The sequence below is a fragment of the Coffea arabica genome, chromosome 4e (genome assembly GCF_036785885.1).
Source record: "Coffea arabica cultivar ET-39 chromosome 4e, Coffea Arabica ET-39 HiFi, whole genome shotgun sequence".
Taxonomy (NCBI): domain Eukaryota; kingdom Viridiplantae; phylum Streptophyta; class Magnoliopsida; order Gentianales; family Rubiaceae; genus Coffea; species Coffea arabica.
Genome location: NC_092317.1, coordinates 32,853,915 through 32,926,003, shown reverse-complemented (window position 1 = coordinate 32,926,003; position 72,089 = coordinate 32,853,915). Strand labels below are relative to the sequence as shown.

General features: G+C 36.7%; 3 protein-coding genes and 1 long non-coding RNA gene across 6 annotated transcripts; 1 reads left to right on the top strand and 3 right to left on the bottom strand.

Annotated features, from left to right (window-relative positions):
• The first annotated feature begins 8,223 nt into the window (after positions 1–8,223).
• On the top strand, positions 8,224–8,987 carry LOC140005767 (small ribosomal subunit protein eS10z-like). Its single transcript, XM_072046744.1, has one exon. It carries the CDS (start codon positions 8,289–8,291, stop codon positions 8,832–8,834), a length of 546 nt encoding a protein of 181 aa, XP_071902845.1. The 5' UTR covers positions 8,224–8,288; the 3' UTR covers positions 8,835–8,987.
• A 13,076-nt stretch (positions 8,988–22,063) lies between these two features.
• On the bottom strand, positions 22,064–26,207 carry LOC113742010 (uncharacterized). 3 transcript variants are annotated; one of them, XR_003460775.2, is made up of 6 exons: positions 25,590–26,206; positions 24,811–24,888; positions 23,976–24,677; positions 23,823–23,883; positions 22,851–22,926; positions 22,064–22,444 (listed from the first exon to the last, which is right to left on the bottom strand). It is a non-coding gene; the product is annotated as an uncharacterized lncRNA (long non-coding RNA). The 3 variants fall into 3 exon arrangements; XR_011813706.1 differs by having other exon boundaries at positions 23,823–24,677; positions 25,590–26,207; XR_011813707.1 differs by lacking the exon at positions 23,823–23,883 and having other exon boundaries at positions 24,267–24,677; positions 25,590–26,203.
• A 602-nt stretch (positions 26,208–26,809) lies between these two features.
• LOC113742622 (2-isopropylmalate synthase A-like) lies at positions 26,810–50,337 on the bottom strand. The gene is made up of 12 exons (XM_072047840.1): positions 49,606–50,337; positions 49,258–49,471; positions 49,095–49,175; positions 47,322–47,414; positions 40,707–40,793; positions 33,993–34,093; positions 30,905–30,938; positions 30,734–30,808; positions 28,176–28,259; positions 27,946–28,080; positions 27,258–27,400; positions 26,810–27,127 (listed from the first exon to the last, which is right to left on the bottom strand). Exons 1-9 carry the CDS (start codon positions 50,307–50,309, stop codon positions 28,176–28,178), a joined length of 1,473 nt encoding a protein of 490 aa, XP_071903941.1. The 5' UTR covers positions 50,310–50,337; the 3' UTR covers positions 26,810–27,127; positions 27,258–27,400; positions 27,946–28,080.
• LOC140004427 (2-isopropylmalate synthase B-like) lies at positions 26,871–28,104 on the bottom strand. Its single transcript, XM_072046592.1, has 4 exons — positions 27,946–28,104; positions 27,258–27,400; positions 27,075–27,127; positions 26,871–26,956 (listed from the first exon to the last, which is right to left on the bottom strand). The coding sequence occupies exons 1-4, from the start codon at positions 28,102–28,104 to the stop codon at positions 26,871–26,873; spliced, it is 441 nt and encodes a 146-aa protein (XP_071902693.1).
• Positions 50,338–72,089: the final 21,752 nt, after the last annotated feature.

The window sequence follows — 72,089 nt, the reverse complement described above, 5'->3', positions numbered from 1 at the left end:
TAATGTTAATGTTAAATGATCTATTTGAGCGTTGGGTGTTCAAGTGCTATGATTTCCCTGGCTCACGAGAGCACTAAACGAACATTTGATCTCTGAATCATGACATCATCGAAATGATCGAAATGCAAAATTGTGAAATATATTTGTTTAATGATTTTACTGGTTACTCGCTGAGCTTCTAGCTCACCCCAAAAATATTTTATTCCCCTCCACAGGGCTCAAGGCGAAGGAAGGACTTGTAGTACTTGTGCACGTGACTGGATGGCCTATGTTTTGTATAATTTGGATTTGGAAACCATTTTATGTATAGTTGGGAATTATTTCCGCTTCGCTTATGACATGTAATTATTGGAGAATTTGATGTAATATTTGAGATTTATCTTGTAATCTGTTTGAGGAATGTAGTCAACGACTGAGTCCCAGCGAGAGCTGGGCAGGCGGCCCGCCGAACCCTCTGGTTCGCCTTAGGGGGAGGTGGGGCTGTCACACTGCAAATTTGACTTGGATACACTGAAAACTGGGTTGAGGTGTCTTCATGAAAGTTGTAACCTTTTGTCTAAGTTTCGAGACACTACCTAGTACATTTTGATCCGATAACCACGCTCCAGTTATGGGCAAAATCGTGTAACCCGTTTTGTACCATTTTCATTTTCGCGCACGCGCACGTGTATTTCTCAACCGTTTTGCCATTTTGGACCGTTTAGGACTCCTTTTGTTATTTTGTTACCATTCCGGCCGTTTCGGCCAATTCCGACATTCTTTTGGCCTTAATGTCATTTTTGACCGTTTTTTATTATTTTTGACCGTTTTCGATCGTTTAAGTTATAAACTGCTATTGTATGGCCGTTTCACTTATGTGTGTATATAATCTGTCAATACAGACTATGAGGCTTTTGACGGTGACGGTCAAACTCAGTGAATTGTATCATTTTTCGTGCCAAGCTTTATCAAGTGAGTAATTGGGTTGTTTATTGATGTGAAATTATCAAAGTGCTTTGTATATGTTAAATGGGTACTTAGGTGAGGGTGTACTTTATCTCACACGACCTAAGCCCATCCTTTGTTTTGATTTCATATGTGAGAATACATGTCTTATGTTGAGTATCACCCTCTTGCTGTGTGCTGATGGGGGTGGTTACATGACTTGAGTTGAACCCCTTTTTGCTGTGTGCTGTTGGGGTAAGTACTTTGTTGTGCACTTTATTAAGAGATATCATCTATTGAGAGATTGGATATCTCAGGGCTTGGTTCCAGCCCGGTTCCAAGGGTAGACGAACTATTCGAGCCAGCCGGGGCTTGGTCGAAATTAGTCCCATGCTAACCTTGGGATTTCTTTCTTTGTTAAAGCTTTGATTAAAGCTAAGTGATTTTGTTTCGCTCGAGCTACTGTGTGCTGTTGACTGGCCAACGGGAGTTGATAAGGTGAACGGGGAAAGTAAGTGGAGTCTACGGACCATGTGTACTTTGGTTGACGATGTGTCAACAGGCGTTCAAGTTCGGGGAATTGAACTGATTTTGGAGCCACCCGTATCCTACCATTGTGATGTTACCTTTCTGTTATTGATGTGAACTATCCTGATTTACTTGTTTATTTGGATGTGAGTTTACATTTTTACCCCTGATTACTCACTAAGCATATAGCTTACCCTATTCTATTTGTTTTCCTTAGCAGGGGGCCAACGCGGGGATCGCTCGGGAAGGTGTTTAGACTCTTGATTATAGAATAGTGGAATTTGTACTTGTTAACAGTTGTCTAGTAAGATGCATATATTTGTCGTGGTGGTTATAGTTATCAGCTTTTCTAGGGTTTACTTTCTGGTACTCGTGGTATGTATGACTTGATGTACTAGTTTATGCAACTTTTGAAGATGTAATCGTTTAAATAGAACTTTCTTTTGGCGTGAACTCTATTTTCTAGTTTTAGAGTATCGAGTCCTGGCACGAACTAGGTAGGCGTCCCGCTGATACCCTCGAGTTCGTCCTTGGGAGAAGTAGGGGCGTCACAAACGGTACCCGTCGGTTCAAACCGATTTTCCTTAAATCGCGTGTACTAGGGTTTTATCTTATGATTCACTAATTTATTATTCTCACTTCTAATCACACACTTTCTTATATCTAAAACTCACTCTTAACTGCCAAATTTAGTACACATTCCGTACCGAGTAATCACACTACCAAAAGACGTAAAAAACCCTAGTGTACCTTAACGATGAAAGTAAAGGGAAAACTCTTGGTTCTATGATTAATTGTAACTATTGAGGAAGTGAATGAGTAGTAAAGCTATTGTAAATTAATGGATTCCAAATAAAATGAAATTTTTAAGAAAATATGAGGGATTTTACAAGTCCTCACAATCACACTACCAAAATGCACACAAAAACACACACCAAAACCCTAGTATGCACAAAAACCCTAACTTATGCCTTTCCTTTAGAAAAATCATAACTTGAGTTATAAATATAAGAAATTCACACAACTTGACTTATTAAAAACTAGACTTCAAATCCGAATAATCTTTAGAAGACACCTAAAAGAGATTTAGTTCATAAGTTGGTCCAAATTGAGCCATAAGCTACTACAACATTCCTATGTTTACTTGTGCAGGGCAGAATTTTAAGTCAAATTTGCCAATTTCCTAGAATTTATAGACATTGAATCAAACTCTAAATTTTACAACGTATGAAGCCCTCTGAGTCTAGTTTCAAACGCAACAAACGGAACTCAATTCCGACTTTCCTATACGAAGTTATAGCCAATTTTCCAAAGCTGCGCAGAGCCTCCTACGAAAATTTCTAGATTTTCTAACAACTTGAGATTATGAAACTTTTCTTAACAAAATTCACTCCCTTGGCTCAAATTCAACTATTAAAACAACCAAGAATCTAAGGCAAGTAAGTTCAAATAAGAGCTATAAAGACAAGTAAAATTTCGGGGTCTCACATGGTCCGTCCAAATCTATTGTAATTGCATAATAACTTGCAAAGACAAAAAAATTCAAGAAAAGAGTAGAACAAGCAAAAAAGCATTCAGCTAAATTGGAAATGACAGTCCAATCCCAACAGCAACTTTATGGAGAGGCTTGTAAACCAACAAAGTGAAATGCAAAACCAAGACACATCTGCACATATTGAACGATAAGCAATTTTCAACTATATATGCTTGTCTAAATTGTGTTATGTTTGTAAATAAGGCGCTCTTGTAATTTTCCAGCATATATGAGACCTTGAATTGTGACTAAGACATACATTTATTATGGATACAATGGCTGTTGTGATTAAAAAATAGCATAAGTTATTGAACATTAATCCTTGGTCTGTGACAACATTAACATGTAATTTGCCAAAGAATTTAGTAAATGCTTGTTACTTTTGTTGTTTATTTAGGAAATTTGGAGGATGTTATACGTCTTGGATATTAAGAGCTTCTTTTGCATGTGACAATACCTGCTTTTTACTCTCTACAATTGGTTTCTATGTGCATATTAAGAGCTATCTTTGCTCTTATTTTGTCTCTTATTCTGCTCTTTATGTAGTCACTAGTTGGATGAGACTTTAAACAAATGAGACTTTATTTTTTTGTCAATCCTTAACTGATTTTCCTTGTCTCGAGTGTGTTTGGTCATCTACTAATAATTGTATTTCTCTACTGTAGATATATTGCACATTTTAGAGTTTTGGAGGATGAGCAGCTGGGGGCTACTTATTGACTCAAAGACTGGTTATAGTGCTATCTTATGGTTAGGAAATGTTTCAGATAGCACAAAAATGTTTTGGGACTTGGATTCGTTTTGTATTGCTCCCTTGACTTATATGATACAACACACTCTAATGCTAGTTGTCAAAGTCTTTGTAATGTGATGTTGCACATGATTATGATATTGAAAGGATTATTATGATATTTTGGCATTTTCTATTGTAATGGGTGAATGTGTTTGTTATTCATTAAGCATTGTTGGTGGCTCCATTTTTTTTATCTTACTGTAGCAAGGAAAACATCAAACTGCACAGTGACAAGATGTTGTCACTGAATCACATTTCTCCAATGACAAGCGCAGTGAATCAAGTGCCTTTATTGACAACAATTGTTGTGACTGAATTAAATTCTGTATTGACAACAATATGTTGTCACTGTTGAAAGGTGTTTAGTGACAACAAAGTTGTTAGTAATTGGACCATATATTGATGACTACGGTTGAGTTTTATTGATGATATTGCTTCATGCATCATTGACAAGAAGCCATGTTGTCACTAAACTTAAACCATTTACTAACGAGAAAAGTTGTCACAAAAGCTCCATATTCACTAACGACTTTTAAGTCATTAATGTATACTTTTACCAACGGGCATTCAGTGACGAACTTGCAATGACCGAAAAGTTATCAGTAAAATCCATTAGTGATGACTTTTTACTTTTTTCTGACAATAATACTAATGACCAAATTTCTTGTAGTGCATATTAAAGGCAATGCCAGAAGAAAAAGAAATGCTTTAAAGATAAAAAAGAACGATCACTATACTATATCTTACAAATGCTAGAAAAATATGTGTATAAGCAATACTCTAACTTGGATTAGTGCTGACTAATACATTAATATGTAATATGAAGTGTTAGTGGGTATGGAATATATAAAATATGTAATTCAATAATTTGGTAGGTGATCAGAAATCCGAGAGTCAATTTTCAATATCCGTTCTCGAATAGTCTTACCAAAATTTTAAAATTGGACACGTCTCACTAAATTCCATTATATCAATATTTGGCTCCTGACCAAAATTGGATCAGCTGGTTATCTAATTTTTTTCCCAAGTAGGATCACCCCAAGCGAGACACCTCCCAAAATAGTCATATTCCGAAGAATGTCCATTCTTACCAAATTGTACAATCCATACCAGACACATGCATAGTTATCTTGAGATTAGGATTCAACCAGAGAATAATGTACGACTCCAAAAATCCATGACCTATGCCTTCCTTCCTTGGGATTTGCATTAGAGTTCTCAACACCTATTCTATGTTTGCGAATTGATATGTAATTGCACTCCACATGTCTGAGAGCTTGTAATTTATGCTCGATTGCCCTCGACTTACACCTAATTTATCTGCCCTTACGCTAGAATGCTTTTACGCACTACAAGAAATTTGGCCTTTTGTGGCAACATTCTTTGCGACAAGAGAGAAAGTTGTCACAATTGAAAACTTTAGTGACGACTTTTAATGTCGTCATACTTGATCGTGGGTTCACCCATCAACAGTGACAACACGGGATAAGTCGTCACAATACAGATGGCACGCAACTATCCAGTGTGGCGGGAGATCACCATTGTGACGACTGGAAAACAAGTTGTCACTGAAACTCGTCCTACAGTGACAACTTAAAATATCGTCACAATATGGTTGCCAGTTCTAAATTAGTGACAACAACTAGTCGTCACTGTCCAAAGCATTTATTCCCACTCACTTTCACTAATTCTACTATGTCACCCTAATATTTTCAATATGGCCCATATGTTGTAAATAAGTTTTATTAATTCTACTATGACACCCTAACTTTTACATTTTGACCCCATATACCACCTTAATTTTTTCAATATGGCCCATGTGTTGTAAATAAATTTAATATGTGTTGTAAATAAATTTTATTAATTTTGCTATGGCACCCTAACTTTTACATTTTAACCCCATATACCACCTTAATTTTTTCAATATGGCCCATGTGTTGTAAATAAATTTTATTAATTCTACTAGGACACCCTAACTTTTACATTTTGACCCCATATACCACCTTAATTTTTTCAATATGGCCCATGTGTTGTAAATAAATTTTATTAATTCTACTATGACACCCTAACTTTTACATTTTAACCCCATATACCACCCTAATTTATTCTATATGGCCCATACGCTGCAAACAAATTTAATTAATTATGTTATGACACCCGAACTTTTACATTTTAGCCCCGTATTTGGTAAACTAATCTCATTAACTCTACCATGACACCGTATCTTTTACAATTTAGCCTCGTATGTGATAAAGAAAAGTTTTATTAATTCTATTATGGCACCCTATGCTTTTACACTTTAGGTTGTGTTTATCATTAGCAAATGAGGAATGTATTGTAAAAAACAACGTTTACGTATTTTTTAATTATTCCAAACATAGCTAATACCTTGTTATAAAGTTAAAAAATATCATGAATACTTTATTTAGTTCTCTTGACAACATATGGAAAATTACTGATTAACATAGTGTGAAAATAATGGAAGTGAATAATAAAATTTAATATGAAATTAAGTAAAAATCTTGACAATTCCATGACTAGAGTTTGTTATGGATTACAATTTACAATAATCAAATTGTTTATGGTTTATGAATCAGTACATGTATCAAATAGATTTCGTGTTTCATGCATGTATTAGTAAACTATTTTGGTTATTTGATCAACTAAACAAATTGTTTGGTCTCGTCAGACCACAATTCATGCATAATTGATAAAATTATTAAATTGATACAAAAAATATTTGCATTAAAATATCTTTTTTTGAATATAAACATATTTTTAAAGTGCTTGTTCCTAACTCACTTTCATTATTTCTACTATGCCACCCTAATTTTTTCAATGTGGCTTATATGTGATAAATAAATTTTATTAATCTTATTATGACACCCTAAATTTTACATTTTAGCCCCATATGTAATAAACTGATTCCATTAACTCAATCATGACACCTTATCTTTTACAATTTAGCCTCGTATGTGATAAATCGATTTCATTAATTCTATTATGGCACCCTATCCTTTACACTTTAGTTGATGTTTTTCATTAGCAAAATGAGAAAGATATTTTAATAAAATATATATACATATTTTTATAATTGTTCCAAACTTAGCTAATAACTTGTACCGAACTTAGCTAAGGTTAAAAAATATCATGGATTCCCTATCTAATTGTCTTGACAACACATGGAAATTATTGACTAGCATAGTGTGAAAATAATGGCAAAGAACAATAAAATTCAACATGAAATTAACTAAAATCTTGACAATCGCATGGCTGGAGTTTATTATTAATTACATTAGTCACATTATTTATGGTTTATAAATCGGTATTTGTACAAATATATTTAGTGTTTCATGCATGTATTAGCAAACTATTTTGGTTAATTGATCAACTAAACAGCTTGTTAGGTCTTGTCAGACCACAATTTCGTACATAATTAATAAAATTATTAAATTAATACCAAAAATATTTGCATTAAAAGATTTTTTTTTAATCATAAACATATTATTAATAAGACACTAAATATTCCAAAAACACTAATTTTCAAAAACACTAAATTTTCCAAAAATTATCCAAAAACACTAAATTTTCAAAGTTTTAATGTAACAAATAAAGTTCCAGATACAACTTGTGAAGTAAAAAAGCTCAAAATAATAACCTTATTGTTGCGATTTTTTTTTGAACAATAATTTGATCAATTAGCCGTACAAAAGAGGATGAAAGTGTTATTTTTTGGTCTTAGCTAAAATGGAAGCGGGAAGCTGAAAATTGAAGAAGTATAGGCGGATGAACAAAAGAAGCAGAAACGACATCGTTTTGGCTTTGTTGTTTGATAAAAACACTCACAACACTTGCAAAAATTTCGGACAAAACTTTCTTTCCCTCTTCTTGCCAGTTTTGGACACTGTCATCTTCTTCTTCTCTCCACTGCCATCTTGCTGAAATTATCCAAAAAATCACTTTGAGCCACCATTTTCATCCCTAATTTGAGCTACCCAAAAGATTTGTGCAGATTTTGTGGAGTTGCAGATAGCAAAAATCCCTAGATCGGTGCAGCACTTGCTCGCTGGCAAGAACACAGAAAAATGACCATGAATTTTGGGGGAAAGCCAGAGTTAGAAGACTGAATCTTGAGAAAAACAAGAGCTAAGGTTGTCACCGCATAATTTGAGGTAAATAATCTCAAATTTTTCCATCTAATTTAGATATTTTCTATCAAATGTAGGTCGATTGAGGTAAATCTTGAGGATTCGTATACAATAAAGAATATTTAAGGATTCGTATTTCTTGCCTAGGAATAGGCTTGATATTACTTGTTTTGAGAATAGTTATGCTAGAGATTTTATCAAGTTTGCAGCTGAGCCGTTTGGCAAGGATAATCAGGAGGAGGAGCTGCTGCACAATCGGGTCACCGGAGGCCGCCTAGTGTTCAATTTGTTATCTCTCTGCCTCTCTCTCCGTCGTCGTCGTGCTCCTTCTCCTCTATCTTCCCAATTCTCAACAGCAGCCATGATAATTCCAGAGAAGAACAGGAGAGAGATCTCCAAGTACCTGTTCCAAGAGGGAGTTTTCTATGCAAAGAAAGATTTTAATTTGGCGAAGCATCCCGAGATCGATGTCCCAAACTTGCAGGTGATTAAGCTGATGCAGAGCTTCAAGTCCAAGGAGTACGTCCGAGAAACCTTCGTTTGGATGCATTACTACTGGTATCTTACGAATGACGGCATCGAGTTCCTGAGGACTTACCTCAATCTTCCCTCTGAAATTGTTCCTGCTACTCTTAAGAAGTCTGCCAAGTCCCTCGATCGTCCTATGGGTGGACCTCCTGGTGACCGCCCTCGCGGACCACCAAGGTTTGATGGGGATAGGCCCAGATTTGGTGACAGGGAGGGGTATCGTGCTGGTCTCCGTGGACCTCCTGGTGAGTTTGGTGGTGAGAAAGGTGGAGCTCCTACGGATTACCAGCCTGCTTTCAGGGGTTCTAGTGGAAGGCCTGGCTTTGGTCGTGGATCTGGAGGTTATGGTTCGGCACCACCAAGTTCATGCTTCTCTTAGATTCATGTTTTGCTAAATTATGTTATTTGCAATTTAGGCTCTCAGATATTGCAGTTGAAAGTTATGCATGTTGAGATACGTAGTTGATTGAGACTCTATCTACAGTTTTGGTTGCTCTAGGTCTTCAAATCAATCTAAGGAATTTCTTAAAAATATTTGGTGGCACCTTTTTTCTGGGTTTAATGGATTATACGCTGGTGCTTCTTGTTACTAATAAAAAAAAAAAAAGGATAATCAGGAGATTGCAAAGTAAGGATTTTTATTCTTGTCATAAGGCAGAGATATAATTTGCTCGTTCTTGGCATCCTAGATTCTCTATGAATTCCTTGCATTTGTATATTGAAGCGCTAATCTATAAATATTGAGTGGTTGATTTCTAGATATCAGATGTGATTTTTTGAATTCTTCAATCTGATTATGAGAATAATCGGATAAGTTTTTTAGTAATATGCTTTCTCTTGTGTACTTAGATTATAATTTGCCCTGGTGAGTTGCTTGTAGTCATGTTAATGCAATTGTAGGAATGTTATTTTTGGCATGGACTAATGAATGTTCTGCTTTCTTTGGGTTACTTACTTGAATGTATTAACTATTAAGAGGGGAACAGAAAGAAGATTCTAACTTTTTATCTCAAACTTAGGATTAGTTATACAATGCTTAAGAATGGATATCCGATGGAACCTTGCTTTCTTCAAACTTGTGGACAAGAAGGTTGCCTATTTCATTTCCTGACATCTTCCTCTTCCCTTTGTAGTGGCTCCAATTTTTTATGCATGAACTATAATGAGGGCATGGAAATACTGCCCTGTTCCTTTTTTTTTCTTGTTTGTTGTGAACAACAAGTGTTTTGATGGAATTTTGTTGCTAGGTTGCCAGCTTGTGTCCGTTCATTTTTTTGGCTTTTGCCTACTACTACCCTGCAATTAATCCTTTTTGTCCTGTTTGTAACTAATCTTTGAGAAAGCAAGAAGAGAAAAACTCTAAATGGAAGTGAGTTAGCAAGCAAACAAGAGGATGGACATCATGCTTTTATTTTCAAATCAAGTAGAGTGGTTAAGGACATTGTTGCAAGAACATTGAGGGTACATTGCAATTCGTTGCAAATTCAATTATGTGCTACATGTGAAGATCACATAATTTAATGGCCATTTGTGCTCAAGTTGTAGTTATGCTTGACTATTTTCATTTTAACAAGTCATTGCATTCAAAAACACAATAAAATCATCAAGTGACGTGGTAACTGAGGGGGAAAATTTTTTTGGTACCTTGACATGAAGCAATGAGTAACTTTTTAAGTTGTGCTCAATATTTGTACTATTACAGAGTGGAGTAGATTGCTAAAGTACCGGGGTAATTCTTTGTATGTTGCATATTCTGCTAAATTTGGAGTGAAACAGTCTACCATTACTTGGTCTTCAAATAAGTTCTTGCTCTACATTCTTCTGGTGCAAGTTTTATACGTCACAGAGATTAGTAAAGCATTTTCAATGTATTGAGTTTCCTAGCTTGTATCTTCTCCATCTCAATCTTGTGAATTGGATTTTCAAATGGATGTCACACAACGACTTGAAAAAGCTAGCCCTTTTCGGTTGCCCTTCTCTTGGCAAGAAGATTGTCTTTTCCTCTAAAGATTGCGTAGATTCTTGAAACTTCAAGAGAACACTGTGAGTCGATTTCCTATCTTTTGCTATTCGTTTTGTAAACCATTTAAATTTTGTAAATGGTTGGTTTAGAACTGAAGCTAGAAAAATGTTAGTTTAGTTGTTCTCTTGTGCAGCTATTAAACTAGAAGGGATGTTTTTTATTGAAATTATTTTCAAAACTACATAAGATATATCTGTTTTTCACATGATATATCACCTGGGGCTTCAAAGGGTCGTGGGCTATGCAATTTGGAGGTTAAATGTTAAATGTTACTAAACTTTGCACCTTTGAGTTTTGAACATGGCAGCATTGGCTAGTTAAATTCTTGATGAGATGCCGCATCCTTTTCAACTACATTTTGAGATGGAACAAAATTTATAACATTCCTGCAAAACTTTTTGGAAGGAATTTGTTGTATGTAGTTGTGTTCATAACTGTGAAAAATAAATTATTGGTGTGGCTTTATTTGAATTGTTCAAAGTGATCATGTAATTGTCTTTTTCACTGCTATTGTCTTAAATTATCTCAATCATCCCACTTTTATCTATTTCAACAAATGAAATTGCCTGGTACAAAGTCCCAATTTGAGTTTCCATGTAATTGTCATGTTGGATATGAATTTGAAGAGTATAGTATTAGTGATTTTTTTCTGGCCAATATGGAAAAGAGGAATGGCAAAAGTTGTGCTTTTCGAACCTGTTCTTAGAATAAACTCGAATATGTTGATTATGCTATTTAAAGTGCTAACCTGTTTGCAGCATATGTTAATTATTCATTCAAATTTAGTAGTGTAAGGTTATAATAGCATATTTTCTGATTAAAGTATACTCTAATGCATTTAATAGTTTATTTTCAATGCAGTCCAACTTCGTATTGATCATGAGAAGACTATTGGATATGCTGATAGAGATGACTGAAATCTGACATTGGTGTTGTAATCTATGCTTTAGTTTAGAAATCTAGTACTCTATCTCTTGGGAAGTATATGTATTGGTCATTATTACTTGAACTGATTATGTGGGATTTGAGACCCAACATTTGTGATTCACTTTTGTTTTGATTAATTTAAAGATGTGTTATGACCATATATATGAATTTGCGGCATATCTTTTATGTTGATTTTGCCTTTTGTCAAATTGAATGTTTTACTATAATTGTTGAAAATGCCATGGCAATACTATATTTGTAATGGTCAATGTCAACTCTTGAAGACAAAACTCAGTGATAACTTTCAAAGGAAGGTTGTCACTAGCATGCAAGTTCACCAAGCTTTTTGTCAAATTGAGTTTTGCTATAATTGTTGGAAATGCCGTGACAATGATGAACAATTGCAGCTTGTTAAGATAAAGTTCAGTGACAACCTTTATGCAAGTTCACTAAGTGACGATTATTCCTATCACTGAATACTAGGACTGATAGTTACAAGTTCAAGTCGTCACTGTAGACTTCAAATTTGTGACGACTTTTGCTCCATTTATGACAAAAAAATATGTGAAATAGTGACAAGAAAATTTGTCACAGAATGATAACCATTAGTGACGACTTTGTCCTCATCATTAAATAACACGATTTAGTGACAACTTTCAAAGGGTTGTCACACGTACCCATTTGTGACATAGAATTAGTGACAACGATGTGACAATGGAAAAAGTCGTCACTATACTCATATAATGACGACTTTTTGATTTTTAGTGATGACTTTTTGTTGTCACAAAAGGCCAAATTTCTTGTAGTGACGACAGTCAGTCCATCTAGAGGAGTGGTGTAATGGTGAATGTCAATGGATGATTGGAAAGACTTTGGGTTGGGTGATCGTAATCCCGCTATTTTATTAGTTTCCTTGATCACACACTATACCTCCATGCAAATATATGATCACATATTTATGTATAAGTATAAAATTTAACTTGTACCAATACTAACACATATGTTAATATGTAATATGATATGTTAGTACGCATGGAATATATACAATAGCTAATTAAAATATGCAACTTGGTTAGTGATCGAGTACCCGAGAGTTGAATTTCAATACAAATTCTCGAACAGTCTCATCAAAGTTTTAAAATTGGATATAAATCATTCTTCCCAAATTCCGTTATATCAGTATCTGGGTCCCGATGTGAACTGGATCAATCTATTATTCAAATTTTTTTTCCCAAGTAGGAACACCTCCAAATGTGATGCCTCCTAAAATAACCATACTTTGAAGAATGTCCATTTCTACTGAATTGTACGATCCAGTTAGTTAAAACAGATATTCCTAAATTCACATCAGCCACATGCACGACTAGCCAAAATCAGGATTCAGCCAAAAGATTCCATGACCTTGAAAATAAATAACTTGTTCCTACCTTCCTCGGGACTTACATCACGAACTTAATACCTACTTTGTGTTCCTGAATCTATATGCAATTGCATTCCACAGGCCCGAGAGCCTGCATTTTATGTCCAGTTGCCCTTGAATTATACCCGATTCATCAATCCTTACGCCATGCATTTACGGTAGTCAGTCTATCCACATGAGTGACATAGTAGTAAATATCAATGGATGGTCGGAAAGACCTTAGATTGGGTATCATAATCTCATCATTGTATTTCATTATTTTACTCAATGTCGTATCGCACTTCATGCAAATGTACGATCACTTTTATGTGTACAGGTATAAACCCTAACTTGTATCAATACTAACTAATACATTAATATGCAATGTGATGTGATAGTAGACATGGAATATACAAAATATCTAAATAAAATATACAACTCAATAATTTTGTTGGCGATTGAACACTTGAGAGTCAAATTTCAAAATCCGTTCCCGAAAGTCTTACTAAAATCTTAACATTGGGTATTAATTAGTTTCCCCAAATTTTGTTTCATCGATATCTGGCTTCTAATCTGAATTGGATCAGTTGGTTATCCATTTTTTTCCCCAAGTAGGAATACTCCTAAGTGGACACTTCTCAAAATAACCATATTTTGAAGAATACCACCCTTACCATATTGTATGATCTAGTTAGTATTACTGAATGTCTCTAGATTCACATTAGCTATGTACGTAGTTATCCCAAAAGCAGGATTCAACTGAGAACAAGTCACAGCCCTAAAAATATGCTACTTATTCCTACCTTCCCCGAGACTTACACTAGGTCCTCAACACTACTTTGTGTTCTCGAATTGGTACGCAGTTGGATTCCACAGGCTTGTAGCTAACATTGATGGTATGTTGCTCTCGACTTACACCCAATTCATCTATCTTTATGTCGGAATACGTTTATGGCAGTCAATCCATCCGAAAAAATGGCATTGCGATGAATGTCAATGGATGATTGGAAAGACCCCAAGTCCGTTGATTGTAATCCCACTATTTTATTAGTTTACTCAATCTCTCTGAATTCCCTTCTACCAATATCTGACTTTTGACCTAAACTGGATTAGCCAGTTATCTAATTTTTTTTCCTAACTAGGAACATTCCTAAGCATGACATCTCCCAAAATAGCTATATTTGGAATAATATCCATTCTTACCGAATTGTACGATCCAGTCATTAATACTAGATTTCTCTAGATTCATACTAATTATGTGCACATAATTCTAAAACCAGGATTAAATTGGAGACAACCTATGGTTCTTAAAATCAGTGACCTATTTTTGCCTTCCTTGGGATTCACACTAAGGTCTTCAACACCTATTTTGTGTTCCTGAATTGGTACACAGTTGCACTCCACAGACTCAAGAACCAGTATTTGACATTCGGTTGCCCTCGACTTACATCCAATTTATCTGTCTTCTCGCTAGAATGCATTTATGACAGTTAATCTATCTAAAAAAGTGGTGTAGTGGTGAACATCAGTGGATGATTGGAAAGACCTCAAGTTCGATGATCGTAATCCCAGCATTGCACCATTTGCAAACGTATGATCACTTGTTTATGTATCAGCATAAATTCTAATTTGTACCAATAATGACTTATGCATTAATATGTAATGTAATGTGTTAGTAGGCATAAAATATATAAAATATCTAATTAAAATATGCAACTCTTAAAATATATAATTGTAATCCCACTATTTTTTTCACACATTATGCCGTCTTGAAGAAACTATTATAGTTTATCCATAATTTAATGTTAGTATTTCCAATAGCCAGCTAAAAAATTCTAGTTCTTCATAATTTGGGTTTACTTTTTCTGTTTTTAAATATAGGCATTAAAGAATTGTCTTCGCATCAGCATGCCTGAGAAAAATTTTCCACCTTTTTCCTATAAAAGTTGTTCTTTTCTTGACAACATTGTCATTGAAGTTAGTCTGAAAAATTGTCCTCCTTTCTCTTTTGCATTTTGAAACTTGACAGTGTTTTTCTGCCTTTGATTTGTAAACCTGTACTAGGTAATATTTGTTCTAACTACCTCATTATATGTATTTTATAGCTTCAATGGCTTTCTGAAGAGAATGCCAACAAACAGCAAAAGAAGTTAGAATTGGAGATACTCTTTCAACACAAATGCCTCAAGAAGGTGAAGATATTCAACTTCTAGGGTGTTCCTATAGAGCTGCAACTCGTAAACTACTTACTTAAGTCCACTAGTAATGTTGAGAATGTGACCATCGTTCGCAGAGGCAATTGTACGAATGTGATGGTAAATGGACTGAGAGTCATTTAGAGCCCAAAGTAACTAGAAAACAGGTGCTTGTTGGACATTTTCCATTCTTTACCTGGTCAACAGTCTTATGAGCTAGAGTTTGCTACACTTAACAATGATGTCTACAGAAACTGCTTGGAGTTGGTTGGGGGAGCTTTCTTGATCCGCTGATTCGAATTGCTGCTTTGAATTATGGGGCTAATAATAGTGTTTTGGATTGACTGACATTAGTCTTCCCTTATCTTTAGGTGTCATCTTTTTCTACTTTGGATGTAGAATGATAAATTATCTCACTAGGATGTAGCAAGTATACGATTATTGTCGAATGAAAGAGGAATGTTGAGATGGGTTGGACATAAAATAGCCGAATATGCAGGCCAAAAAGGTGCTGAATGATTGAGTGACCGGGTTCAAATAGGTTTGGTGCTACTCCCCAGATGTCCAAAGTGATTTAGGGCAATTCACCCAAAAAATTAAGGGCTAAAGAAACAAATACAGAAAAAAGATATGAAGTAATGCTATGTTAGACAGCTGGATTAGATCTACCCAAAGTTCAAGTTTGAAGAGGTTTAGTGCAATTTACTAGAAAATTAATAACAGATTCATGAAGCAAAAAGAAAAATATTCCCTTGAAATAACAGAATACTACTCTTTTACAAAGGTGGCAAAAACCTTGTCTTTACCAATGATGCACGACCCCGGGGGGTGATGTTAAAATCTTTAGCAAGCTATGGAGAAGTTACAAGGCTTACATCTTGTGATCTATATTATTTTTGGAATTTAATTATGTGTTGGTTAGAAAGTGTTATTCCAAATCATTAATGCCACAAGTCTTAAGTTCCTACTGGTACTTTCAAGTTTCACCTTATTGACTGCAAATCAATATGCATATAATAGAAATCAAGCTAGCAAATGAAGAGCTTTTTTTTTCCTTTTTAGTTTTGTATTGGTTGCAAGGACAGACAAAGTAATAAAATAGTATACGTATTTGAAATTTTGAGCAAGATTAGTTTATCTCTTTTGACATTTTTGTTGTTCCTGTTACTTTTCCCGTTTATGAAAGTAAAGATTTTTCAATAGATTGAGACCTTAGGACGTAGAGGTCTTAGGTTTAAATCTTGCTTCTTCCTTTCCCAGCTTCTTAAATTCCAATCCTCTTCTGCTTGAAAAAAATAAAAAAAAAGTGAAGATTTTTTAGTTGAATATCCAATTATTTTTCCAATATTAGAAAAGCCTTTTCAATCATATATATTTGTACCTAGTTATCCACCAAAAGCTCATGACGAATGTGTATGCTTTGAAACCTTTTTATCCAATTTATATAAGGGTTATTATCACTTTACCCTCTTAAATTAATAGTTTACATCTAATTTATTTTTTAGTTAATGTATTTCCACGGTTAACCTAGCTCAGCATGCTGAAAAATTTTAGACAAAAATACCCTTCTTTCTTATAGTAGTAGATAGGGTTGTTATCATTTTGTCCCCTTAAACTATAGTGCTACTACAGTTCTCCTCTAACATTATTTTTAGGTATTTTATCCCATGTTCGAATCAACTCAGCATGCCAAAATTTTTTGAATGAAATACCTTTGTCTCATATATAATTGAAAGAATAAATCAAAAGTTGGAATAATTATTCTTTTTATTTTAATCTAAGAGTATGCCAAAAAAATTGAAAGTGAAAGGGGTTTTTCTCATCTTTTTCACTCCTATTACTATCGAGGAAGAGAAAAAGAATTGTGTGAGAGAGATAGAAAAGTCAATTATAAAAGAAGCAAAATAAAGAAGAATCCAACATTGTTATTACTTTAAGGTGGTTTGAATAGTTGGGTAGTAGGTGAAAGAGTAAGGAGTAATTAAAAAAATAAAAATTTTGGATTCTTTCTTATTTTTTTAAAAAAATTTTGTTATCTCTCTTTCTCCCCTGTCTCTCTTTTTATTTTACTATTAATAAGAGCACAAGAAAAAAAAAGGAGAAGAACACTTCTAACTTTTGTTTTATTGTCTATCAATACAATGATGATGATATTTTTTGTTTCTCAAATAGGGATCTTAGGGATCACTTTACATTATGGGGTGTTAATATGGGCTTAAACATTCTAAGATTGGATTTTTGAGTTCCCAAATTGAACTTAACTTAATCGATAGATTGGCAAAAAAAATAAACCAATCATATTTTGAAATTTAGTAGTTTTAAAAGTATATTTTTTTATTTGGTAATTATATTAGAATTGGTGTCAAAGTTAATTTAAGAAATAGAGTTACGTTGTATTTAGGTGTTGGTATTGGAATAGATTTCATGGCTATGTTTCCCTAATTAAGGACTTAAAGTCCATGTTTTTAATTTGAGGAAAATTAATGAACTAATTGAAAGTATTTTCTTTCCTCCCATACCTTACCATCCCATGTGCCTTCTTATTATTCATACTACTAGTGCCAGTTAACTTTACATGGTGAGTTGTGGCCTCAGATTTCCTTCCATGTCTGTATAGTTTGTATTGCAAAATATTAAACTAAACCTCCAAAATTTGCAATGTTGAAATCATTTTCACTGCATATTTTTTTTATGCTAACAAGACCTTTCCAATTAACTTAAATTGCTATGTCAATTTTTGTATTCCTTAACTTGGTATCTGCATAATGCAAGGTAGCATTTATGGTTTAGGAATTCCATATATTATTGACTCTTGTTGCAAATTAACTGGAATTTTGATCCTGTGATGGGATAAATAGTAGTTTCCATGATCAATATGGAGAAACATATGATACGTTTCAAAAAAATCTATAGACAGTTATAGCCTGGTTTTTGCCTCCTGTATTTTTCACTACCTGCTTTACTAAACTACCACTGCATATCTATATAAAATTTTCTTTTATATAATTAGAGTACCTTAAATTTTAAATATAAATATGGATAGAGAATTATATGACATTGCAGGTAAATTTACACCAATGTTCATTGCCTTGAAAGACAGCATGAAACTGTTATGATTAGAACTATCAATGGGGCCACCTCAGCTTGAGCTCAGCCCGTTCGATCCAAAAAAAACTCACTAAGTCTATGCTTTAATTGAGTCGGACAAAGGTCGGGCCTAAATATTAGATCTGAACTAAGTGTGAGACGAGATTAAACTATACTAGTCTTAGACTCGATTAAAGGTTGGCCCATATATGAGTATAATTGTATATGTAATATATAATTATATATATATATATACACACACACTAGTGGTTAAGGCACACCAGGCGCACCCAATGTGTGTGCTATTAATAAAAGATATTAAAAGTGATAAGTATTTTTTTTTGTGAAAAATAGTAATTTAAAATAGTTAAACTATTGTAGTTCAAAAAATGGCAGTTTTTTATTAGGGAAGTGGTGGTTAATTCAACAGATATAGAGTAATTGTTAGGAGGTGAGTGATAAGTGTGTATTTTGTGTGTTTTATTATTTAGTTTTGGTGTGTTTTGTTCATTTTTATAGCTAATTAAGTAGATTTCCAGTGAAGTTTATATTTGATGGTTTAAGTGTGAAAATTGCATTTCTATGGATTAAAGTGGTGAAAACTTCATGTTTTACAGGTTTAATGATTCAATCATCAAATGGAGTGATTTAAAAAGATATTTGAATGATTGTTGATGATTTGAAGTGATTTAAAAAGGATATGAAATGCAAAATGTTTAAAAGATGAAATGCAATCAAGTATAAAAGAAGAGAAGTTTGACAGCTTTGACACCTTTTGATTTGGCTATATCTTGGGCTACAAGCATCGGATTAAAGTGATTCTTAAGTCATTTTGAAACTAACACACAGATCTACAATTTTTGTGAGACATCGAAATCCAATTCATGTATTTTCCTAATCAAAATGTCGAAATACTATCGGCTATTTTTGTTCTCAACAGCTAAAACAGGAGATTGACTATTCAGGTGTATTTTGGTCATTTCTCAATCTACAGAGTTTTAAATTAAATTATTCTTGATTTGTTGAAATGATAACTCAAAGAGCTACAACTTTCATATTTGGTAGAAGAGTTAATTTATCCTTCATCATTGACAAAATATCAGTTGAATTTAGTACAAAAATAGAGCAATGTTGAAGACTAATCAAAAAAGTACAAACCTGCAGGAGAGGCAATACGCACCCACAATATGCAACCTTAACCCGCATTTTGAGGGTGCGTATTCATATTTTGGTTGCTTTACAGCTGCAACCAGTTGCACTTCAACTTGCAACTCTTTCCTACTGCTTGTGGACCAATTTTCTGAATGGATTTCAGCTGGAAAGTGCAAGAAGCATCTTGGAAATTTGGAAAAACAACTTTTGAAAATGTCAAGATGCATTTCACGTCAACTTTAGCAACTCATTTGGAGCTTTAATTCTCTATAAATAGGGCCTTCGTTGAGCTTGTTTAATAATTTTCGAAGGCTAGAGACACTACTAAAAATGTAGACTTCACTAGTTTTTCTTAGTTTATTGTATAATATAGTTAGCGTAGTTTATCCATCTTATAATTGTAGTTAAAATTAAATGAAGAATTAAGAAGCAAGATGGAGAGCTTGGAACTCCTGTGACAAGGGAGACTTCCCTCCTATCACTTCTTCTTTTGTATTTGAGTTTCTGTTTAGCTATAATACAAGTATGATCTTTTTTGTATTCTCTTCATGTTTTGCTAAAGTTTATGTGATACGGTTCTCGATCAACACGTTCGAGACTCGTAGCACGATTGCCCAAGGATCTAGCGAGGTTGTCCAACGCTTGGATTGTGGGACCTAAAACCAAAACGGACGACACGGATTGGTTGAAGGGTAGAAGAACGATGACTCCAACAGAGGTGATTACTCTAGTGGATAGGTCGGTACAACAATCAAGGACAAACACGAGATTGCTCAAGAACCCTTGCCTAAGCAAGTGAAAGGATCGAATGCTCTCAATAATTTGAAGAGAAACAAACCAGAATTTTATTATGAAAATTGTGTACCATTTAACCGTACAAAGTAAGCATTTATATAGGTTAAGGGACTAATGAAACCCTAAGGAAAATAGGAAAGGAGGTTCGGCCACTCCTTGGACAAGGTGGGCCGACCCATAATTCAATAAAACAATATAATCTAACTCAAAACAATTGAAACCTAGCACTAAGGCCCAAGGCCTAGTTGGCCATCCCACTTGGACGCCCACTTGATTCTTCATGAGTTTGGATCATCGTATAGACAACTTGATTATCCCCTTCCAAGCCTTCAATGTCCCTATGGACTCCTTGTTGGTCTTGGACATTTCGCACAAGGGTTTGGAGTGACTCCTTGAAGTGTTTGGCCCGTGCTCATGTGACTGGGCCTAATGGAACTCGAATTGGGTCATTACTTGGGTTAAGATCCGTGCACACATCATTATGCCTAGAGTTATGGATGAACTTTCTATATCTTGTTAGTGATATTTAATTGGTTATTTGATTATATTATTTTGAACAAGTTATTTATCACTTTAGCTTTTCTAATCATGATTAACTGGCCATTAATTATGATAATCTTAAGGTATTAAATTTACAATGAGAATTAAAATTTGACACTAGTTTAATAAAGTGCTAAATCTAGAGAGTACACTCACGAGAATAGAGGTACATCTTTGTGGCTTTAGTGGCCTGTTTTATGCAATTTCATAAAGAAATAAGTTTGTAGTTAATTTTATAACCACGAGAGTAGGTTTGGTATAGATACAAGTATAGTTGATTCACTACGATGGTAGATTTCATATACATTAAGAAATTATGTCATAACTAGTTAAGATAATAACATTCAATTAACCAATAATTTCATTAGTAAGAGTAATAAGGAATTTCATAACTCTAGAAGTTTTTTATTGTTATTTTTATTACTTTTATTTCATGTTTGTAGTGTACAATTAATTTCTTGCACTTGTAATAGTTCAAACAATAAAGGAGTTCAAAAACCATTAGTAATTGACAATCTTCCTTGCAAGATCGACACCTAATATTCTCTGTACTCGACAAATGATCTGTATACTTGTAGAAAACAGGGTATTTAAGTTTATTAAAATTTGGTGCAGGGTAAAATCTCATCAAGTTTTTTGCATCGTTACCGGAGAAGATTTGATTCAATATCGATACTAAGAACAATTTTATTAATTTAGATATTTTTACTTGCTTTTCTTATTTTTGTTACGTTAAGTATCTTGTTTGTTATGTTTAGTGTTTTGTTTTGTATTTAATGTCTTGTTTTTGTTTGTCTTTTAAATTATTCTTTTTGACTAATCTTACTTTTAAGATTATTTGAAAGTGTTTTTAGGTTCTACGGAGGATAGTAAACAAAAGTGGATAAAAACTTGAGAGAAGGAAATTTGGTAATGAACTACAATTTTCAAAACTACAACTATGGAAATAACCAAAGAATGTCTGAAGGTTCAGAGTGATTAATTCAAATTTATTAGTAACCAAATGGGCCAGACATTATATTTCACACCCTTTCCCTTCTCTATCTCGATGTGGGATATTACACTCTCTCCACCTTTAACACTTTTGATCCTCGTAAAATCTGTTATTATTCAAACTGTCCACTTAGTCATGCATAAGTTCTGGAAGTGGCTCATACAAGTTCTAGATGTAGTCCCCATTTGATGTGTGTAGTCCCTGTTTGATGTGTTCTAAAGGTGGTCCCCCATCGAACGTGACATTTAATCCCATACAGTACTTACTTTCTTGTATTTCTTTGCGTAGTTGGAACCATAACCCAATAGTTCAAACTCATCTAGCATAGAGACCACGTGAGATTTGCTTTGATACTCGCCGTAACGACTGGCCCAATACCCTTTTCAGCTGAAACTACAAATTCAAAATGGTTAACCCAAAGTTATTAGTAACTCAACGGGTCGGGCATCATATTTCACTCCCTTTCCCTTCTCCGTCACGATATGCGACATTACACTTGAAAGCAAACATAATTCCATCAAGTGCATATGTACAAGACTACAAATGAAAGAAACAAGCTCCAAAATCCAAACTTAATACATAAAAATTAATATTGATGTCTTTAAAGTGCAATAGAAATGAACCAAATGCAGCAACACCGCAAATCTAGATTCCACCTTCAAGTTTTGAATAGCAAAAGCAGCAACAGCAGAAATGAACAGCAGCAAAAACGAATAGCTAGCAATAGGCAGGAGCAGAAATGAGATGCAACAACAGAAGAAATTTGAAACAGCAGTAGCAATAAAAATGAATAGCAGCGGTCAGCAACATAACTCTACTGCAGCAGCAGTAGCAGGAATGAAAATTGCAGCTCCAACCATTTAACTCCAAGCAGATTCTGTATTCAAAAATCAAGATTCCAACAACCATTTAAAAGTGAAAAATGAACTCCTTCTAGGCTATAATAAACATAGAATATAACAGCCATGGACTATTCATTAAAGAAATTTCCAACAATATTCGGGACTCCAAAACAAGCATTTTTAGTCTCATTCACATACAATAACAATTCACTAACAACAAAAAATGCAAAAATTTCACTAAAACAGCAACATACATCAATTCACTCACACTATCATTTCACTTAGAAGTTAGAACAAGCTTTTGATGTGAACCATTTCTCTTAGAACCAGCAAGCTCATTAGCCATTTCAACAGCTATAGTGGCAATAAATGGAATAAAAAATAAAGGAATGAAGTGAACTATAAACATTAAATATTCAACAATTAAGAAAGAGAATGTACCACAATATGAAACTTGGTCCATGTGGCATAAATTTTAGAACTTTGGCAAGTCAATTTCTTTGATTGGTTTGACTTCCTGCATAAAAGAAAGGGAAAGAAGGCAAAACACAAAAAGTTAAATAAATTATGATAAGAATAAAGTAACTTATGCTCAATAACTCAAATTTGGAAGTTTGCTGGTAAAATAATAAAGCTGACCCTTCATTTCCTTTTTGACCCCGTAAAGATTCCTAAACCAATCTCCTACGTACATCAACACTTGAACTATATTTGGATGAAGTGAAGCTTGATACGCATCAATTACTCAAGTCTAGGCACTAAATGTGGCTTCTAATGCAACTATAGTTATCAAAACAACCAAGATATCATAGGCCATTCGAGATAGTACTGGGTTTGAGATCCAATTTATTTTCCACCATTCCAAGCAATCAAAGTTATCCGGGTCTGCTCCAATCTTTTGGTGAGGTTTGTCAAGATAATCAACCAATCTAGACTTGTGGGATTCAATGGTCTTGATTTAATACTCATCACAATCAACCTACCTAGTTCCAAGCACATATTTTCCCCACCTTTGTGAAGAGTGTTCTTCCACTGCTTCTCTAGTTGCATTCACTGCCAAAGCAACATATTCATCATATAACTCAAAGATCACTTGACGAATGTTGGAAATGTTCTTAGAAACTTCTAATGGTGGTTAAAATTGTGAGTAGGCGAACTCTACAGCCCTTATTTTCTGTTCAAATCTAAAATAGCAGCCATAGCCATTAACAAATACACTCACCCCAATATTTGCTGAACTTAGTTTTTATCTTTTGAACCATGGCCCAAATGAAGTAGTCATCATCATTGACTCAAGCATTCAAAAAAATTTTTTATCTTCACAACCCCCTTAAGGAACAAATTGCTTATTGGATAATTTGGCCCAAAAATTACATGTGTGCCCTCCTAAAATTTTTCCAAGATGGAGCATACCTTTGTTGCGTTTTTTCTAATCCTCAGGAGATGGGCAAAAATCGTAATGTTGCTTTCTAGCCTGGAAACAGGAAAAAACTTCTTTCCATTATTGATGACCATGTTCTTGATCTTTTGATTTTTTGACTTCCAAAAATCTGTTGTGATGCTCACCTTTTCCACATTCTTGAACTTATTCTTGAACTTGTTTTTTTGAACTCCATAAACCTGCATACAATCATTTTTCACTGTTGTCCGAGAGATTTTCTTCCACTCTAGTGCCACATGTTTCATTATAATGTGGAAACCCTCTTCCTTTAATATGGAGAAGGGATGCTCGTGCATTAACACCCAATGTGCATCTCCCTCTCTCATTTTCTCCATGTCAAACTTGTTGCTCAATAGTAGTAAAGTTGAAAAGCATTCATCAATCAACTAGAAATTGAGTTTGATTTGCTGCTTCACCTTTCTGATACTTGCTTTCCTAGCTGGACAAGTGATCCAGTGTCTCAACATGGTAGTTGCTTGCATGGTCTTTCCCCTTGAACGCTTTTTCCTGCAGTAAGGACAAATGGCATAGTACAAGCCATTTGCTGTAACATCCTTGAAATCATCCTGAGTCTTGAATGTTTTACTCTTTTTTGGGATGCGAAATCCTTCTTCACCTTCATTCTCCTCCCATGTGCATATTAGCACCTACTTGTTCTCCTTCAATAGGCAAAAAAGCGGTTGCAGAGCCAAGAGCAATCACTGGAACTCCAAGGTTTGCTGTTGTATCATTGCTGATAAAAATAGAACTATCCAACATCATTAGAGCAGATGAATCTGTAGTGGATACAAGTGGGATAGAAGAAACCTCTAGAGGACTAGGAATGCCTACAATTTACCCAAAATAGAAAAAAAAAATTATATTTGTGTCAGGCACCATAAAAATTCATCAATATCACTACATATCATTGTCAAAGGCATCATTGTCAATCCAAGAAAACTGAACTGTCATTTAGCTTACCTACTCATTCAGGAGTGGCTTCTAATCTTGAGCAACTTGTCCAAGGCCCAGTTCCGCTTTGCATTTTCTTCAAGAAATCTTCGACAAGAGAACAACAATTTCATGCTTCCACCATTTAAAAAGTCAGGCCATTTTTTTTTAACCTACTAAGCAATAGATCTAAATTTGGGTCTATATAAATATGGTCAATTTAGGTCTGGATTTAGCAGTGCAGGACATGCATACTTGTCATTTTAGGGTCTGGCCATTTGGTGTCTCCTCAAATTAAGAATAGTATAAACTAATAATTTCAAAACACCCCCCTCCTTTTTAAATTGAATGTCTTAACTTGGTGGATAAAAGTATTAAGTAAAGAATAGTTGAAACTATTACTGTAATAAGTAGTTCAACGGGAAACATATTGGAGCACTCACATTTGCAGTTTATCAAGAAATTAAAGTCCCAAAATTTCCTTAGGAAATTGATATTATCTTGGGGCCAACAATAAATTTAAGACAAACGTTCAATTGGGGGATAAGAAAGTAGTACAATTATAGCTAGTCAAAAAGGATCAAATTAAATTGCACACTACAATTGACAAAAAATTAAGTTCTTTATTAACAGAAGATAAAGAAATCAATACATAAGCTAGATCCCACAGTAGGGCCAGTTTGTCCCCCAATAGCTGACATAATAGTGTTTTGGCCATTTGGGGATTTTGTTTCAAAATCCCACTTTTCTTATTCTACAGACATTTTTTGATTGAAGCTTAATTTCAGAACCAATAATGGAGGAATTACATTGAAGGCTTATCTCAAATGAGCTCCGATGGTTCGTCAGCCCTTTTGCTCTGGTGGGACTTGAAATGACGATTTAGGAGGAAGAGAAGCTGAGCAGAGCTCTGGTGGCTTGCATGCGAGTGCGAAGGTAGCAGCGATGGCAATTGCTGATTGACAAATGATAGGCAAGCAGTGGCAGCGACAGTCGAGCGAGTGAGAGTGGGTCACCGTATGAGAAAAGAAGTGTGTAATTCTGAGACAACAGGCAACAACGACGATGGCTGGTGAACCACAGCTAGTAGGAAAGCAGCAGTGGCGACACCCAAGTAAGACTCTGAGAGTGTATGATTTGTGCGAGGAGGAATTGAAGATGAAGAACAAAAGTAGCACAGAAATTTTGCTTTTCTCATCAATTTTCTCTCTTTTTTTAGATTTTTGTTAAGGTTTTCTCTTTTTAGTATTTTTGAATTATATTATTATTTTTTTACCATTATAGAACTTTATTAAGTAAGAAAAACATCTTGTAAATTAACTAAAACATAAACCCTTAAGATCATTTCACAATTAAAAATGTATATTATTTAAATAATTTAACTATTCGCAAGCTACTCGTCGAGACTTGAGTATCATATGTCTGGTTCGAACTCCACTTGATTATGCAATTGAATAACTTGTGCTGAGTTTTAAATTCAGTCCGAGCGAACTTGACTTCAATATACAATTGAGTAGTTTGTACTTGATCTCAAACTCAGTCCGAACAGTTGACCACACTGCTTGCAAGTAGTCCAATTCGCCAACACCCCTACTAGTTGATAGCATGCAGACCCAATTGGGCCTTAAGGATTAGTCGGATCAGTAGCGTGTACACCAGGAGGAGGCCTTACACGTATAATAATATGTATTAGCAAGAAATGGACTTTAAAAGTTCTAGTTTTATCAAGGGAAAAAAAAAATCCTCCCTTTAAAGCATAAAGGGAGGATGGAGTGCTAGAAACTTTTTTAGAAGTGTCAATAACATCTCCCTTTTTATTACGTATAAAACAAGATTGTAATAAGATCACATTATCGTTTTCATCCGTAGTTAACACTTGATTTTGTGGATCTTTTTCTACTCTGTCCTTCACAAAATTCAAGTCCAATAAAACAAGGCCTATAAAGAATCTACGATCGGGTGCAAAACTACACTGCATCAAATGCCCAGCTCTCACTTAGAAAAGATCAAATAAAATAAAACAAGTGGCTTGTCAAAAAAACTTTCGTTACTCTTAAAGTTAACATGCACATCATTTCGTCGCCCAAGCTTTATACAACAGATAAAGCAGCGACCAGATGGCTGAAATAACACTCAAATATACGTCTATCCAATCCTCTACGACTTAAATAGCCGCCTGCATAATTGCACAACATTCAAGACTGCATTCTCTATAATCTAAGCATCGCTCTTCTAGGCCACCAAGATCTCACTCTCATTCAACTTTTTGAAACTTAATTTCTTGTTTAGAGCACCAAGATAGGCCCGAACACTAGAAACAACAATGTCCATTGCCGCACCAGTTCCACTGCAGTAGCAATCAATAATTTAATCAGTTTGATTCACTTTTAGAAAAGAAACAAGAAGTTCCTCCATTTTGCCGGTATAACTAGCATTCGGCATCAATATTATCCTTGCAAAGATCAAGCATTTTCTACCTGAATGTCCGAGACATTGCTTCTCCAGTCAAGGCATGAGTGGCTGTCTGACTATCTCCACGAATCAAAACTCGGGTTGTCGCTATAGCATCAATGCCTTCTGTGACAGCACTCAAGGAATACTCAAGAAGTATTAGAGGAACCTGCACATATTAATGAGAAAGACTTCAGATGCTGAATTATAGAGGCAGTATCCAAGCTAGAAAAAGGGGATTTACAGTTGTCATCCATAAACTAATAACACAAAAATTGCAGGGCTCCATACAAAGACAAAAAGGCAAAACAATTTTATGTTTAGCATGTAAGTGAGCTTTAGAGCACAATCTTGTAGGCCAAACAAATTCATCACAAACAGATTGATTTGACTGAGCTTTGGCTGAAAACTTGTAGATTAACTGAAGTTCATTACAAAAAATATGCCATTAAGCAAAGAAGCAGGTACTTAACAGATTTCAAGAACCAGGTTGAAATGGTCCATGGAAGCAAGATTCTTAGACATATTATTACCTTGTCCATTTTTCACACCACCGACCAACCACCACAAGCTGTACCATACTTTATTCTAAAGCCACTCAATGATGACGAAGATAATAGAATACTCAAAAGCTAGAGAGCAATCATTTCAAGGTCCGCACAATAACTGGTTTCAACTTCAGATTGAAGGAGAACAAATTTAAAGTTCACAAACCTTGGTAATGAGATCAATTGCTTTGTAAGCTGCATCAACTGGCCCAGTACCAACGGAACATTCAATATGCTCTTTACCATCAGCGTCTATCAGTTTGACAGTTGCAGTAGAAAGACCAAGAGTTCCACAAGTTACCTGTGGCCCAGGAGGACAGCCCATACAATTGGAGTACTGTTTTCCACATTAAGGGACAACTAGACAATAAACAAAACTGAATTTCAGTCAAATACCTATACATCTCCAAGTTTCCAGAAAACTTGCGGCTGGAAAACCTCATCTGACACTAGTGCTATCAGGTCCTCATCAGTTATGTTCTGGGACAACAAAAACAAAATAAGAAGAGACAATTTTATTATGTCAAAACGCAAATAAATTGCTGTGGACTATTAGACGTTCATTCGATAAGAGACAAGATTCATAAACATTCACAACTACACTAGGAAGACATAGGCCAAAAGTTCTTTCATTCATATGTACTGAAAGGACATGGTAGTAAATCACTCCCAGACAAAGTTGAAACAATTGTCAATTGCTATGAGATTTGAGAGGTGAAATCTAGGTTAGCACCACAGTTGAAGAATGACAGATTCAAGACTGCCATAAGAGAAGACGTAATATAGATCACAAAAATTTAGCTGCAGCACAGCTGTCAGCCTTTTCAACATATGTCCAATTTGAGCAAAAGAAAACAAAATTTATCAAAATATCAACTAGCAGCATTGGTAAGAAAAACTATATAATGAACTTCAAACAAACTTTTTAGGCACATGCATTGGAGATTATGCCACGAGAATTTTTATGGAGAAAACATGTTAGCTTTGGTAATAGCCCAATGCATGGAAATTGGATGGAAAAAAGAGAAGTTAATAGTTAGTCTAAACAAAATGCTTCAACATGGTATCGAAAAAGAGCCAATTTATTTACGGAAAGAATCTTTGTTAGATTGGTAATTTGGACATACGTAAAAAAAGATGACATACTTGAACAGAAGGGAAGCATTTTAGCTTCTATAGGAGTCATGAACGCAGCCTTGAAAGGTGTTCAGACACTACATCAGCATCAGCAATTTGGAAGCATTTTAGCAGAAAAAACAAGAATTATAAAGCAGAAGTTGGAAATCCAAACTAGTACAGCGCATCCTTTCTTCAATTTTAATGTATTGTTGTCCTCTATTAGTTATCTGGGCCTATACATTTTTGAACTGTTAAATTGTATGTACCAGAGCCAACAAGGAATGTTCACAAGCAATTGTAAAATAATATATATATGTACAAGTTAAGGGGTATTGCCAGCATTTGACTGCACAAATAAGCAACATATTATCTAGTTACCGACTACTGCAACACATTGCACACAAGTAACACATGTGATAAACACACACCAGCAAGAAAGTTTGTGAAGAATAAGTGCCTCTGTGATCTTTAACAATCTCGAATATAAGTAAGCAGCATATATGATGCCTACTGAAATGTTATAACCTGTGAAGAATTATGTATAATGTGCATGCTCTCAATTCGCTTTAACTAAGTTAAACATGTCTTCCTGCAAGCTAAAAGCACTTCTATCTGATTTTAAATTGAAAGAAGACTGACTTGCAAAGCAACTCTGGAGGTGGTATTATAGCAGCCTTTACACTCAAACACTCATGAAAGAACATATGATTCCTATTTTGGTCACTTTGGTTGGATGTAAATGCTTTCAATCAGAAAACCTTTTCCTAATAAAATGTCTTAAGCTGAAAATGTCACTTTCCTGACAATTGCCTGGTGTTTGGACGACAGTTTGAATATCTTTTGAGACTTGTATTATTGTTAACGTTTTGAATTTTTTTTTTGCAATAACAGTATTATCAAATCAAAAAGACTCAGAAAATAATTGATAACAGAGAACATGTCAAGTAGTGCATAAAATTGCAGTTTAAGCTGAAAATAATATTAAAGTACTAATGGTGATACTCTTATCGCCAGACGGAGCAAAGATATGAGACAAAAATTCAAAATCAAACAAGGTTGAGTAACAGATATTATAAAAGTTTGTGTAAAGTGCTTTGAGTCACTTCCAAAATGTCTCAGGAAAAAACTTACTGTCACATAGTAATAGTATGCAAGTTATTTTGGATAAGAGAGGAAAATCAGGAACATACTTCAAGCTGGAAAATACATTCCCGGTTATTGATGCAATTGAAAATGCTGAAAACATTTTCAGGAAATCAGAGCCACCAAATAGGCCTGAAATTCTATAGCCTTTTGAGAAATTATTTTTTGAGAAGCTTTATAAAAAGTTAAAACAGAAACAAGATCCTATATGGTACTGTAGCATGGTTACCAAGACATTTTTCCAATTCTCTGTAACAAGTCAACTGCACAAAGTTAAGTAAATTTAAAGGATGTCAAGAAATGAATTCCGAAAAATCAACTAAACCGATTTCAAAGTAAATGGAAGAAAAATTCAGTAATAACATGCTAAACCTAACTTTAAACTAATTTGTAAGAGGACATTATCTGACAAATGCGTGATTTGATATCAAGAGGAAAGAGAAAATTCACATTTACTGAAGATGTAAATGCAAGTTTTTAACAATTATATCTGCACCATTTCATAATTTAAATAGTTCAATTGGTGGAAAAAAGAAACAAATGGATATCTTCTTTTACAATACTCTCGAAGTATTCAATACAGTAAATTTAAGCTGCTTGTGTGCCCAATCATCAAAGACCCACCAACACACAGTCTGCAAATATGCCACTTTCGAAAGTTATCAAATATAATAAACAAAGACTCAATTTACCTTTTTGTTTTCAGCAACGGATTTAAAGCGCGGAAATAGATCATCCAATTCTTTACCATCAATGTCATAGCCAAGCTGCAATGGTAATAATAATAAGATATGACATAACATGAGATGCCTAATGAAAGTATAACCTGCATACATATTAGAAAAAGGGTGAATGAACTTTACCTCCAAAAGTTTGGCTTTCAAAGCATGACGTCCACTGCCACAAGAATACAATATAAATATTAAATAGCATTCATGGACTCAAAGGAAATACCATATTTCAATTTTCTTATTTGCAGGAATAAATATCACTTGAACTTTGTGACCAATGCCAAGCAAAATTTGGTAATCTGTAGACTATGCCCTTCATCAGCTCAAGCTAGCAACACAAAAATCAAATGACACCGATAATAACATAAAACTGTCAACACATTTTCAATAATGACATGACAAACTAAATTCACAAGAGAGTCTCAGCGATGTGAATCTTCAGATCTGGATAATCGGTCTACCTTTAAATTTACTTGAAAACAACAATTGCTGCTAAATATTTTCTCCAGTTAAACAAAAAATTCAACAAAAGGCCCCTGATGTAGGACAAGACAGGGTTGATTTCGCCTACTGGTGCTGGCGGAAGAATGAGAGGATCTTTGATCGTTTTAGGGCTGTGAACAGTACCCTTGAAATTTATTTTTTTTTTTTTGGGGGGAAAGGAGGAGGAGAGGAGGAAAGGACATTAGGAATAGTAGTAATAATAAACAAAAAAACTCAATCCTTTATTCATCAATCTCTGCCTACAATGACATAGGAATAGCAGTAACAATAAACTTCAAACTTTCCTAAAAAGATATAGAACTCCTGTTTCCTATTCTATATAGAATGAAAACTAGTTGTAGAACTTCCCCTAGTAGCTACTGCCCCAATTACTTACCTAACACAATTGATAAGTAAAAAAGACTCAACGAAACAATTGCTGGAAATTTCTCCCCAGTAAGTCAAAAACGAGAATACACCTTCAGACCTAAAATTTCTAGAATGTACCAAATCTGAGTAAGCAAAAACAAAAATGATGTTAAACAAAGACACTTAATTGACACATTCTTTTTCCTAATTAGGCTGCTTATCTTCAAGGGATGCCTAGTCAAAGCTCAAGGAACATCATGAATATCTTTAATTTTAGATTGCCTAGAGCTCATTCTTGACTACTTCACTCTCCCCTGGTTGGAGAAAACTTGACCTCGAGTTCTATAGAATGTAGCACAAAGAACTTGAAGGTCAGAAACAAATTGAAAGAAGAATTGGAATCCAAAACTTCTCTTTCCATGTATTTTAGGGAGCAACAAGCAAAGCAGGAGCTTCATAGGCTGAATATTGAGAAATTCTCCAAGGAAGCCAATTGTTGGAGCGAATAAAGAGGAAACAGACTATGCTTCTGCACTCATTGAATTGCCAACATTACCATGAATTGCCAACACTACCATGACCTTTTTCCATATGATCACAGCAAATTCATCCTCCTTGGCTGAAGCAGGCCTTCTGCAGACTTAGTTTCTGGAATTTTATTCACTTAGGAATCCATATCTGTCACCATTTATGTGCATCTTCAATCTTAGGTGCATGATCAAAATTTTGAAGTGCCATTTCTGTTTTACCATCAACAAACTTACGAAACTCAATAGGATTCTGAAAATTCCGGCGGTGTTAAACTCATTGAATTCAACTACCAGCAATAACTTAAGAATTATCGACTTCCACAAGAGGTTCATTAAACCAATTCACTCTTCCTACCCTCACTGCTTCTCGGATGATAGGGGAAAATTAATCTTCTTGCTGTGCTAATGGCATAACAAACTGACTTGGTTCAATAAAATTGCAAAACTGCAAACTTCTTGCAGAAGGTTCCTGAGTAATTTGATTTGGGCATACAAGTGAAGCAAATCATGGCTCACAGCCTCGAACCGCCTTCAGCTAAGCAAATAGGATTTTGTTATAATCCTAAAAATTATGGCCATCAACATAACTCCAGAGAGCAAGCCATCTACTAAAATATCATAAGATGATCAAAGGCATTAAAAGATGAAACAATTCTGATTATGTGCTAGAAGAGAAAAAATGAGTAGGTCACCCAGTCATATGTAAAGAAGAAAATAATATGGCTCATGAAGAAGCTGGGGTCTTGAAATCAAACTGATCTAGAGACAAGATCGCGGTAATCTCACCTACAAGGGCTTAGCTGAAGAATGAGAGGATTATGGGACTAACTTATGGCTCTTAATAGTACCCATGAACAGTAACATGTGGGGAAAGAGGTGAAGAGCAATCTTGTGGAAGCATAAGAGAAACTAATAAACAAAAAAATCCACTCTTGATTCATAAATCTCTACATGAATTAGATAAGAACAAAAGTATTTATAACAAACTATAAACTGCCTAAAACATATAGAGCACCTATTTCCTAATCTAAATAGGAAAGCAGACTGGTTTAAAACTTCCCTTAACCGCAACTACTCCAATTAGTTACCTAATAAAATAAATAACTAAAAAGTACTTAACAACACCATTTGCTCAAAATTTCATGTGAACACTTCAAAGATGAAATTACTTTCTCGATCTAAAATTCTAGAAAGTACTGAATCTGAGTTAGTTAAACTAGGATGAACTTAAATAAAGACACTTAATTGATGCATTTTTGCTCCTAATTAGGCTGCTTATCATCAAGGGATGCCCAGTTGAAGTTTGAGGAATATCATGAATATCTTTACGATTTCCTGGAGCTCTTTGTTGACTGCATTAGCACTGCTGCACAAGAAAAGAAAACTATATCGTCCATACTAGAAAATTTATAACCTTTGTTCTTGGAAAGAAATTATCTTCATTTTTTCTTTTTTGATGCTTTGGGAAAAAGAGGCATAAGGTATATGCTTTAAAACAAAAGTTGATCAACTTTTTTATTTTTTTATACCATACTGAATAGGAATAAGAAATGAGACCAGAACAGCTACTTTTATATAAACTCTTTTTAATAGCATTGAGATATTGAGATCGACTCTCTGTTTATTTAAACAAAACTGTTTTTTTCGAACATAGTTTACTCTCAGGTGCTTTCAGTGAATTACTGTCCTTCAAGAGTTGATACGTTTTCTTGTAAAATTTAATGAACAAATGTAAAACACTGTACGTGCCAAAGAAAGAGAATTTGAAAACGACAAACACCATTACCAAATATACTGATCAGTTTGAAAAATACACAGCTGGAAATGTTACCACATACCTAAGTTTACCAAGAACAATTCCAGACTCGTTACTACGAAGCAGACCAATATCTTCAGGAGACATAATCTCATATGTATCTTTATTTTTAAGCATCCCATCCTATAAAAGATTCAATCAAAAAGAAAATGATAAGAAGCAAAGACGGGGAAAGACTTGACAAATGCAAAACATCATATTTATATCAAGCACAACAAATTTTGCCTGATTAATCAGGTGTAGAGATAATTACAGAAGTGTAAACAAATAACTGGGCAAACAAAAGGAAAGAACTAAAAATGGAAGGACAATAATAATCATGAAGGGCAATAGAGGATACAAGATGAAGAGATGTGAGATCCTAATACATTGAATGCAGACCACAAAAGGGAAATACTTATTCCAGGAAGTAATCATTAAAATTAGAACTATACTTCTAAAGACCATCTTTCATGGGCCAAATTGCTCGTCCTATAACAGTATATTCCGTAAGACTTAAGATGCACGTGTGCAAGAACAGTGACACAGGATGATAAAAGAGAAACATAGCCCTGAGAATTGAGATTTGTTTCTTATACTACATGTGACGACCCCACTTCTCCCAAGGGCGAACCCAAGGGTATCGGCGGGCCGCCTGCCTAGCTCGCGCCAGGACTCAAAACTTAAAGCAATAAAAGCCAGAAAATCCAAAAGAGTACTATACATACTATATACAATCCCAAAAGAGTTATAATTACATTCTCCAAAAGTACCTGCTCTTACTATTACATCCGTATACTTACAACCAAAACCAAAAGGGAGACCCTAAGAAGGGTCCTAATACAAACCACCAGAATAAAAACAAACATCCTAAAAGTTCAACTATTACAAGCCAATCTACTAAACTAGTGTATGAGCCCCAAACGTACCCGCGTCGGCCCCTGCTAAGGAAAACAAACGGAATGGGGTAAGCTAAAAGCTTAGTAAGTAAACAGGGGCAAAAGCGTAAATTTCACGTAGCAACATTTACACAGTAAGAGTAAAGCAAAAGCAGAAAAGTAACATCACATAATAAGGATACGGGTGGCTCCAAAGCCAATTCATTTGCCATGCTTGATCTCCTGTCGACACTCCGTCGACCATAAATAAGGTCCGTAGAACTTCACTTGTACACCCACCGACACCTTATCACCCTCACTGGCCAGTCACCTCACAAACTTGCCCAGGCGAACGAAATCACAAACTTGAGCTTTAATCATAAGCTCGGGTCACAAACTTGGTGACCTCAAACCAAGTTGGACTGACTTCGACCAAGCCCTAACCGGCTCGAATAGTCCATCTAGGTATTGAGTTCAACCGCAAACTCACAAAATTCACAAAAGTATTCAAAAGTCACCCCGAGCCACAAGCTCAAGGGTTTTTGTTCCAAAATTTCTCACATACATATGTCATGTACAAATTGGTGCGTAAATTAGGGTCTAGATCGAGTGCGATAAAGTACACCCTCGCCTAGGTACCCTTTTTACACATAACGAAACACATAAACAACTAACACATAAGAGCGGCCTGAATACTTACTCAAAATACCAAAAGTAGTATAAAGGCGGAATTCACTTTGTGTGTTGGCTAGTAGTGGGCCCCACCGGCACCGCCTAGCTCACCACTGTCTGAAATCGAAGATTATGTCACAATATATCACAAACGGCAACTAACGTACTTGAAATAAGCCAAACGGCAAAATTGGCACGCGCAAGTACGGAAACGGCAAAACGGCCGCACACGTCCGCGCAGAACGGCAAACGGAAATGGCCAAGTCGGCCATCTCAAACCGTTTTGGTCAAAATTTAGGCTAGGAATATCAGATCAAGGTACATGAGGTACCGTTACGAAGCTAAGAGGAAGGGCTACAATGTTCATGAAGACATCGCAACCCAGATCTCAATGGGTATAGGTGAAAATTGCGTGAAACAGTTCCAGCTGTTTCATTGCGAGTTACCAAACAGGCCCTGTTTGCAAGGCCGTAACTCACGGCTCAGAAATCGAAATTAAGAAATTCCAAAGGCATTAGAAAGCTGAGACATAAGGCTAAAACTTTCATGTTTTGGCCAAGACCTGAATCTATTCAGAACAAAACAAAATTCGAGTGCCAAAGTACCCGTCAGAACTGTCCAAATACAAGGCAGTTCTGACGAGCGATATTATTTTGATCATAACCGGAGCTACGGAACTCGGTTTTCGACGTACTTTATACCGTTTCGAAGCTGAGATCAAGATCTAAACTTCTTATGAAGGAGTCGGCACCCAGATCGAACTCTATAAAAATCGAAAAGTCATGGGCAGAAACAAATTCAGAAAACGCGTAGAACCAGAGGGTCAAAACAGGCTTGAGCAGTTCGTCGATAACGCAGGATACGCTAATCCGATTGACCTGAAATTTTGTAGGCATACTCAGAACTCAAGGGGCTACGACTTTCATGTTTTACGAAACTTCTGAATCAGCACGGAACATTAAGAAAAATGGAGCTCAAGTTCAGGTTCTGGGTTGCCCTGTTTACCCATTTTGCCGGTTTCAAATGTCGCAAACATATGGTTCGTTTTCATGGTTCTTATGCAGGTTTCTCAACCACTTTTGTACCAAATAAACACACATATACTAACATCTAAATGGCCTACAAATGGTCCGAAATTCCCCTCCCAAGTAAATACCAAATTTAACAATCATCAACCACAATCCCTAACCAAATTTCATTTGCACCAATGAACTTAATCCAACCTCTCACTAACCAAACTCTATCTCACTAACCATAAGCTAAGCTAAATTAGCCTAATGGAGTTTAGGGTTTCTTAACCCAAATCAGCTTTTTGCAAGTAACCAACCAAATCAAGTGAGGCAATTCATCAAACATAACCACTACAAGTCCATTTCTCAACTAAAACAAGTAAGGAAAGCATTAGCAAGAAACCCAAATTCTTTCCTCTTCTTGGCCGAATTTTCAGCAACCAAATAACACTAAAATTAACCAAAGTACTCCATAAAAACATGTGATAGGCATAAGAGGTACCACAATCAAGCACAACTAGGGTCCTATGCCAAAATAACCACTAGTTCATCAAACAATAATCAACTTAAGTCTTCAAATAGACTTTCTTACCTTTGATTCAAGCTTTGTAGATGATCACCCACAACAATCAAGTGCTCAAGTTGTTTCTCCAAGGTCCAAACTCAAGATTGAAGAACAAAAATGTTGCACCAAAGCAAGCTTTCTTTTTTCTTCTCTTCTCACGGCTCTCACTCTCTCTCTCGGCTCTTCCTTTCTTTTTTTCTTAGTTTTGTTTTCTCTTGTTTCTTATAAGTTGTAAGACAACATATAGTCAAAGCTTTGGGAGATATTTCTTATAGCTAACCAATCACAAAAATGCTTTATTTGTTGTTTTCACCCTTGCACTTCAACTTTCTCTTTCATATACATTTTCCCTCAAACATTTGATAACCTTTCAATTTACTCCATAAGTCATAACTTAATCTAATCTAAAACATATAATCACGCTTAATTATTTCACTAATCACTTTCTCATCTTAGTCACTTACACTTACGCATACTTTATCCCACATAAAAGTAGTTAAACAATAACTTTTTTGTCAAGGACAAAATTAGGTTTAAACCCACTTAAAACTTCTAATAAATCATAACATTAGGGATAATGCTCACTTAGGGTTTCTAACCTTCTTAAAATTAATTAACCTATACCAAATGGAACCTTCCCACACTAGTGGGTCCCACATCCGATATACGTTCTTAATTTCTCAAAAACTAACTAATACTACAAAGTCATCTAAGAACTATATTTACTCATAAATTAGGGTTTTCTTCTTAGCCCTAACCCTAATATCCACTTATGAACGGTCTGGGTCCTCACATTACAGCATTAAAAAACTTGAAGCGAAATTTCTGTAACTGAAGAGAATGAAGAAGTGGGAAAGAAGTTCAAGAAAAAAGTTCAATACAGTTTTCATATCTGCCTCAGTTTCATTTCATGAACTTTGAAAAATCATGTAATGTCATTACCCAATGACAATTTTCTGCTAGATTCAAACTCAATAGCTAGCCCCTTATCAAGTACTGTTTCAAGTAACAGAAATTGATTTTATGCAAACTAACTGAGAATTGACTATTTTGTGCTACAAATTGTCCCAAGATGCTGAGATGTTTTCCAAAATCTGAAATCTGGTTTGAAGATGAAAGTGTACAAAATACCCCACAGTTTGGAGTTTGTGAGAGAGTGAGGGGAGTTCCTCTTTTTGTTAGTACGATAGACTGGAGTTTGTTCACAAAGTTAAAACTTTACTGCACTAAAGAGAATCAGCAAGCATAGAGAAGCAATAATATCAGAAACCTACCTTGAGGTACCTATAGCTAGTTTCCCTTGCGTTCAATAATTCCACTTGCATCCCATTACGACGATATAACCCAAACAGAATTTATAAAATCAGAGTAACGACTATATTGACCTTCTGGCAAATATAACTCTTCATTTTAAGGTAAACAAAATGTCAGATACTAGTACATGGGTACGGGGAAGATTCTGGCAAATATACATATTATGTATAAGAACTGTTGTTAAATAAAGGAAGAGGGATTTTTTTTCCTTGGAATTTTTTAGATTCCTTATATTTAAGGGAAATTTACAATTTTAGATAGGTCACGCTTCTCCATTTTTTTCTGCTTTTTATTTTCTTATCCACCTGATCACCTTCCTTCTTTTGAAGCTGAATGTCCTAAAGTTTTCTACTTCACTTCCCATTTCTCCTCCCCCTTCACTATCAAAATCCACCAGATTAGAAAGTCAAATAATGCAAAAAATTTTCAAAGTGTCCCATATGGATCCCATACCAGTACCACTGTCATGTCGTGCACAGGCATGTTGAGGTAAAACAAAGAGAGTCAGACTAACAATGGTTGACTTTGTTCTTATTTTACTCTAACTCGTGTAGAGGAATGCAATACATCTTGGTGATGACTAGTAACTTTACGACAGTACATTTTGTTTACCTTGAAATAAAGAGTGAATTACAATTACATCGCCTGATGTTTAGCCAAATTAAAAAATCTACCTTATGGTTCGATCAACTTACAACATCCCTACAGTTTGACCAAATTACAGTCAAACCCTTGAATGGCATAACGTTTTTCAACTGCCCCCGTCACGTTAGCTAGCATTAGCCCCAAAGAACCAATTTAACAACTTCAAGTTCATTACATTTTACCTCACCTGTGGTTTTTAAATATAAAAAAATGAACCTGTAATTTGTCCAGATATCTATCTAATGCTTCAAATAGCCCACATTTATCAAAGACGCATCCTTCAAGTGTTGAATTACTTCAATGAAATTCCCAAATTACCAATTAATTCCCATTTCTCTCTTCCTACAATTTTTTCATCTCCCTATCAGTAACAATAAGTATGACCAAAACCCTAGTTACATGGCATTACTGATGCTGCTTTAGACACCACTGCTATATACTCAATATGCATAAAAAATTTCCAAGTCTCTATGCAGATAATCAAAATTCCATTTTTAAATGAATAAAATTTTGATTTTTAATGCACCTCTTGGCATTAAGTTGTAATTTTTTTTTTGGGCACAAAAACACTCAGTGTGACAGAAAAACTCCAAGAAAGATGCTATTTTAGAAATAAGAAAAAAATTAGCATTATGGACAAAACAAGACAACTTTGAATAACATAAAAAGTTTCATTATTCATGTAATCCAGCTAAATTTTATAATTTCACACCCAATACCATCCAAATATAATAGATGTTTGTCGTATGGAGAAGATGGGTTTGCAGAGTCTGATGGCAGTAGGGGTGAGCTGTAGGCAAAGAAAAAGTGGCAAGCGGAAGAATTTTTCCCAAATTCTTTCATCTTCTTTTGTTTTTAATTTTTTTTGTAACTAGCAATTGATTGTTTTCTTTAAATTTGGGTTTAATCTTTTCTTGCATGCATTGAGAGATTTGTTTATAAGCAATTTGCTTACAATTGGCCAGCCAGACAGTTGATATGGTTAAAAGTGCGTATGCTAGTTCAACTACTGAACTTGGAAAACTTCAGAGTTTTCAGCATTTTAAATAATGAATCTGCAGCTCTCAGTACATTTTCCCCTCTTTGTCCCTCTTTCTATTTATTCTTAATTCATGATTTTGCTTTCTACCATAAAACTACCATTCACTTTATTCAAATTTTCTTTTTTCAAGCACAAATCATCCCTTAGCCATTTAGTTAACCATCGACCACCAATCTGACCTGTCCATTAAAATTAACAATTTAATTCTAATTTTACTAAAATATCCAAAATAGGATGGAAAGATAAAAATTCACATAAGATCGCTCTTGTTCTACTGGAAGGCATCCATTTTCATTATCACATGAAGACCACATCAAACTATTACATACTAATTTATTCTTCTTTTGAAAATTTTACTCCTATACCAATAAAAGACATATTAGACGAGTAGACCACTAAGTTATCGGAAAAGCCACAAAAGGACACAATTAAAGTTATATTCAACATGATGCAGATGAAAATAATCGACTACCTTAATGAAATGCTCTAAACTACAGTTGGAACATTGAATAATAACAAGGCAGAAATGAATGCAAAAGCCAAGCACCATCAGATAGGAACACAAAATAGCCAAGCAAGCAAAGCTAAAGAACCAAGAGATATTGAAACTTTTTCAACAAATTAAACAAACCTGATGGATGCCACTTTCATGAGCAAAAGCATTAGCTCCAACAATAGCCTTGTGTGGCTGGATATGCAGTCCACTACACTCTTCTACCTAGAGGATGAGAGCGTCCAAGAAAACCTGATGAACAAAATTCAACTGGAAGGATACTATCATCAACAGAAACTAATAAAGTCTGTGACAGGCCCACCTCTGTGACGCCCCGAAAAAAATTGAGTTTGAGAACCCGAAAATTTTCTAATTTTCTAGGGTTTATTTTTTAAACGCCCGCCTTTTCTACGTTTTCTTGATTAGAAAAATTTTCCAGATAAAGTTTATGAGCAAAAATAGTTTTAAAATGATTTTTCTAGTATCGGTTAGTTTTTGAGAAATTAAAAGCGTATTTTGGACGTGGGACCCACTAGTGCGAATAGTTCGGAAAATTCGGCCAATTAGGTTAAATTCCGGATACTGTGTGAAATTTATCGGGTGTTAAGAGATAAGTAGAGGATGTGAAGTGATTGATGTGAGAGGCAAAAGAAAAGATAGGATTGCATTAATGGAGGTGACAAGTGTCACCATTATATTGGTTATGACTTATGACTTACTATTCATGTTTTTGACCTTTGACCCATTTGGTTAAATATCTTAAAAATTAACCAAAATTCACTCATTTCTTACTTCTCCATGGCCGGCTCTTCCTTGAGCAAAGAAGAAAGAAATTCTTCACCATTTTAGCTTCCATTTGGCTCAATCTTCCAAACCAATTGCATTAACTAGTTTCTACTCCATAAAAACCTTTCTTCTAGTGCTAGTAATTAGTTTGGGAAGTTTTTTTGGAGGAGCTAAGGTGGTCTACCACTTCCTCTCTCTTGTTTACTTGGTAAGTAGTGATTGACTATCCTCTTACACCTAATGATGTTGAATTTATGCCTAATGGTGGCTATTGTGTTAGAAATTGTGGTTTATTTCTTGGTTTGAAGTGATTTGGTTAAGTTTTTATTTTTTTGAGGAATTTTCTGGTTTTATGTGATCTTGATGGTGTGGTTGTTTTTGATGGTTGGTAATAAGGGGCTATGGCTCTAGTAGGTGCATATGATAGGAAATTGCAATCAATTTTGGGTTTGGATTGAAATGAGAAAAGTTAGGGTTGATAACCCCCTATTCTGTCCGGTTTTGGATCATAGGGTTAGAGGCCTAATTGGACTTTGGTCAAAACATAAAAGTTGTAGGTATTGATGAGTTTGAAGTGCCTGCAAAATTTCAGGGCATTTGGAGTAGTGTAGAGTGAGTTATGCCGTTTTTACTGTTGCTGTTCTGGGTGATCAGAATGTGCGAACTGTGATTGTAATCGTCTGTTTTGACTGGAATTGGTTTGGATTTTGTTGTTGGTGTCTTCTGATGAAATGTATCTTGATGTCTTAGCTATCATATGCCTTTAGAATCAATGCATTTGGACCTGTATAGACTGAATTGGACTGATTACAGTTTTGTGTGATTTGGGAACCTGCAATTACGGTTCTGGGTTGGTTTTCTGCATTTTTGACCTAGTTGTGCTAGGATTTGGACTGAGTGACCTTCTACATTGTTATAGCCCTGGTTCTTAGCTTCGAAATGGTGGGTCTTACACCCTAATCCGATAATCGTAGTGCAATTTGTGCCATTACTGCAAAAGGACGTCAAAACTGTTTTTCTGGTTTGAGCTAAACCTTCATTTTCGGACTTTTCCCTAGCTTGACTTGTACGAGTACTACTTGGAGCTTGCTGAATGGCTATTGGATGAACTTGTTGTTGTGTGTATACCTTTGGGACTGGCTGAGGATATAATGAAGCCATGATGGCTGGAAAAGTAAGCAAATTCAGGGGAAGTGCTGTCCGAACTTTGAAAGGACTTGATTGCATTGAGTTTGTGATCTAAGACTTGGGTTTAAGCAAGGCAATGCTATATGATGGATGATTTCTAAGCCATTGAGGTGAGTGACCCCAAACTATTGTTAAAGCTTCTTATGAACCGTTTCTTGCACTATTTACTTGATTGCATATCATGAGTGCTTGCATGTGGCCCATGACATGTTTTGGCTTAAATGAGTACTTGGAATTCGTGTGCTGAACACCAACGTCTCCACCTCTGTGTACTGTTCATCTGGAGCAAATGGCTCCCCCTCTGACTGTTTACTGTTAAATGTTTGTTTGGAGCGTTGGGTGTTTAAGTACAACGATTACACTGGCTCACGAGAGCAATAAATGTACATTTGATCTTGGAATCATGACATCACTGAAATGAACGACTGTGAAACTGATTTGCTTACTGATTTTACTGGTTACTCGCTGAGCTTCTAGCTCACCCCAAAAATGTTTTATTCCCCTCCACAGGTCTCAAGGCGAAGGAAAGGATTGTAGTGCTTATTCATGTGAATGAATGGATGATAACTTGTATGAACGTTTGGACTTGAGTGGGTTTGTGATATGTAATTCTTGGAGAATTTGATGTATATTTGAGATTTATATTGTAATGTAATTGAGGACTGTAGTGAACGACTGAGTCCCGGCGAGAGCTGGGCAGGCGGCCCGCCGAACCCTCTGGTTCGCCTTAGGGGAAAGTGGGGCGGTGACAACCTCACCCTAAGGCGAACCAAAGGGTTCAGCGGACCGTCTGCCCAGCTCTCGCCAGGACTACGGAGTCGAATCACACAAATCCGATATTACGCGAGATAGGACCCAAAAGAAATGAACGATTGAAGACCGCCAAGCTTAAACATGGAGAAAATGCTTTCATATATACATGTCGCTAGGTTTACAATTCAAATGGAACCAGTGAAACGAAATACATTTAGGGTTTGCTCATTCTCGAGGAGCTATACAAAAGAACAAAAGATTTCCTAACTAGCTCAACTCGCTTCTCAAAATCATGATTTCCAAGAGAGGTTCCTGTAAGGAAAACAAAGATAACGAGGAGGGGGTGAGCTTACGCCCAATGAGGTACCAAACATGTAGCAGAAAAATCAGGTATTTCACGTTATACAAACCAGATACACATGCTCGCTATAAAGTAAGACAGGTAAACACAAGAACTCAAATAGGAAGGATACAGGTGGCTCTCAGGAGCCAGCTTTCCAGCGCAGTACTTGATCCAAGCCGGTTGACCCTCCGTCAATGTATATAGAACCAACACGTCCGTAGATCCCACTTTACACCAAATTCCGTCCACCAAACACCCCTTTACCGGGCCCGCTCACCTCAACAGAAACAGAAATGGTAATACTCGAGTATACCGGAATCAAGGGTCTCAATACCCAAAGATCCCAAAACAGACTACCGTGGTTCGTTATCTAATCGTCCAGGCCCTTGCCGGCCCGACTCGAATAATTTAGCCACAGGATTTGAGCTCATAGGTCACAGATACAGATTCAGATTGACACCAAAATTGGCATATGAACAGACAAGAGAATGAGTGCGATAAAGTACACCCTCGTCTCAAACAAATTAAACAGATTGCAGAGCAGAAATCAAGTTAAACAAAAATGGAGGGGAGTGGTACACTCACCGGTTCAAGTACAGATACCTCAAAAGTTTTCACTTCGGATTGGCTTTAATCGCCAAGAAACCCTAAAATAATCAAAGTAAACCAATTGAAGGTTTCACATCCAGAATCGAATAAACAAAATGCACATGTGAGGCTCGACTACTAGTCGTATGCCTCGCCAAATAATTACTAATGCAAGGGTACAAAACATGATTTTTGGGAACAAAAAGGTAACATGAAGACCTAGGTTCAACAACCCAGAAGCCCTTCATTTCTATCACAAGCCAATTCAAACTTAAAGGAACCAATCGGCCTAGAAAAATTGGACAGCACTTCCCCTAAATTTCTTACTTTTCCAGCCATCACGGCTTCATTACTTTCCTCAATCAACTCCCAAAGTCATACTCAATATACATTCATCACCATAGCCGTTCAATAGGCTCAAGGTTATCCAAGTACAAAAGTTAGCTAGGAAAATGACCGGAAATAAAAGTCAAGCCCTAGAATATTCCAATAAGCACAAGAAGACTCGATTACAAGTCATAAACCGATGCCAACACGATCACAATAGGGTTCCATAAGCATATATAAGCATTAGAGCAAACCAGAAAAATCCGGAAATGGAATTAGCTTTAGCCCTAAAAAAAATAGTTTTGACCTCATTTTGCGGTAATGGCACGAATTTCACTACGATTATTGGATGAGGGTGCAAGACCCACCATTTCGAAGCTAAAAGACAGGGCTACAACATCACAGAAGGTCACTCAACCCAGTTTTGAGTGCAAACAGGTCAAAAATGCAAGATACTACATCAAAACGTAAAACAGATTCACCAAAACGCATTCTAGCGGAAACATCATAACTCAGGCTCTACAAGTCCAAATCCAGAAATTCTAAAACCAGCTGAAAGCTAAGAAACAGGGTTAAATTTCATCAGAAGGCCTCAACAACCAATTCGGAAGCAAGTACACCCTCGTCTCAAACAAATTAAACAGATTGCAGAGCAGAAATCAAGTTAAACAGCAATGGAGGGGAGTGGTACACTCACCGGTTCAAGTACAGATACCTCAAAAGTTTTCACTTCGGATTGGCTTTAATCGCCAAGAAACCCTAAAATAATCAAAGTAAACCAATTGAAGGTTTCACATCCAGAATCGAGTAAACAAAATGCACATGTGAGGTTCGACTACTAGTCGTATGCCTCGCCAAATAATTACTAATGCAAGGGTACAAAACATGATTTTTGGGAACAAAAAGGTAACATGAAGACCTAGGTTCAACAACCCAAAAGCCCTTCATTTCTATCACAAGCCAATTCAAACTTAAAGGAACCAATCGGCCTAGAAAAATTGAACAGCACTTCCCCTAAATTTCTTACTTTTCCAGCCATCACGGCTTCATTACTTTCCTCAATCAACTCCCAAAGTCATACTCAATATACATTCATCACCACAGCCGTTCAATAGGCTCAAGGTTATCCAAGTACAAAAGTTAGCTAGGAAAATGTCCGGAAATAAAAGTCAAGCCCTAGAATATTCCAATAAGCACAAGAAGACTCGATTACAAGTCATAAACCGATGCCAACACGATCACAATAGGGTTCCATAAGCATATATAAGCATTAGAGGAAACCAGAAAAATCCGGAAATGGAATTAGCTTTAGCCCTGAAAAAAACAGTTTTGACCTCATTTTGCGTTAATGGCACCAATTTCACTACGATTATTGGATGAGGGTGCAAGACCCACCATTTCGAAGCTAAAAGACAGGGCTACAACATCACAGAAGGTCACTCAACCCAGTTTTGAGTGAAAACAGGTCAAAAATGCAAGATACTACATCAAAACGTAAAACAGATTCACCAAAATGCATTCTAGCGGAAACATCATAACTCAGGCTCTACAAGTCCAAATCCAGAAATTCCAAAACCTGCTGAAATCTAAGAAACAGGTTTAAATTTCATCAGAAGGCCTCAACAACCAATTCGGAAGCAATTCCAGCCAAAACAACCAATTACAGGCGCAGTTCTCAATTTCGGGTAAAACCAGAACAGCAATAGTAATTTCGACTTTTCTCATTCTACACTACTTCGATTGACCTAAAATTTTGTAGGCAACTCTAAAATGTCATTCCCTACAACTTTCATGTTTTGAGATAAGGCCAATTCGGCCTCTATCTAGGACCTAAAAATTCGCTCCCTTAAGAACCCTAGGTTTTTCAATTTTCTTCCAAAACAGAAATTGGTTGCAATTAATCACTTTTCCCACCTCCTTAAGTCATTATAGACCATTTCCAATCATCATAGATAGCCACACAATCATGCTTATATTAAAACAGAAAAATCCCCCAAAAATAATAAAACTTCATCATTTCAACCACAAATCAAGAAATAACCCATAAATTTGCATCTCATACAATCACTAAGCATCAATTAAGGGAGGAGGGTGGTTCTTCACAACTTACCTTAAGAACAAGGGAGAGAGAGCTATTGGTCACATTAACTTTCCAAACAACTCCACCAAACAACTCACAAATACTAAGTGAAGAGGTTTTATGGAGTAAAACTAAAATTAAACGGTTAAAAGTGAAGATTAAGCAAGCTTGGAGCAAAGAAATTGGAGAGCTTTTCTTCCCTTATTGCTTGAAGGTGGTCGGCCATATGAAGCTTAGAAATGAAGATATTTTGGTCAATTTTTGAAGTTATTATGGTAAATGGTAAAAGGTTGAATAGTAAGTCAAAACAAGATTTAATCATATGGTGACACATGTCACCTTCATTAAATGTATGCCTAACTTTTATGTCTCTCTTGCAACAATCCACTTGGAAACCTCTAGATATCTCATAACACCTGGTAAATTAATTCCAGTATTCAAAACTTAATCTAGTTGGCCGAATTTTACCGAACTTTCCGCACTAGCGGGTCCCACGTCCAATATACGCTCTTAATTTCTCAAAAACTAACCAATACTAGAAAAATCATTTAAAAGCTATATTTACTCATAAAATTTATTTGCACAATTTTTCGAATAAAGAAAAGGTGGGAAAAACGTATAATTAAAAGAAATTAAAACCTAGAAATTAAGAAAATTACGAGTCCTCACAAAGTCTCCGGCTGAATACCATCTTGCTTGTCACAACAATGTGTTGTGTGTTGATACCAGTGTAAAGGCCACCCATTACTTGTTCTCCACGACACTTGATGGCCATCACAACCTACAGGGCAAGGTATCAAATTAATACGTAAGGTGTAAATTTTATCACAAAAAATAAATCAGGCCAACCTAAAGAATGTTCAAAGACTAACCATGGAGATGAAAATTTGATTAAAAATAACTATAGCTTTAACTTCTGTAACAAACATAAATAAAGCATCCAGTAACATATCAAAGGTTAGAAAAGCAATATATAAACAAAAGTAAAGGTCACTTTAAAATTTTTAAACAAGCAAAGCAAGAGGACACTTGGCAAGTTTAGACTTGTAGACAATGTAGAAGACATGGAAGGGAAACCATTATCCATGTAAACAATTGACAAAATCCAGTAAAGAAAGTTATGTCATACACACTGATCAAAGTGATGCATTCAAAGGTTGAAAATAAAATGTCAACAACTATTGCATTGTCCTGGCCAAGAAGGCTATTTTTGGACTGTGAAGAATAACACCAGCGGCATACATTAAGGTCAAAGAATAGGCCATAGCAGAGAGCACCAAACTTGACAAAGGTCAAGTAAATTAACGAGCAAAAGAATCTCAGTTGCTCAAACATTTACACTTCGAACAAAAGTAAGTTATGAAGGGGGCCAAAAAAAAAGAGAGGTATTGGAAGCTGAAAAAAAAAGAAATTATTCTGTAATGTCAATTTAAAAAGCTTCTTAAATTCTGCTCTGAGTATGTAAAGGATTTCTTTTAATGCTACTCAAAAGGTCATTAAAGTCACCATGAAACAAAATCAGGACATCCCAAGTAATTCAAACCATAGTCTAATAGAAACCCATAGCAGAAATTATGCAATCACAGAACTAAGCGTTGAAACATACACTAACACCCAAGTTTCAAGTGTTATCTACATCCCCATCTGGAAACCAATATTGATCATCAGATAAAACTCTCACAGTGAGAACAAAAGACTTTGATGGCTACCAAGATTTTTAAGTGTGTTATTTGACCCAAACAAAGGTGATCAACAAAACCTTTGTTCACAGACATCTCACCATTATAAATTATTATTGAATTGAACCTACACTCCATCAGCAAGTTTGCATCACTTTTGCTGACATCATATCATGACAGTGTCAACAGATGGAATGACCACCCCCTGCAATCACAATCCTCGAGCAAAATTTTCCATGTCTTTGAATGTTCTGTTTGCACAGAAATCTTGCCTTAAGCATTATACCACAAAAGAAATAATTTAAACTTCTACAACTCTCTCAGATAAATGAAGATCTAAAGAGACAAGATTCTCTCTCTCCAAAATGCTATCTGATATTCTGCATGTCCACAGAATGGCTCCCATTCTAATTTCTCACATAAGTACCTCCCATCAGGAGAATTTCCACCTGTTGCATTTTGTCCAAGGATGTGATCTGTTCTATGGATCTTCAAAGGCATGTACCAAAGTTCTTAGATAGCCTTACAAGAAGTTCTCTACTTCATCCACATATGTTTCAATATCCAGCTCTTAACTCATCATGCATGAATCCTTTTGCAAGTTAAAAGAGTAAACTTCAATAGATAAGATCAAAGCACCAACAATTTTGCCACAGTCTTCCCGATATTGCAGGTGCATTAAGGAATGGAAAAACAGAATCAAAACTACTGATAACCACACTGCACCCAAATAAGGAATCCAAAAGATTCATACTAATATAAGATACGCAGTGATTACTAACCTCCTCCAATGAAGCATTACCCGCTCTTTCACCAATGCCGTTGATGGTAACTTCTAATTGTCTTGCACCAGCAATTGCTCCCTAGGGTCAAATTAAACATAATGCAAGTTTAGCTTGAATTTGATAATATGCCACTCAAGTAAACAACAATACAAGAGCTCACTCCAATAGAGTTTGCGGTAGCAAGACCCAAATCGTTCTGGCAGTGTGTTGAAATGATAACATTATCAATTCCATGGGTTGTTGCTTTTATGTCAGCAATTAGTTGTTCAAATTCATCATGCACAAGAATGCCAACAGTGTCAGGTATGTTAAGGGTCGTTGCACCAGCTTTGATAACCTCTCCCAGAATTTCGTAAAGAAACTCCCTATCAGATCTACAAGGAAGGACAAGGAAGGACAAACAGAAATAGAAACAAACAAAAATACAAACTATGAATAACTAGAAAAGCAAAATTATTAAAAAAAATTGCAAGAGAAATACTAATTGGAAATTAAAGAAGAGTGAAACCTTCCAGCATCTTCAGGGCTGAATTCAACATCAGGACAACCCAAACTTCTAGCATAGGCCACCATACTCCTAGCAGTTTCCAGCACCTGTTCTTTAGTTTTTTTCAACTTATGCTTCAAATGAATCTCACTGGTGGCAATGAAGGTGTGTATCCTTGGCTTCTTAGCATATTTCACAGCCTCCCAAGCCTTATCAATATCCCTCTTATTACACCTAGAAAGCCCACAAATAACTGGCACATGGCCATCAGCACCTTCGGGGCTAACATTCCCGACTTCTTTAGCAATCAATTTGACGGCTTCAAGGTCGGCTTCTGAAGAAGCAGGGAAACCTGCCTCAATGATGTCAACACCCAGCTTTGCCAGCTGTCGAGCGATGTCCAGCTTCTGTTTGGTCGTCATTGTTGCTCCGGGAGATTGCTCGCCGTTGCGGAGAGTAGTGTCGAATATCCGGACATAGTTAGGGTCAGATATGCGGTTTGGGATGTATTCAGGACGAGGACAAGACTGCTTCAGAGTGGAGATGGGAGGAGCAGAGGATCGGATTGAGCAGCGGACAAGGAAAGAGGGTTTAGCACGTTCGAGATTGAAATTGGGGGAAATTTGGGAAGGTTTGGAGAAGAAAGCAGCAGCGGATGTAGTGGCAGTCTTGGTGGAGGAAAATCTTTTGCAGAATTGAGGATTTGGAGACACAAAAGCCGCCATTTGCAGATGCCAGCTGAAGGGGTAGGCAGCAGAGAAGAACAAGGAGACTAGAACACTAAGGATTTCTAATTAGTACTGCAGCATTATATAGGTTGTGATATTTAGCTCCTAATTAGACAGTAATTACTTAATTAACTAAATCCTAAAGAGCTGTTTGATGAGTTATTTTCCTGAATGGGACACTCAAAAATTTATCATTTCTTAAATTTCTGACCACAGCATTCATCCAGCTCTCTCTCATTTTCTTCATAAGGTTTCTATCTTTCTTTTACCAGCACTAGCTCTCAAACTTGAATCAAATTTTGCTCTTCCTTTCCTATGTATCTACCTAAGCCAAAATTTCTTTAACAAAAAACATATCTGTTAAGAGACTAAAATAATTTAAGCCCAAATTACATCATGTACAAAGTCGTGTATCTATCTAAATTTTATACCGTCAGAAATTCTACCATTCGATTATAGAGTCGAAATCAATAGTTTAATATTCTTCCAGGCAGTAAAATATGCAAAATCTGCTCAAAAAATTACAATCAAGTAAATATACTTCCATATGAGAAAGTGATTAAAAAAACAAGTGGTGATTTACCTCAGCTAATGCCTTAGGGTAAATTGCACCAAAATTCGATGGGGCTTCAGTAGTAATCTGCAACACAATTTGAAACAAAAAGATAAAAAGATAAATTGCAAAATTAAATGCAATTATTCCAGAGAGGAGAGGAAACATTACAGAATGATTGTACGTACAGAGATTGGAAAGAGAGACAGTACGTACATAGATTGGAAAGAGAGACAGTACGTACATAGATTGGAAAGAGAGACAGAGAGTAAAGGTTGAATAGAACAGCGAGAATTTCTAATTAATACTCGGTGGCATTAAATGGGGTTCCTGAGATTAAGCTCTTAATTAGAGATAATCAGAAAGTAACTGAATTAATTGAAATCAGAAGTTTGAAATCAGAATTTTTCAAAATTTTGACATGAATTTTCCCGACCGATTTCGAATTCGAAATGGCCAATTCCGATTTTAAATTAGATTCGGAATTGAATTTGGAATTCGGTGAATTCGCCGAATTCAAAAAGATGCTCCACGAGGCATGCCAACATTCAGGACCTGAAAAGGGCTTACTGTAAACAGTACTGTTGATGCTAGAGAAAAACTATTACAGGCATCATGCTTTCGAGCCTTGAGATACTATGTTGTTACTGATGACATGAACATCTTTTCTTTTTTTTCTTTTTTTTTTTTAGTCTTCTCCAAGTAAGCACAGTAGTGGTCACACACACACACAATAAAAATGGTATAGGCAACTCAGCTTTTAATTTATTTAAAAAAAAAAAGAAAAAAGAAGAAGAAGAAGAAAGCAAGGCATGCTACTACAACCAATACAAGGTCCACACTGGAAAGTTGTTTATGCCTTCTTCTTTTGTGTGTGTAGGATATTGAGCCGACATATGAACGGAACAAGTGCGGAGAGAAAAAATATGGCCTTTCCCTTAAAAATGCCCTGCATTTAAGGATGGCCAATCCGGGCAGCCTTTTAAATCTAAATGGTTTCTCTCAAACTCAAGAAGAAAGGACAAGATCCAATTTTTACCCACCATGACTTTGCATCATTCTGACAAAATGTGGAAACCCCCCCAATTATCCTACTCAGAAGCTGTTTGATGAAATGCCTAAGAAAAATAAACTAGAAACATAGATTAATAGCAATTATAGCACAGCCTAAGTAAAATCACCCTCGTACCTCAATTTGTCCTTGAAGATGAAGGCTGATGATGGCTTGAAGATGAAGACTGTCGGGCTTGAAGATGGCGTGAAGATGAAGGTGAAACTGAGAGTGAGAGAGAGTGAAGATGAAAGCTGAGAAAGTAGGAAAGCTGAAGGCAGAATAGTTGAGCTCCTTCTCGGGTCTCGACTCTCGACTGAAGACTGGCAGAGTGTGGCGGTGGAGGCGGAGGAAGGAAGGTGAGACTCGAGTCTTGAGAGGCGAATTGAGGAAGAGGCGGAAGAGTTAACAGATTGTTTTGCAATTTGCACTTTTGCGTTTTTGTCTTTTTGGAGGTTGTTTGTAATTTTTGTTAATTGTTAGATGTATCAGAATTGTTATTAACTTATTATGTTATATAATATAAATTATATATTACATATATAATATATTATTAAAAAATATTATATTATATCTATAAATGTTATTAAACGAAATCAAAATTATATTTCCGATTTCGATTTTCTATTTTGAATTTCAATTTGAAATCGGAATTACCGATTTCAAAAATTATATTTTCGAATTTAACCCGATTTCGATCAATTAGAAATCAGAATTACTGAATTCCGTTCCGAATTACCGAATTTGAAATTCCGAATTCAATTTGAAATCGGTCGGTAAATCAGAATTTTTCGACTTTGCACACCCCTATTAGATGATGGCTGTGGCTGAAATGCTCAATGATGGGCTGGTCTTTTTCAACGGAACTAAACCAAAGGATATCAAATTTTACATTCCTGGGAGAAATAAGATATAATTTGTACGTGCACGAGTGCCTACTGGGCACCATTAGACAAATGATATTAAAGAATATACAAAATGTTGATAAATGTGTTATACATATGGTGGGTGTCAAACCATCAAAAATAAAATTACCTGCTCCCCAAAAGTTAATGAATATAGTGATGAATAGGGTCGTCTCCTTAGAAAACTGATAGATTTATTACTCACAGATAAATGAATGCACTAGATATTTGAGGGGGGGAAAAGTTGTAGAATTTCTTTGAAATTATAATAAAATAAAATAATGTAATGGAATAAATTAATTATCAAAATCTAGTCAAGGAAATAATTTTGGCAATGATTCACTCAATTGATCACTGATTCCAGAAATAACTTACATGTTCACTATAGACACTAAATTTTTGTCAATTTTCAATGTTTTCTTGATTATTTTCTATTAAATGACTTATTTATTTTCTTGCATTTTAATGTTCATTTTTCTTATATTTGCAAGTTTATTTTAGAAAAAAAGTAAAAAAACAAAAGATAAACAAAAATCAGTTTTTAACACATATGTACTAAGTGTGTAGGGGTGATCCAGGACGGTTCTCTTTTTTCTGATGTGGCAAAATGTTATTGGACAATTTGTGGTCGTCCTTGCATGTGACAATTGCACGTGTTTGTGCAAAAAAAAAAATTCAAAATGGATGCTACATTTGTTGTCTTCACTTTGGTTGTATCCGATTGGACCTCTTTAGCATTTCTGTTTCGCCTTATCTTATACGTATTGGGACTTGATTGTGATCATTGTAATAACTCAGTTCAGTTGACTATAAGGACCATTATATTACGATTTTGCCCTCCCATTATATTTTTCTTACCAGACACAACAATGCTCATGTCAGGAGGTCAATTTCTATTTACCCTTGGGTTGTATTTGTAAAAAGCCATAACTCCATGGTTGTTGACGGCTATTGAAAGAAGGATTGTAGCAGTTTCTTTGTTCTGTCCAACCCACCGCTGCAGGTGTAGCTATGCATTGTTGCCGGAATTTTCTACTTATCCTAATGGTTAGTGATGTGTTTAGTTTTTGCATTCCTTTTTTGTATCATTGTTCATAGTATAACGTCCTATCTTCTCTGGCAATTGCTTTGTTCGGTTCTTATTTTCTCTTTTATTGCTCTGTTCCTTCCGAGCTTCTTCTTCCTTTTGCTCTCCTTCATAAAGATTGGTCAGGTGAGCTTTTCCTTTTACTGAACTATTCCATCTATAATGTTGTTTATTCCGATTTGTTTTTTGGTCGGTCATTCATGGACTAACTCAGCTTTATTTACTTTGTCTATGGGTCTTTTGTATTTTGCCGTTGCTTTAAGGTAAGCCTATTTTAAATTTCCTGTGTTCTTTGATTCTTTGTTCTACCTTTCAATTGTCTGTTATTTCTTCTTATTTGTGTTTTGCATTTTTCCCCTATTTCCTCTTTACATTTTGCATGCAATTTTCTTCATCCGTGGTTGCTGTAAGGAACTTTCTTTCTTGGTCAGCTTCTCTTAAATATATGCAGCTTGTATTGTTTCCGGTTAGCTGATCATTCTCTCTCTTTTTTTTTATAGATTTTTGTTCTGCCAGTTTTTTATTTCTTCGGCATTTTCGATTAAATACTCTGCAACCTGTATTCTATTAAATACTCTGCAACCTGTATTTTTTTTCTTTGTTGTAGCTTACATGTTCATTCTTTTTCCCCTTTTTAGTTTTTATTCTGGCAGTTTTTGTTTCTTTTTAAACTCTTGCAAAAGGATATGAGTTTGTCCGACAATTGTTCCACAGGCCTTTCGTATTTTGATATTGTTTATTTATTAGTTTTCATATACTCCTTTATTTTCCTGTTGCATTCAATAGATATTAATCTTTATATCTGTTATTACTGTATATCTATTTCTTTCCTGGTTCTGTTAGTTGAGTTTTATTGTTCGTTGTTGTGTTGGTTTCACATACTACTTTTCTCTCTTTTGTTTCCTTTTTCTTTTGCCTATGCTTTTGTAAATTATTTTCTGTTTCTTGTTCCTTGGTTAATTAAGTTAGATGGATAGAAATGCAATACGTCGAAAATGATACGCAGAAATGCCCCAAACTGAGAAGGCTGCGCTTTTACGCCGTTGAAGTGAAGCTAGGGCTGCAAAGAAAAGAAAAGAATCATCACGTTCTTTTGTTCGTAGTGTTTCACTTGGTTATGTAGAGACAGGTGTATTCTTCCCTAATCCTTCTTCACGCGGACACAGTAACATTCAGGATAGTCAAAATGACAATGCTACGGTTAATGAAATGTTACAACATAGCTCGATTGGTTTTGCTAATCATCAGGATGTTCTGATTAGAGAGGGATTGGACTATATGACCAGCAGTGGAGCTGTTGTCACTAATATTTCTGACCCTGCTCCTTCTTCTGTTGTTCCCATTGAATCAAATCCATTTCTTATTATTCCCAAAGGTATATCCAGCCTGATTTTTCCCTACAGATCAGCCATGTCTTTGCCTCTCTATTGTTATACCAGTATCTTGCCTTATTTTTACTTAGGCATCCTATCCTAATACAAATCCAGTCTTTAATTTACATACATTACAGAAACTTCACTTATTGGTGAGCTAGGGAGTGGAAGAGGTAGGAAAAAAACTGGTGCGATCATGCAAAGAGAAGAACAATCTGGATCTTCTCATGATTATCCTGTAGCATAGTCTTCTAGGAAAAGGTACATGAATACCGTATTGACAAAACCATCTCAGGTCTCGAAAAACACTGCTATTCTTTCTGCCAAGAATAAGCAAGTCTTCAATCTTTAGAGAGATAAATCAGATAATGTTTTCCAAGTTATGAAAAAACCAAAATTTGATCTTGAAACATGTATCAGCTCTAAATCTTTAAGTCGTTCGTGAGTAAACTCTATTCCTTCTTCTATTACATTGGATCCTCAGCTAAGAAATATTACTGACAAGCAAAAAGAAGCATGCTTTCCAATTTCTAATCTTTTGTCTACTGTTCAATCTTCTAGGCAGCAACGCAAGAACACCTTGTCAAGAACATTGACTCAGGGTCCTCAAAACAGTACAGTTCTACCTAATGAGATTAACCAGAGGTTTAATATTCAGAATCAGAATTCAAATAATGCTTTTCATCATATGAATAAGCCAAATTCTGAAATCAATAATGTTATCAACTACAAATCTTTCGATCATCTTTCAACAGACCTTGCATCTTCTTCTACTCAAATTAATTCTGAGCCTAGATGTCTCTCTCAGGGTATAATATTGGTCCTTTAAATTGTTATCTTTGCCAATATCTTTTGCTGTTTGTCTGGTTTCTTCTGATCATGGAAGAAAAAAAAGAAAATGTTCTATCCACCATATCTGTAACATATCTATGGCAAGATATTCAGAATTAGAATTCAAATAATGCTTTTCATCATATGAATGAGCCAAATTCTGAAATTAATAATGTTATCAACTACAAATCTTTGGATCATTTTTGAACAAACCTTGCATCTTCTTCTACTCAAGTTGATTCTGAGCCTAGATGTCTCTCTCAAGGTATAATATTGGTCCTTTAAATTGTTATCTTTGCCAATATCTTTTGCTGTTTGTCTGGTTTCTTCTGATCATGGAAGAAAAAAAAAGAAAATGCTCTATCCACCATATTTGTAACATATCTATGGCAAGATATTCTGCAATGGAGATCTTATTAAGATTTACTATTGCAGTTATCCAGCCTTGCCATGAATATCCAGCTCTGCAACATCAAGCAAAAGTTGATGTTGCCAAGAGAAGAAAAAGACATAGGAACCGTTCTAATCTTATTGCTACTATTACTCCTCCCAAGCCAAAATGTAGCCATCCTGTCCGTAACAGAGCCCGCGTATCAGGTTGCATTTCGTTTATTAGTGACCCTAATACTGTTTAAGTCATTTTTATACTATTTTCCCCTTCTTGCGAAACTGGACTTTGTTATTCTATCAGCTATATTGATCCATCTGCAAGAGCAAATGGTAGAGGTGCCAGGACATATCTTTCAAGGATTGAACATATTCCTGATGCATCTTTACTCCTTCATGATGCTCCTGACTGTCAATATTGTGGGGCTAAGAGATTCTATTTAGAACCTCCTACTTTTTGTTGTTCCAAAGGGGAAATCTCTATTGTCCCTCCTCGCATGCCTTATGCTCTGAAACATCTTTTCACAGGAAATGATGAAGAGAGCGAGCATTTTAGTAAATTAGCTCGCTCGTATATGTCGCGCCCCACTTTTTGATGTGTGGTGTGTGAGTAGTGGAATGTGAACGTGTGTAAAATGAAAAGTAAAAGGCCATGGGACTTGAGAATGCGACGATTTGGCCAAACAAAGTTCAAAAGGGGGTTTTTAATGAAAAATGGAGTCGCCACTTGGTATAGAGTTAGGGTGTACCAAGTCACCAAAAAAAAGTGATTTTTTGGAAAGCAAAGTAAAACAAACCCCTTTTTAAGAACTCTTAGGTCTACGTAACCAGAAAAAGGGATCGGGGGTCACATTTGATAAGGGAGAAGGCAAAGGCAAAGTCTAAGGCACTTCCTCACCCTAGCCAAAGCTAGTTGCGTGACTTAGCCCCACTTTTCCTAATTTTTCTACCCAAGGTATGTATCGCATATTGGATATGACTAATGGATGCGAAAAGGAAAGAAAAATGCAATCCTAAATCTAAAATGTTTCTCATGAGGCTTTTAGGTCCCAACCACATGAATTGTGGTGGCCAATAAGGAAAGCTCTCAAGGAAATCGTGATTAATGCAAGTGAGGACTTAAGTGCAAGTGTGAAAGTGTGAGAAAATAAAGGTGTTTTTGTGTGCAAATGAATGAAAATAGGATAGTAGATACATATAAGTGCAATTGGGTGCCATTTGTGAGATAAAAAAATGAATAAGTGATAGGAAGAAAGTGGTGAGAAAGTGTAGATTGAGAAAAACTCTAAATAGTGAGAAAATGTGGCTAAAAGAGTGTGGATGTGGTATAAAAAGAATGCAAGTGTATGACCTTAAAGGAATGCATCAGGTCGGGCACGGGAAGGACTCCTAACTTTACGACTTTGATTTTCCCTTGGATTAGAAGGAAGAACTAGCGTGCTAAGGCTATTTTGTAGCCAAACTCGCTCGTTTCCCTTATCGAAAGGGGACTCTCAAGCAAATGTACCCTATGACTAGCATGAGGATGCAAAAAGCCTAAAATGAAGGGGAAAGGCTAGGAGGGGCATGCCAAATGCTAAAAAATTAAGAAAAATGCATGAAATGAAGTGAAACATGCAAATGTGTACTAACAAGAAGAGATACCTAAGGGTCTAGCGTTGGACTAGCCCATATCTAGGAATTCCTACTAGCATTGGACTAGTGGAAAACGGAACAATGTGCCACAACTAGCGTTGGACTAGTGTGGATTCGGGAAATGGGGCCACAACTAGCATTGGACTAGTGTGGTGACGTCCATTCATCCATTACATTCATTCACGACTATAGAAAGCAAGTAGACATGCAAATCATCTATAAACACGTAGCACATAACACTTAGCATGCTCGACTAGATGCAAGAACCTAATAAAGCAAATTAACACATAGCAACAAAAGCGAATAGCCAAGCTAATGAACCTATTACATTTGCTAACTAAAACAAAAGGGGAAGGGGAAGAATGGACAAGAATGCTCGCCAAGCCCTATCTATTACAAGCCAAGAGGTGTACACATACCCCATTAAAAGAATAACTTAATGAAAGTAAGAGTAAATGAAATAAAGGAACTAAAGAAAGGCAAGGAAAGCAAATTAGACATGCAATTCTCACTTAGCACGTTGGATCACATAGGAGAGACAAAAAAGGATAAAAGAAATTATACCTCCCTTGAAATGGAGCTCTAATGGGGTGAAGTCACTTATTTATCCTCCAAAATAAAAGAAATGGTCAAGGTACCAATTTATTTGAGAAAATTAAAGAAAACATGCAAACACGGGCTCACATGGTCATAAAGCTCTTAAATTCATGCATGAAATGCAATTTAAACAAAGCATGGTAACTATTTGAAGCAAACAAACAATAAAAATTGCAAAATTAAGGCTGCCAAGGACCAAATTGAGGACATTATTCAATTGGCTGGGTCATAGTAGCATGAAACACAAACCAAGGGGTCAAGGTGTGATTATTGGAAGATTTTCATGCAGCTTCACGTAAAAGTGGCATGAAACAACATTCTGCAACAAGCATTTCTGCTAAAAGCATTCGGCAAACCAGAAGACAATCGCGACTTTCCTTTTCTCAACCTTAACACCACTTTGATCTAAAAATCTTCTAACCAAAACATCAAAGCATAAATCTAACACCAAACAAGCAGGTAAATCAAATTCAAAGTGAGCTTCTGCAATATTTTGCTCTTATGCTTTCAGCCAACAAAAAAAATCCACATGCACAGCTTGTCTATCAAAAATCTGATTTCAAACCCAAACATCACAGCTTTGAACTACGCAAACTACATACCAAACTCATGTTATTAACCTCACTTAGCCACAGCCGTCTATCCTTAGAGGAACTGATCACAGCAATTAAGTGTAAAATGCAGCAAAGGAAAAGTGAAACCTGCGCAAGCTGCTGCAACAGGATCGAGAGCCCTGAGCTTGTTGCAGCAGATTTTGTGTGCGATGCAAACTGACCCAGGCGACAGAATTATTGAACATTCCCCTTAGCTTAGACACAAAAGGAAGCCAGAATAGAATAGCATGCAAAGACTACATAGCATTCGTGATTTCTAATGCTTCAGAGATTTTCGCAATCTCACGTACAAACAGCCAGTAGCAAAATGAAACTCCAAGCTCTCGTTCAACACTATAAACATAGTCATACTCGAACATTGAGACTCAGAATGAAAGGAACGGGGAAAGGCAATGCACATGCATGGGACACCATCGACCAACAAGCAAAACATCAAAAGAGAAATCAAGCCATTCCAGAAATTTCAGCAACCCAAAAATCGAATGGACAAAATTGCAGCAGGTAAACAAGAACTGTAAACATGAACTTGACATTCATTAGACTCCATACGACCCTTATGAATCACTACTACAACCGAGAAGATCTAATGTCTAAAGGCAATATCTTTGAGCAGTAGCTCATGAACCAACGCAAGAGCAACTCCTCAACTCTCGGCCATATTCACAAACTCAAACCAACAGCAGACATAAGCACCAAAACAAACCCACAATTCTCACAGAAATTATCTACAGGAAAAAGGGCTAGAAGAAATCTTACAGTGAGCTTGCGGGTTCCGTCGAGCAGTGGCTTCACTCGGAGAACAGCCACAGGTGATGGTGGTGGAGTCAGCTCAGTTTCTTGCTTAGTTTCTCCAAAGCCCGCAACTTTCCTTAGTTCCTCTACCCGAAGCCCTTCTTTTTCCGTAGGTTTCTTGCAGTTCTTTTCCCAGATTTCACCAAGCCCTCCTGATTTTACTTTTTTGTTTATCTCTGGTTCTATTTGTCTCAGCCCGTAATGTGACGACCCCACTTCTCCCAAGGGCGAACCCAAGGGTATCGGCGGGCCGCCTGCCTAGCTCGCACCAGGACTCAAAACTTAAAGCTAATAAAACTCTTCTAAGCCACAAGAACACGATTCATAATATATACAACCACCAAAAGTCTATTTACATCTTCAAAAGCATCAAGCCAAACCGCTCCAATATACTATAACAATAACCAGCAAAAGGTAGACCCTAAGAAGGGTCCTTATACAAACCACCAAAACAAAAACAAACATCCTAACTGTTCAACTATTACAAGCCAATCTACCTATACTAGTATACGAGCCAAAAGTCCCCGCGTCGGCCCCTGCTAAGGAAAACAAAAGGAAAGGGGTAAGCTATATGCTTAGTAAGAAAACAGGGGCGAAAGCATAAATTTCACGTAGCAACAATTACACAATAAGAGTAAAGCAAAAGCAGAAAAGAACAACATCATATAATAAGGATACAGGTGGCTCCAAAGCCAATTCATATGCCATGCGTGATCTCCTGCCGACACTCCGTCGACCACACTCAATGGTCCGTAGAACTTCACTTGTACACCCACCGACACCTTATCACTCTCACTGGCCAGTCACCTCACAAACTTGCCCGGGCGAACGAAATCACAAACTTGAGCTTGAGTCACAAGCTCGGGTCACAAACTTGGTCACCTTCTCGGTGAACCGGATTCACAAAATTGGTTCATAACATGAACCTACAAACTTGGTGACCTCAGACTAAGTTGGACTGACTTCGACCAAGCCCTAACCGGCTCGAATAGTCCAAACAGGTCTTAGATCGGGCCCACGAACTCACAAACTTTGCAAACTTCACAAACTTTACTCGAAAGTCGCCCCGAGCCACAAGCTCAAGGGTTTTGGTTCCAAAAGGTTCATATACATATGCCAAGTACAATTATACATTCAAATTAGGGTTTAGGTCGAGTGCGATAAAGTACACCCTCGCCTAAGTACCCTTTTCACACATCTCAAACACATAGCAAAGAAAAATACACCAAACTGGCCTGAATACTTACTCAGAAACTGAAATAGCAAAAGTATGAATTCGGATCGAAATGAACAGCTAGTAGTGGGCCCCACCAGTTTCGCCCAACTCACCACCGTCTGACATAGAAGATTGTGTCACATAAAATCGCAAACGGCTACTATTGTGCCTAAAACAAGCAAAACGGCAAAAACGACACGCGCGCACGTAAATATGACGGACGGAAACGGAAACGGCCGTTAGCGGAAACGGCAGATTTGACACTCATTTCTATTTTAATCATAAGTTGAGCTACGAATATCGGATTAAGGCGTATGAGACACCATATCGAAGCTTAAAGGATGAACAACAATTGTTATGAAGACATCCAGAACTGAAACTGGAGGCTTCAGCCCCAAATGAACCAAACACAATCACATATGAAATCTGGCCAATGCACAAATGGTCAGTTTTGAGTGCAAACTGTTTTCTATGCTACACATGGGCAAAAGAGCTGAAAATTGGCAGTTAGATAGTTCATTCCAAATGAAACAACTTTCATGAAGGTTGGCAATCCAAATTCGGAACGGAAGTTGGTCGTCAGGACCAAAACAGATCTGACCAGAAAATGGGCATTTTCACGGGCAGGTCTTATTTGCTCGGCTATATCTCAGGTTCTATAAATCCGATTCATGAAATTCCAAGGGCGTTAGAAAGCTATGATATAGAGCTATAAGTTTGGTGTTTTGGTCGCAAGCCCAAACAGCTTGTAACCTAGTCAAACGTGAAGCCAAAGTTCCAGTCGTAAACTGTCCGGATATAAGAACAGAACAGAATTTGACGGTCAAAACAGGTCTGAGTATTTCATTTATAACTCAGGTTATACCACTCCGTTAATCCTGAAAATTTACAGGGATATCCAGGACTTAAGGGGCTACAACAATGTAGAAGGCCTCTCAATCCAAATCCTAGCACAACTAAGTCAAAATGCAGAAAACCAACCCAGAACCGTAATTGCAGGTTCCCAAATCACACAAAACTGTAATCAGTCCAAGTCAGTCTATACAGGTCCAAAAGCATTGATTCCAAAGGCATATGAAAGCTAAGACATCAAGCTACATTTAATAAGAAGACACCAACAACAAAATCCAAACCAATTCCAGTCAAAACAGACAATTACTATCGCAGTTCGGACATTCTGTTCACCAAAAACAGCAACAGTAAAAACGGCATAAATCACTCTATACTACTCCAAATGCCCTGAAATTTTGCAGGAACTTCAAACTCATCAATACCTACAACTTTCATGTTTTGAGAAAAGTCCAATTCGGCCTCTATCTATGACCTAAAATTTCGGACAGAATGTTCAACCAAGAACCCTAATTTTCCAGAAATTCTTCCAAATCCAAAATTGATTGCATTTATCACTAATTTGCACCTACTAGAGCCTATATAGACCATTACCAATCATCATAAACAACCACACCATCATAATCCAATTAAACCAGAAAAATCATCATAAAATGGAAAACTTCACCAAAACTCTTCAAATCAAGAAATAAATCACATATTCCATTACTCAAGCCACCATTAGGCACAAAATAACCATCATTAAGTATAGGAGGGAAGTTTAAGCATCACTCACCTAATAACAAGAGAGAGGAAGATGATGGACACCTTAGCTCTTCCAAAAAGCTTCACTAAACCACCCACTATCACCAACTAGAAAAGTTGTATGGAAAGGAAACTAATTTATGTGCTTGATTGAGATGATTTGCTAGTGGAAAGCTTGAAGATTGAAGAGGTTTTTTTCTCCTTCTTGCAAGGGAGAGAGAGAGAGCCGGCTATGGAGAAAGAAAAATGGTGAATTTTGAATGATTTTTGAGATATTTAATCCTTTGGTCAAAAAAGTCAAAAATGTGAATAGTGTTTCTTAAGTTCAATCCAATAAGGAAGTGACACTTGTCACTCTCATAAATGCAATCCTATCCTTTCTTTTCTCTATCACATCAATCATTTCACACACTCTACTTATCTCTTAACACCCGATAAATTTTACACAGTATCCGAAACTTAACCTTATTGGCCGAATTTTTCCGAACTTTTCGCACTAGTGGGTCCCACATCCGATATACGTTCTTAATTTCTCAAAAACTAACTAATACTAGAAAAATCATCTAAAAACTCTATTTACTCAAAAAAAAATTATCTGGGGAATTTTCTAATAAAGAAAATGTAGAAAAACGGGTTTTCAATCTTAACCGGAACTTAGGGTTTAAATCTTAATCCCTACTTAGGGTTTTCGAAATACTCCCAAACCAAACGTTACCGCCCAAATAATGAATATCTCAACGTAGAACGAACTGGGGCCTCACACGTAACCTCTCTTTTTGTCACGACCCCACCTCCCCCTAAGGCGAACCAGAGGGTTCGGCGGGCCGCCTGCCCGGCTCTCGCCGGGACTCAGTCGTTCACTAAAGTCCTCAATTGAATTACAAGAATAAATCTCAAATATTACAATATAAATCTCCAATATACATCAAAGGTTCCCAAACTTTACATATCATAAGCGAAGCGTCCACGCTTCCACTGCGCCACTCTGAACCTTGATACCAACTATTATACAGGAGGAAGTCCAAAACTAGACTATTACACATCCAATCAATGCTAAACGTTCAATACAATCCCAATATGAACGATTACACAAAAGGAAATCCAAGTTCAATCCATACATGATATAATCCATGATAAACACTACAAGCCACTCCTTCGCCTTGAGCCCTGTGGAGGGGAATAAAACATTTTGGGGTGAGCTAGAAGCTCAGTGAGTAACCAGTAAAATCAGTTATCAATTCAGTTTCACAATCGTTCATTTCAATAATGTCATTTCAATATGGAGTATCAATAATTCAAGAAACATTTACAATGGAAAGCGATAGTAACATTCATGAAAAGGATACGTTCGTTTTCCTGTCATTTCATTTCATTTGGTTTCATTCGTGCATTCATTCACCCCGTCCCTGGCTTTTGGCCAGGCTCCACCAACCTACAAGGTAATACTCGAGTATACCGAAACGTTCACCCAAGTTCCTAGTCGCCCGACCGAGTCCGCTTCTGGCTCGAGACGACCGGTAACAAGGGGCAATGGCCAGTTCAGCCCAAAAGGCTTACATTCATGCACAATTAACATTTCAATCGCTCAATCATTAAAATTTCACAATCACTTAGGCTAAGTGCGATAAAGTACACACTCGCCTCGAAAACTCGTTTAGCAATCATTGAAAGCAAAATCAATAATAACAAAACACTGATATGCAAGCACGCATGATATGTAAGAAAACAGTTCCAAAATTAACTTTGAAAACAGCTCAAAAGTAAATAATGCGGGAAAGCGGTTCAAGAGTAAATTTGGAAACAGTTCAAAAGGCAATAATGCAAGAAACGGTTCATAAATAATTTTAGAAAGAGTTTGAGGTCACTCACCTCCACGGCTCTGAAACCATCCATCAAGCTCCAAGTAGTACTAGACAAGTCAAGCTAAGGAAAAGTTCGGCTCAAAACCAGAAAAACAGTTTTGACGTCCTTTTGCGGTAATGGCACCAAAGGTACTACGAGTATCGGATGGAGGTCCAAGACCCACTGTTTCGAAGTTAAGAACCAGGGCTACAACAATGTAGAAGGCCACTTAGTCCAAATCCTAGCACAACTAGGTCAAATATGCAGAATACCAAACCAGAACCGTAATTGCAGGTTTACAAATCACACTATGCTGTAATCAGTACAACTCAGTCTATACAGGTCCAAATTCATTGATTCGAAAGGAATACGGTAGCTAAGGCATCAAGCTACATTTCATCAGAAGACACCAACATCCAAATCCAAAGCAATTCCAGTCAAAACAGACGATTACAAGCGCAGTTCGCACATTCTGATCAACCCAGAACAGCAACAGTAAAATGGATATATCTCATTCTACACTACTCCAATTGCCCTGAAATTTTACAGGAACCTCAAACACATCAATACCTACTACTTTCATGTTTTAAGCAAAGGCCAATTCGGCCTGTAACCATATGATACAAAACCGGACAGAAAGGGGGTTATGAAACCCTAACTTTTCACATTTCCTTCCAAATCCAAAATTGGTTACAATTACCAATCATTTATACCTACTAGAGTCATTAACCATCAATTCCCATCATCAAAGATATCCACAACATCACATTCATATTAAACCAGAAAATTCCTCAATAAATTGAAAACTTCACCATCAATTCCTTCAACCCATGAAATACTCCACAAAATAACACACATGGCCACCACAAACCATTAATTAACCAATACTAGAACAAAATGGACTTGTATATTCAACTCACCTCAAATTCAAGAGAGCTACCAACTTAGAGCTTTCCTTCAAAAACCAATCCATCCAAAGCTGTAAACCACCATAGTGAGCACTTGTGTGAAATATTTGCCAAAACCACCGATTAAAACTCAAGATTCAAAGAAGGAAATCAAAGGGAAGAAATGGAGTTTTTCTTTTCTCTCAAAGCTCACGGAAGAACCAGGGAAGAAATGAGATATTTTGGGTGCAAAAGTGGAATAAAAAGGGAGGAAACAGCCGGTCAAAGCTCATGACCGACTCTGCCACGTCAGAATCCGGCCGGATTCTTGGCCGGATTCAAGGCAGTGGACAATTCAATTTTTTTCAAAACTGCAAGGCAATCCGGCCAGGTATCCGTCAGAAATTGGCCGGATTTCCGGCCGGATTTTGCCCCTGTTTTTTTCCAAAACTTTTCTTTTCTTTTCCGAGTTCAAACGTTGCGCTCCTCCGCTCGCCTAACAAAGATATATATCAAATGCAAACCCTCCTTCATACGGGGCGTCACACTTTTGCTCTCGGTCTTCCTCTCACTCGATCTCTCCCTCAGCCTTTGTTTCACTCAGCCGTCCACTCCTTTCTTTCCCCCTTGCTGTTTTTCTATCTCCCCCGATCTCTCTCGGTCGTAGCTCTCTCCTTCTTTTTCTTTTTTCATCCCCAGAACCTCTCTCTCACTCCCTCCTTTTTCCCAGAAAACTCCCGTAGCCTTTTTCTTTTTGCAGCCGTCAACTTGGATCCTTCCGTCACCCTTTGTTGTTTCTTTTTTTCTCTCAGCCCCCCAAAACCCTTAGTTTCATTGTTGTCCCTTTTCCAGCTCTCCCCGTAACCTTCTTTCTTTTCTCAGCCTCTTGCTTCCTTCCGTCACCCCCTCTCCCTTTTGCGGCTGTTGTTTTTCTTTCCTTTTATATCCAGCTAGCAAACCCCCAAAACCCTCCATTCAATGGCTGCAAATCATCTGCACCTAAGCCTTCTCCCTTGGCCCTTCGATTGGCATGCGGCTGTCCTTTGCAAGCTGCGAAAATACGCAGCTTGCATGCCGAGGGTCTTTTTTTTTTTTTTAAACAAAATTGATAATAACAAAAATAATTTAATTAACATTGGATAAAAATAAATAAACTAGAAGCAACAAAGTGCAATTTCCATTTCCCTTTTTTTTCATTTTCCATTTTTCATCGTTTTTCTTCTCTTTTTTCTCTTTTTTCAAAGTAACTTAACAATAATAAATAAAATGCTAAAAGATTGAATTTAAAAGAAATAAACATATTTTGTGAACATTTTTCTTCTTTTTTTCCAAATTTTATGTTAGAAACTTAAAAATAAAAACTAAAAAACTAAAAAGTGAATAAAACTTAACACGACAAATAAAAACTAAGAAATAAGTAGTAAATTATGCTAAAAAATTTGGTGTCTACAGTTTGCCCCTCTTTGTCTGAGTTTTGGAAAAACTTGAGACAAAGAAGTAGACACCAAATACTTACCTGTGTTATTCGGCTGTGAACGACTCGAACGATGGGGACTGACCCCTTTTGATGAGATTGACTGGGACGAGAAATTTATAATGGACTGATCTGAACAAGAAATTTAAAACGGGACTGACCCGAACAAGAATTTAAAACGGGACTGGCCCGAACAGGAATTTAAATGGGATAGACCCACGGGATGGCCCCGGACAGAAATGTAAACGGCATAGACCCGGACAGAAATGTAAACGGGATAGACCCGAACAGAAATGTAAATGGGATAGACCCACGGGATAGACCCGGACAGAAATGTAAACGGGATTGACCCGAACAAGGTTTAAGATCGTGGGACTGGCCCGAACAAGATTAAAATCATGGGACTGACCCGAATAAAGTTAAAATCATGGGACTGGCCCGAACAAGAGATTTAAAATCATGGGACTAACCCGAATAAAGTTAAAATCAAGGGACTGGCCCGAACAAGAGATTTAAAATCATGGGACTGACCCGAATAAAGCTAAAATCATGGGACTGGCCCGAACAAGAGATTTAAAATCATGGGACTGACACGAATAAAGCTAAAATCATGGGACTGACCCGAATAAAGTTAAAATCATGGGACTGACCCGAACAAGAGATTTAAAATCATGGGACTGACCCGAATAAAGCTAAAATCATGGGACTGGCCCGAACAAGAGATTTAAAATCATGGGACTGACCCGAATAAAGCTAAAATCATGGGACTGACCCGAATAAAGTTAAAATCATGGGACTGGCCCGAACAAGAGATTTAAAATCATGGGACTGACCCGAATAAAGTTAAAATCATGGGACTGGCCCGAACAAGAGATTTAAAATCATGGGACTGACCCGAATAAAGTTAAAATCATGGGACTGGCCCGAACAAGAGATTTAAAATCATGGGACTGACACGAATAAAGCTAAAATCATGGGACTGACCCGAATAAAGTTAAAATCATGCGACTGACCCGAACAAGAGATTTAAAATCATGGGACTGACCCGAATAAAGCTAAAATCATGGGACTGGCCCGAACAAGAGATTTAAAATCATGGGACTGACCCGAATAAAGCTAAAATCATGGGACTGGCCCGAACAAGAGATTTAAAATCATGGGACTGACCCGAATAAAGTTAAAATCATGGGACTGGCCCGAACAAGAGATTTAAAATCATGGGACTGACCCGAATAAAGCTAAAATCATGGGACTGACCCGAATAAAATTTAAAATCATGGGACTGACCCGAATAAAATTAAAAGTCATGGGACTGGCCCGAATAAAGTTAAAATAATGGGACTGGCCCGAACAAGAGATTTAAAATCATGGGACTGACCCGAACAAGATTAAAATCATGGGACTGACCCGAACAAGAGATTTAAAATCATGGGACTGACCCGAATAAAGTTAAAATCATGGGACTGACCCGAATAAAATTTAAAATCATGGGACTGACCCGAATAAAATGTAAAACCATGGGACTGACCCGAATAAAATAAAAAGTCATGGTGCACACTAGTGGGACTGACCCACGGCTAGTGGCGTTGCAAAATGAAATGCACACTAGTGGGACTGACCCGCGGCTAGCGGCAAAGAAAATGAAATACGCACTAGTGGGACTGACCCCCGGCTAGTGGCAATGTAAAATGAAATGCGCACTAGTGCGACTGACCCACGGCTAGCGGCGATGTAAAACGAAATGCACACTAGTGGGACTGACCCACGGCTAGCGGCAAAGTAAAATGAAATGCGCACTAGTGGGACTGACCCATGGCTAGCGGCAAAGTAAAACGAAATGCGCACTAGTGGGACTGACCCACGGCTAGTGGCAAAGTAAAACGAAATGCGCACTAGTGGGACTGACCCACGGCTAGCGGCAAAGTAAAATGAAATGCGCACTAGTGGGACTGACCCACGGCTAGTGGCAAAGTAAAACGAAATGCGCACTAGTGGGACTGACCCACGGCTAGCGGCAATGTAAAATGAAATGCGCACTAGTGGGACTGACCCACGGCTAGCGGCAAAGTAAAATGAAATGCGCACTAGTGGGACTGACCCACGGCTAGTGGCAAAGTAAAATGAAATGTGCACTAGTGGGACTGACCCACGGCTAGTAGCGATATAAAAAATGAAATGCTTACTGGCGGGACTAACCCATGTTCCAGTAGCGATGTAAATGAAATGCTTACTGGCGGGACTAACCCACGCTCCAGTAGCGATGAAAATGTCTTGACAATCTGACAGTGGGATCAAACCCGAGCCTGCCGTGATGAACTTGATTTGATTTTTTGATTTTTTGATTTTTTGACTGAGAGAGACTTGTCGAAATAATTTGCCCCAGTGTAGATGAATTGGTCAGTCTTAGTTGGTGGTTCAAAATCCAGGCCCAACGTGAACTTTGTGGAGTTGGCGGCACAAAATCCAGGCCCAACGTGATTTTTGTGGAGTTGGCGGCACGAAATCCAGGCCCAACATGATTTTTGTGAAGTTGGCGGCACAAAATCCAGGCCCAACGTGATTTTTGCGATGTTGGCGGCACCAAGTCCAGGCCCAACGTGATTTTTGCGATGTTGGCGGCACCAAGTCCAAGCCCAACGTGATCTTTGTGAAGTTGGCGGCACGAAATCCAGGCCCAACGTGATAAAGTGGTGTTGGCGGCACGAAATCCAGGCCCAACGTGATAAAGTGGTGTTGGCGGCACAAAATCCAGGCCCAACGTGATTCTTGTGAAGTTGGCGGCACAAAATCCAGGCCCAACGTGATAAAGTGATGTTAGCGGCACCAAGTCCAGGCCCAACGTGATAAATCGGCCAGCGGGATAGAACCCAGTTCTGCCGATGTTGGCGGGATAAAACCCAGTTCCAACGTGATATAAGCGGCCAGCGGGGTAGAACCCAGTTCTGCCGAGGTTGGCGGGATAAAACCCTGCTCCAACGCGATATAAGCGGCCAGCGGGATAGTGTGACGACCCCACTTCTCCCAAGGGCGAACCCAAGGGTATCGGCGGGCCGCCTGCCTAGCTCGCGCCAGGACTCAAAACTTAAAACAATAAAAGCCAGAAACTGCAAAAGATTTCTATATACAATCCCAAAAGAGTTATAATCACATTCTCAAAAGTACCTGCTCACACTACTACATCCTTATAATTACTACCAAAACCAAAACATAGACCCTAAGGAGGGTCCTTATACAAACCACCAAAACTAAAACCAAAACAGACATACTATAAGTCCAACTATTACAATCAAACGCAAACTTAACTACACTAGTGTAAGTGACAAGAGTCCCCGCGTCGGCCCCTGCTAAGGAAAACAAAAGGAAAGGGGTAAGCTATATGCTTAGTAAGTAAACAGAGGCGAAAGCATAAATTTCACGTAACAACAGTCACACAGTAGGAGTAAAGCAAAAGCAGAAAAGTAACATCACATAATAAGGATACAGGTGGCTCCAAAGCCAATTCATATGCCATGCGTGATCTCCTGCCGACACTCCGTCGACCGCAAATAATAGTCCGTAGAACCCCGCTTGTACACCCACCGAGCACCTTATCACCCTCACTGGCCAGTCACCTCACAAACTTGCTCGAGCGAACGAAATTGAACTTGCGGCGCAAGCTCGGTTCACAAACTTGGTCACCTTCTCGGTGAACCGGATTCACAAAATTGGTTCATAACATGAACCTACAAACTTGGTGACCTCAGACTAAGTTGGACTGACTTCGACCAAACCCTAACCGGCTCGAATAGTCCATACAGGTCTTAGATCGGGCCCACGAACTCACAAACTTTGCAAACTTCACAAACTTTACTCGAAAGTCGCCCCGAGCCACAAGCTCAAGGGTTTTGGTTCCAAAAGGTTCATATATATATGCCAAGTACAATTATACATTCAAATTAGGGTTTAGGTCGAGTGCGATAAAGTACACCCTCGCCTAAGTACCCTTTTCACACATCTCAAACACATAGCAAAGAAAACACACCAAACTGGCCTGAATACTTACTCAGAATCTGAAATAGCAAAAACACGAAGTCGGATCGAAATGAACAGCTAGTAGTGGGCCCCACCAGTTCCGCCCAGCTCACCACCGTCTGACATAGAAGATTGTGTCACATAATATCGAAAACGGCTACTATCGTGCCTAAAACAAGCAAAACGGCAAAAACGACACGCGCGCACGTAAATATGACGGACGGAAACGGAAACGGCCGTTAGCGGAAACGGCAGATTTGACACTCGTTTCTAGTTTACTCATAAGTTGAGCTACGAATATCGGATTAAGGCATATGAGATGCCATATTGAAGCTTAAAGGATGAACAACAACTGTTATGAAGACATCCAGAACTGAAACTGGAGGCTTCAGTCCCAAATGAACAAAACACAATCACTTACGAAATCTGGCCAATATACAAATGGTCAGTTTTGAGTGCAAACTTTTTTCCATGCTACACATGGTCAAAAGAGCTGAAAATTGGCAGTTAGATGGTTCATTCCAAATGGAACAACTTTCATGAAGGTCGGCAATCGAAATTCGGAACGGAAAGTGGTCATCAGGACCAAAACAGATCTGACCAGAAAATGGTCATTTTCACGGGCAGGCCTTGTTTGCTCGGCTATATCTCAGGTTTTATAAACCCGATTCATGAATTTACAAGGGCGTTAGAAAGCTCTGATATAGGGCTATAAGTTTGGTGTTTTGGTCGCAAGTCCAAACAGCTTGTAACCTAGTCAAATGTGAAGCCAAAGTTCCAGGCGTAAACTGTCCGGGTATAAAAACAGTTCTGACATGCATTCTTATTTCGATCATAACTAGAGCTACGGGACTCGGATTTTGACGTACTTTAAAGTGTTTCAAAGCTGTGGCCAAGATCTACATTTCTTATGAAGAAGTCGACACCCA

Excerpts from the sequence above, each read along its gene's own strand:
- LOC140005767 (XM_072046744.1), top strand. The coding sequence starts at position 8,289 with ATGATAATTCCAGAGAAGAACAGGAGAGAGATCTCCAAGTACCTGTTC.
- LOC113742622 (XM_072047840.1), bottom strand. The coding sequence starts at position 50,309 with ATGGCGGCTTTTGTGTCTCCAAATCCTCAATTCTGCAAAAGATTTTCC. Across the intron at positions 47,415-49,094 it reads GTAATGCTTCATTGGAGGAG|GTTGTGATGGCCATCAAGTG; the intron begins GTTAGTAATCAC and ends CTTGCCCTGTAG. Across the intron at positions 30,939-33,992 it reads ATTGTTCTTGGTAAACTTAG|TGGACGTCATGCTTTGAAAG; the intron begins GTATGTGGTAAC and ends TTCTTGTGGCAG.
- LOC140004427 (XM_072046592.1), bottom strand. The coding sequence starts at position 28,104 with ATGGGCTGTCCTCCTGGGCCACAGGTAACTTGTGGAACTCTTGGTCTT. Across the intron at positions 27,128-27,257 it reads GCAATGTCTCGGACATTCAG|TGGAACTGGTGCGGCAATGG; the intron begins GTAGAAAATGCT and ends TTGCTACTGCAG. Across the intron at positions 26,957-27,074 it reads TAGTGTTCGGGCCTATCTTG|GCGGCTATTTAAGTCGTAGA; the intron begins GTGCTCTAAACA and ends GCAATTATGCAG.